Source organism: Saccoglossus kowalevskii, chromosome 10 (assembly GCF_978046115.1).
Source record: "Saccoglossus kowalevskii chromosome 10, keSacKowa6.1, whole genome shotgun sequence".
Classification (NCBI taxonomy): Eukaryota; Metazoa; Hemichordata; class Enteropneusta; family Harrimaniidae; genus Saccoglossus; species Saccoglossus kowalevskii.
The window spans coordinates 16064120-16136208 of record NC_140650.1 but is presented as its reverse complement, the minus strand read 5'-3'; the positions used below and the strand labels follow the sequence as shown (position 1 = coordinate 16136208).

The 72089-nt window shown below is 35.7% G+C and overlaps 4 protein-coding genes across 4 annotated transcripts; 3 read left to right on the top strand and 1 right to left on the bottom strand.

The window, feature by feature from the left end:
• The first annotated feature begins 22297 nt into the window (after nucleotides 1-22297).
• On the top strand, nucleotides 22298-35924 carry LOC146737891 (uncharacterized). Its single transcript, XM_085504726.1, has 11 exons — nucleotides 22298-22509; nucleotides 23090-23274; nucleotides 27210-27332; nucleotides 27649-27787; nucleotides 27937-28062; nucleotides 28155-28232; nucleotides 30343-30407; nucleotides 30722-30936; nucleotides 33134-33271; nucleotides 34298-34453; nucleotides 34960-35924. The coding sequence occupies exons 1-11, from the start codon at nucleotides 22446-22448 to the stop codon at nucleotides 35879-35881; spliced, it is 2211 nt and encodes a 736-aa protein (XP_085360852.1). The 5' UTR covers nucleotides 22298-22445; the 3' UTR covers nucleotides 35882-35924.
• Nucleotides 35925-44095: 8171 nt separating this feature from the next.
• LOC100377088 (retinol dehydrogenase 14-like) lies at nucleotides 44096-48417 on the bottom strand. The gene is made up of 6 exons (XM_006820630.3): nucleotides 48183-48417; nucleotides 46770-47009; nucleotides 46249-46338; nucleotides 45860-46054; nucleotides 45068-45177; nucleotides 44096-44735 (listed from the first exon to the last, which is right to left on the bottom strand). Exons 1-6 carry the CDS (start codon nucleotides 48316-48318, stop codon nucleotides 44556-44558), a joined length of 951 nt encoding a protein of 316 aa, XP_006820693.2. The 5' UTR covers nucleotides 48319-48417; the 3' UTR covers nucleotides 44096-44555.
• A 149-nt stretch (nucleotides 48418-48566) lies between these two features.
• LOC100377240 (F-box and leucine-rich repeat protein 13-like) lies at nucleotides 48567-51326 on the top strand. The gene is made up of 3 exons (XM_002738118.4): nucleotides 48567-48784; nucleotides 49598-49764; nucleotides 50041-51326. Exons 1-3 carry the CDS (start codon nucleotides 48637-48639, stop codon nucleotides 51253-51255), a joined length of 1530 nt encoding a protein of 509 aa, XP_002738164.1. The 5' UTR covers nucleotides 48567-48636; the 3' UTR covers nucleotides 51256-51326.
• Nucleotides 51327-65297: 13971 nt separating this feature from the next.
• Nucleotides 65298-70612, top strand: LOC144358449 (collectin-11-like). Its single transcript, XM_078012137.2, has 5 exons — nucleotides 65298-65498; nucleotides 66300-66379; nucleotides 68463-68596; nucleotides 69253-69412; nucleotides 70258-70612. The coding sequence occupies exons 1-4, from the start codon at nucleotides 65311-65313 to the stop codon at nucleotides 69292-69294; spliced, it is 444 nt and encodes a 147-aa protein (XP_077868263.1). The 5' UTR covers nucleotides 65298-65310; the 3' UTR covers nucleotides 69295-69412; nucleotides 70258-70612.
• The last annotated feature ends 1477 nt before the right edge of the window (nucleotides 70613-72089 follow it).

Genomic DNA, 72089 nt, shown 5'->3' with positions numbered 1-72089 from the left:
AAAACATTTAGATTATACACAAACCTACACTGATGTGTTGTAATCGACATCGTAGCTGGAAGTCAACATTGAGCGGAGCGCCAATAGAATCTTAGTTATGAAGGAAAAGGGTTCACTGAATATGTTACATGAAATTAACTCTTGTTTGGCATTGTGTCTAATTTCAGCATCAATAAAAAACACCGTACATGTTGAATTGCATGTGTTACTGAACTTATGTCAGGTACATGTTATGTGCACGTACAAAACACAAGTATATTATGAAGCTGTTTATTATGAAAAATACTAAAATGTGCACTGCATGTCAGCTGACAATGTTGAAGAGTTTTGGCAGTTTTTTCCAGCAAATAAACTAATATAAACTCAGTAATGTGCCTTTTTTATTGGGCTGCGCTCCGTAGACTGGACACTAATATTGTCCGGTGTTTAGGTTGGAACATTGTATGAAGTATTTCAAATTAAAATAGATGTTAGAGAACAATGTTTTGAGTTACACTAATAAACATGGACACATGTCGAAAACATTGGTATTACGAATCATGTATACCTAGTCGAATGTTTTAGTTTTAAACAGTAAGTATGTGGTTTGTTATTCTGGAATACCTCAGTGTGGAAGAACAGTGTCTTATGCATTAGCATTTTGTGAAACATTTATAGTCTGTTGTTTTGGGTTGAAACTCTCTAATGGAAGTCAACCACCACCCTCCACCTACTGAACCACGAGGTTTTTCTTCACATTTGAATTTGATAAAGATGGATCATCATCAAATATGAAAGTATTTCCTGAGTAAAGTGGTGTCGTGACCATCCATTATGTATTGAATTACGTGACCTTCTATCGGTCTCCTATACTATAATATTTACCTGCGTATCCCCAGTGCCAATCCCGGATTATATTTTGTTTTCACTTAATTGTGTTATTATTGCGGGCATTAAGTTAGTTACATCAATCAATACAAAAAATGTATGTCCCTTAATATAAACATAAACATGCCTACATGATTTAGAACTTGTTATTGATTCGCTAAATAAAGTATATAAAGTATTCACTCAATGTTGGATTTCGAATTAAAATGGTAATACATAATTTTGACATACATGTAAAACTGAATACATATTATACGGAGATTTTGTATTAATTAATTAATTAATTAATTTGTCAATACTGAAATATATTATTAGTTAGACAGATCTAACTGAACAATCTATCAGCTTGTTCGGAAAAACCTAATATTTTGTAAAGACCCCGTTTCATTTTGATTAAATTAGTTATATTCAATTTATTTACAATAATTAGCTGCAGTTCAATTACATTTTATACATTGGGTTATCTCTATTTTGGATTACAAACAACAGTGGCTACTTGGAGCATGTTGTACAGATTTCACAGTAAACGTGTACATGTGGAGACTTCAATTTCCGAGTTTGTCTCGGGGTTTCAATGATTAAAATATTATAATGTGAAGAAAGTATATTGACAGAGTAATTAAAAGTATATTTTCAAAGAAAAATATAAACCTGTTTCCACTTTCTATCGGTGAAAATATGATGGTGTAAATTTCTTTTGTTAAAATGTGGAACAACATGTACCCCACTGTGAGGGTTGGCAGTCAAGTGATAACAAAATAATTGAAAATCCAAGTTTTGAAGAAAAAAAAACAATCAGCGCAATAACAAACATCGTTTCACCTTGGCATTTTGATTGGCATATGGATCACGTATACGCCGATGTTGAACCCGACTGTGTAATTTCCGCTGATTCGCTTCAAAGATTACTTTCACAACCGTTTATTATTGTGGCAATGTGTACGTGGGCGATGTTTAGAGGTTATTCGCAGCCAACACGAAAACATCTCTGTACAACGAGCGGACAATGAGTGGAAATGTAGAACTTCAAAGCTAACAATTAGCAAAATAACATAAATAATATGAGCAAACTGTATTAGTTACTTGATTTAGTAACATATATAATGTATGACATCATTTATAGAAAATTGTTTTCATTGCGTAAAAAAGTATAGCAATTGTATTTGACTTTTGTACATGACAATGATATGGACGGTGTAAACTGGGCGGCTGACTGTCTCCATATACTATTGTAAAATATATAAACCATTATCAGTACGATGAACAAATGGAATCGATTATCTACTGAAAAATGTTACTGTACTCAGTGTTAGAGATAGTAATCTTAACATATCCATTTCATTTATCAGAAACAATTATCAAGCCTGCGTGCCCAAGTCCATGTACATGTGGCTCCCTAAGCACGTTTGCAGTGGTGTATTCGGTAATAGGTCCACATCGTAAAGCACAAAGTGCATGGTATAATATTTCCGTCGTGCAGGGTGTGAGTTCAGCTTCCTGTTTTAACTAAAAAAAATCAACAACTGTACCTGTAACTATGACATGTGTCCTGAGACGACCTTCAAAGGACAGACACGTGACTAATAGTACGTTTTCGGAGTTCCATATTCTCGCGCAATAAACTAGTTAATAGAAAATTCAATCAGCCGATATTTACTGGCCCCTCGAGCTTGACAATTACTTTCACAAATTCACTTCAAGTGTTATTGGGATCGGGCAATATTCACGAAATAGTGATCGGTTTAATGTACTTGAGTTGCAAACACATCGAGCTTTATGCATGGTTTACTTCTGGGTGAATGAAGTCGGAATTACCTCTCTGTTTTTTTGTTTTTTTCCTTTATAACAATATATTCACGTAGCGCTCAATATTATGTATCATCTGAAGTCATGCTATATTCTAACATACGCCTAAATGTGTCACTGTTTAATTAGTGCAGTGAGTCAATAGAAGAGCTCGGAAATCTCGATATCCGATCGATAAATGTTTTACAAGCAACGCGGGAACGCAACTGAAAGCAGGATATTACAGTGTGGAAAATATCGACTTCAGATGAATTACGTGTTTAGAATAACATTGCTGAAATTAATGTGAAATACTTTGCGCGTCGTCTTACATCACAAAACACCTTGCATTATCTTACTCTCATACATTTACGATATACATTTACCGTGAAAATGGGATCAATATACAGCCATTGGTGTATGAACAGCCGCATGTCTGCTGCTACATTGCACCAAACTTATGGTTATGCTGGCAAACAAATCTATTCAACTTTACCTGAACATTTTGCCATTACTCACTTCATTTTGACTCTTATTTTTGATTTCGTCACATTTGTTCATATTAATTCATAGTCACCAACTTTGCAGTGGTGCACGCAATTCGATTCTACTGCGATTCGAGTAATTGACAAGAAAACCAATGAAATATACATAGGATAAATTGTTGATAGGTCACACGCGTACTATTGTTGTATGACTACCAGCTCGACGGTATTGGTCTTTTGGTTAACGTCATTTTATTTTTTGTAGATGTCACTTTGATTCCTTTATGTATTCTGACATTTATTTCCACTTCAACGTGGTTATGCAAATCTCGTGCTGCCCCTCATCCACTACCACCAGTGATGCAGTAAAATAACACCTGTCGCGGGTCGACACAATTATATACATCAAATTATTATTACAAAATTCTTTTTTTTTATTTCGACCTAACAAAGATAAAATATAATATTTCTTTGTAATAGTTGTTTGCTACTTCTCTGAACTTCGCACTGAATATTGTTCGATCACGTGCCAGACCTTTACTGTGTTAAATATAATTGCGTAATTGCCATTAAAGACACAGGTAGCGTATCATATGGTGTCCTTGATGTATATTGAGAGTACGTTACTGACTGCAACACTGTTAAATACAATTGGCACATTAACTCTTAACCAACTTCTCGAAATTATTACATCAGACTGTATGTGATTAAATGAAAATGATTATTGGAAACACGTTTGTGAGCAAAACCAATTGCTTAGTTGATACATTATATACAATTGCCAAAATCTCTCTTGATGAACGATTTGTGCCTTAACCAATACTGATATCATTCGATGTGGCAGTATGTGATTAGTCAGTGAACTGAGTGTAGCAAAGCGGGCAGTATTTAATGTTAATGGCAATCACACAGCACACATATCAACTTTATTGTTTTCCAAATAAGAAGGGCACATCGAACCGTGAATAGCTAGGTAAACGAACACACCTGTGTAATCAGTCAATCAATGTGCCGTAAGTTTCCTGGTTGAATGAATGAATAATAAGATTGAATACATACGGTGTTAGCTAGTGTGGTGAACTCTTCATTCCAGGTAATAATATGTCTCATCTTCATTTATTTGAGTTGTCTAGCTGGTTTGAAAAAATCACAGTTAAAAATATAACGGTGATTTTCTGGCGTAATAGTGATGCATTCTTTAGAGAGTGGTTTTCAAGTACCCTCTCGCTAACTCTATATATACCAAACATAAAATTAATATTAATAATAATAATAATTAATATTAATAATAGATTGTCTATTATTATCGATGTGGCGAAATTAGTTAACTATGGTGATCTTGGCTGCCAAACAATTTAATTTATCAATACCGAATTGCCGAGTGTAGATGTCAATTGCATTATTTATTCATTTAACACTCACATTTGACATTACGAGCCTCCGTTAGAAAGTGGAAAACTTAATCCACTGAGCGTCTCAATCCAGTGTTGTCACCATTTATAAAACAGAATGCAGATAATTTTTGATTTGATTTTTCCCAACATTTTGATCAAGATACGTAGCTCATTGAAAATTCCTAATTGATTAATATATAGAATAATGCATTAATATAAAAAAATGTAGACAAATATTGGCAAGGCAAAATGAACACGTTTAAATTGTTAACAAGAATATGAGCTGGAACGGCATTCTCCATGCAATGTTAGAAGGTCGTTCATATGGTTGTGCACTAATTTACCAAGTAGAGTACAGTTTGCCTTGCGACAGCCAATACGTCGCTGAATGTCCTTGAAACTTGAAACCTAATCCTGTGTCTCGGCAACTTTGCGTTGGTGCGAAACACGCGTGCATAACATAATATGTATATTTTTTTATGAAAAACAGGTGGTTAAGAAAGGAAACTGCTCATCAGATTTATCTAGTAGCAAATGTCCATATATCGTGCAGTATTTGTGGTGTATGAGAAAACAGTTGAATTCCTTTTAAAATATCTACATTTTATTTCGACAGCCCTAGAAACGAAAATTTGACAGTAGTTTTGATGCCCTCATTCGTAATACAAATATAAATGTTAACGTATTTGACAACTAACTGTTGCTGCAATGAATGTATAATAGCGTCTTGTAGAGATTTCAAATTCCTTCTTCTTAAAACAAAGTCATCCTTTCCCTAAATTATTTCGTAAATGACTTGTAAAAGATTGAGTTCAGGTATTAGAATTTTAATGATGTGATCGAATGATGACGCATATACCATCGACTTACGTTGTCCCGTAACAAACCTCACAGTGAGTCTTTACGTGTTTTTCCCCTTGGTTATTCAAATGAAAACACACTATCTTGTTTTCCTTTGATTGAAAGTACGTTGCGGGGGTAAATATCGATTCATACATATTTGTATGAAACAGTATGTGTTCCACTTTAAACGTGATAGTTTCAGGTAAATCTTTGAAGCAACTGCGTGAGACCGATAATTTCGTATTGCATCGGTGTTTCCCATCATTTTGAACTCAACAATGAAATAAACCGTTCACCCTACAACGCGCGATACAACAAGGATAGCAAAATTATTGCAGGCAATTATACATCTATGACGGATGAAAGCTGCCTTGTTAATACTAATTATAAAGCACACTGCAAATCCTTTGTCAATGTCATGTTTGCTACAAGCATTCTGCGTCAATGCATCGTGTTTGACCTACAGTCAAGTAGATCTTTGAAGATGTTATGAACCATTGTGGGTAATGATGTGTCAAATTATAGACAGGAAAACAGGTTAGTGAGCCGGTTGTGAAATGACATCCAATTGCTTGCCAAAGGAGAAACAATTAGTCGCACTTAGAAAACCGACGCATATATCACAAAATATACTTTAGGAGATATTTTTATGTGACTACAGTTTTCATAGATACCCTGACAAATATGTAGATCATTCGATCCACGCACTTGTTGCGTGTGTGGTATTGTACTTCATTTTCTGTATAAAAGAAATATAATATATATATATTATTTTAATGTTCATTCGTTCAAAAGTCCTCGTGGTTGCATTTTTTTTTTGAATTGCATATTGTGTACGAGAAAAAAACTTAGCTCTACGACAGTTTAAACGCGATACACTAAAATCTCAATTTTAATTCGACAGAATACGGTGGCTTTTGTAAATTGACGAACTTTTCCTAAAGTTATTATAGCATGAGCATTCTCTAATTACACAGTGATTAAAAAATATGCTAAATTGTAATGGATGAAATGTACTGCATCTAATTCGTACGAGCACGTGCAACTATAATAACACACGCCATTTTTTTTAATAAAAATGATAGATTATATTTTATATATAAATAAACGGAAATACTGACGCAATATCTTTTCCTGTCTCCAATTTCGAAAAATCACACGAATTATCAATCTTGCCTCAAAAAGTTGCAGATAATTTTAAATTACCAAACGTTAAGCTGAAGTGTTTATTATCTCACAGGATTACACTTATATTACACCTATTACAATTACACTTATATTAATTTATTTATATTTTAAGCAACGTGTCACAAAATTTGCATAGTGTGTAGAGATACATATAATAGAATGTGAGATTCTGTCCAACGCAACATACCACAAACTAACATTGAATTTATGATTTGTGGCTACTTGGTGCGTTCAGTCACAATTGCACCGACATTCCTTGTATCACATCCGCTTTATTTGCGAAGATGATTAAATAATTTCTTGCATTTGCCGGGTCACCAATGCAATTACCAGTTCAGGGATACACTGCTGGCATGTTTTCCATCTGTTTTCAAATATATTTAGCAGTTGGTTGGTTCTCTGGAGATGGACAGAAATTGTCTCCGCGATCTTTGATTTCGTTTGTGCATTTTAAACGTACATATGCCTGTGTACATACATTACAACACTGTGCATATTTTCCAGGACTTGACCGTGCGTAATTCCATCTCTGTATCTGTGTAAGCGTGTTCACAAACGGTTATTCAACTAAATTTGTGATTAAATTAGGGTTGCCAAGCTGCGCTTGAGTACAGAGACGTAGTTCGTGACATAGTTTGAGTCACCTGGTATACATCGAAATTTCGTTATTCATACGTGATGTCTGTTGTTCAACATCCACAGTCAAATTCATTTTGGGAGAATTTCAACGGAACCATACACAATATGTCCCGGGGCAACCAATTATATTCGAATTGACTATAATTTCAATAATAATGTGTTATAATAAATATATTAATAATTCTGTCAGGGCGACATAGTTGTACACAAATGCGGAGTAAACGCGTTCGCTGATATTCATGTGGCATAAATAATTACAAACAAACAAACCTGACACGGCTAGGAAAACCAGCTAACACGTATTTGAACTGAAGAAGAGAATCGTATAATGGACATAACGCTACTAATAACTTGTGTTGACATTTCCACTGCGTGCAATTTAATGACGAGTATATTTTATTCAAACTGATTAATTAAGGGTAAAGTAATTTTAATCTGACATAGCGTTTCCAGTGGACCCCAAGCTGTGTTGTGTATTGCGTTGTTGAGTTGAGGTGTTCTGGGCCATTTGCTTGGAAATCCTCAATTGAGTCCTGTTGCCATGGTTACATTATCGCCGCTATTCTATATATATATTTGATAATTATGTCAAACGTATATGGCGACACGTAAAGCATGTTTGTAGATATCAATTTGACTATCTTACTAAAATTGTCACAATCGGGTTTGTGCTAGAATGTATATGTTATAACACATATACATGTATATGTAAATCATCTGACTGAAACAAAAAAACATTATAGCTTATGTATATTGATATATATTGTCGCGTTTGTCATTTGATTATAAAGGTATAATATGTATAAGTCAGCTTTATAAGATAAGACATATCACTCTAACGCCAAATTATAATCTCCCAGAAAAGCGGGGTTTTGAAAAATCTACCGGTCAATTGTTGTTCTATGTACTAACCTGTTTTCAATCTGACAAATTCCCGATTACATCCCCCAAACATAAACCTCATTTTTGGTACCCTAATTGCATTAACGTAAGTGACTCTCGCTTATGAGCGATATGCAACAATGTTTATTGTTTGTGTTAGACACAGAGTATCCACGTCGCCTAGGCAACAAGGTAACGCCTTGACCACGATTTCTAGTAATCCGTAATTGTACGACTTTAATATACACTTTGAAATTGGTATTATTATTATCCAACAGAAATGCCTTGTAGATATATGCTGTATTTTATGAGTAATGGAGATTACACTTCCGATAGTCTAAAGATGCATGAAATCGACATATTAAAGGTACGTACAGTAACCTTCGAATTCACATATCATAAACGATCATGTGGATTTATGCGTGTATGATGAAGTATAGCAGTAATAGTTTATCGGAAATATCGTGTTTCTATAGTATATGTCCCATAAGAATTAATTTACAACTGGCCGAACATTCCTGCAGTTTGGGCTGTAAACGAGTTCTACACACTTTAAGAATCGCACTTAGAAATTTGCGATTTCAGCTGCTCATTTGTGGTTCACACTTGGAACTGACAACACATTTTTTTTCTATCTAATTCAGTTGAAGAAACTAGAATTCACGGAATGTAACTTGAAATATGGTATGAACTATACAATGCAATTGCATTCGGGTTGGTGGGGTCGTGCCATAGAACTGTGGTTCTATACTCCAGGTAAGCACATGTTATTACAACTTCAATGCTATGACGATGTACATAGTTTCCGCGCAATAGAAATCGCATTCATGTTCACCTTATGTGTATATTTCAATAACTGTAAAATGGAAATGCTCAAGAGGCAGCGATGAACTGTACGTATAACACCTGAATACTGATTTGCGTGCATGAAGTAAATTCTCGTAGTATCAGATAATATCTTGTCCATTAAACAATGTGTTGGGAATTCCCTCCAAACATTATCGGTTAATGTATCAACTTTGTGCACGTACACATGTATACCCATAATTAAACATCAGCTTATGGTACTACTGGTGAAATCGGATTTTCGACAGAATATTTAAACAAAATAGTTTATAGATAGTATATCAATGTTAAGCAGATAAGGATTTGATAGTGATTATAGAGAAAAATCTGAGTAGGATATGTATGATATGCATTGCTGTTCCATTGTCTGCACTGTGTACATGCGTGATTTGTCATTTGCTATCCATTTCCTTTATACTTACTCTTTTTTAATCAAATATACTTTATACCGCAAATGACCGCCAAGTCTCGTGGTTCTCTCGGCCTCAACGAGATCTCATTTTTGAATACTCAAACAGAACATGGCCTCGTAAATACGTTGATTGAGTGAATGTATGTATCCTGGGATGAATGAACATTCACTTTAGCCTTGCCACAATGACTACACGAATATATTTTTATAAAAATTTGTTTTGGGTACTATATAGGCTCACAATCCCCCGCTCTTAATAATATATGCACTCAGTAAACATTGTGTTTCAAATAGACTGTCTGCCGACAGCACTTTTTTACGGCTGAAGTTTGCTTAATATTAATTTAATTCAGGACTAGTCAGGTCAGAATGCATTGTGTATAAGAACCAAATTGCGACAATGTCTAATGTTAATTGCTTTCTCCTGTGATGTACATTTTAATTTAAGCAAACCTTAATAATGTCACAATAAATAAAGTGGATATTTAAAAGCAAGTGCCTCACATTTGATCACAGTGGTAATTCGTTCCTAATGATATCCACTCGAGTTAAAATGAGCTAATGGAACGTATTTGTTAAGTATATGACTTGCTGTTGGCGCCACAACTGCACCGATTGCGTGGAATGTACATCACTAGTTATTTTTTTTAATATTTGAGTTGATATAAATAACATAAGGTATACTATATCCGTGCAATCAACCGTAAAATATGTATGTGTGTAACTGTCTGTATTTCCCGTCAGCCGGTAGTTATGTAATACAAATAAGTGTTCATTACGTGTGCGCTTAAAACATGCTAGCCATTATGCAAATAGTATCCATTAGGCTGGGTTTAGTGTGTAAAGTTGGGGGCAATTGCGATTTAGGGGCCTGGATTTCTCTCGAAATGTACTAGGTGAATTGATCTTCAGAAGCAGCTCTATTACCGTGACGTCAGTCGGTTATAGATTGACAAGGACAACTTGTTTTAATCATTGCAATCACTCAATGTGGACAATTCTCGCCTCGTTGTTAATCATTATACGTCAGTACGTGTATCCATATTTGCATCGATAATTTACATTAGGGTTACTTTTAAACCCATATACGTTCAGTGTACAAAATCACCCTGCCATTCGATGCGATCGTTGACACAATTGGCCACGGTGACCGAGATCCCGTCGAAAAAAATGGTTACCGAGTGCGAGAGATATGAAACATTTTTTTTATCCTTAAATAGTGCTCCAAAATCGCGTCCACTTTTCCGACTAACGTGACCGTAGTATTCGGAAGTTTGGTCGTGATGAAGGGTAAAAAATGGAACAATATTGGAAGAGCAAATAGAACTCGTGAATTTGTCTTTCTCGCGAGATGTCGGCGGCCATGTGCTCGTATTTGCAGTTTTATAATTTGGTGAGCTTGTCATCTCTTTTAAAACACGGTTTGACTATTTAGTCACTTATTGGTCAGGCCATATGACGAGATGATACCCAGACAATGATAAATTAATTATACTTGTAAATTGGTAGTATAAATTGTCAACATGGTTTCTCTTAAAATATCAGCCAGAGTTGAGAATGATGACTTGCCCCGCATGTATTGGATAGCAAAACTACACAAAACACCATACAAGGAAAGATTCATTGCCGGTTCTTATAATTGTTCAACTAAAGAATTGTCTAAAACATTAACTACAATACTGTCTGCCATTAAAGACGGAATTCAAAAGTACCGTGACACTGTCTTCTTCAGGAGTGGCGTAAATCACATCTGGATATTGCACAATTCTAAAGAACTTTTGGAAAACCTCAGATCTAAATCTTTCTCTGAAATAAAATCTATTAAAACATTCCACATTATATACTACAATACCACATGGTAAATTGAAATCACGATTGATAGATATTGTTCATCAAGCATTTTTTTCATAAGAAATATATTGTTCTAAACTACAATTCCACTTATTTCGTCAAGAATGAAACTAATGCCACCACGTTTTACAGTGAAGAAGACATTGTTCTCATGCTTGGATTTTTGATAGATAATATATTTGTTGAGTTTGGAGGACATATATTTCAACAAATTATCGGTATTCCAATGGGAACCAACTGTGCTCCCTTGCTGGCCGACTTGTTTTTAATCTCGTATGAGGCCGAGTTTCTTCAGAAACTTGTTAGGAACAATTTAGATATATTGATGATGCCCTTTCCATCAACAATCCTAACTTTTGTGATTCGCTCCCATTGATATATCCTTGATATATCATTGATTAACCTTGACATTTACCTCGAATTTGACAACAATGGTCATCTTTCTACCAGACTTTATGACAAAAGAGATGATTTCAATTTCCCTATCATCAATTTTCCAAACCTTAACAGCAATATACCTGTTTCCCCCCGCTTATGGCGTTTACATATCTCAGCTTATCCGTTATGGCAGAGCATATAGTATGTATTCTGATTTTTTATAACGACATCGTCTTCTCTGTTTTAAACTATTAAGTCAAGGGTTTATAAGAGAAAGACTGATCTTGTCATTTAAAAAGTTATATGGCAAGTATCATCAGCTGGTGGTCAATTATCATGTTTCTATGAAACAGATGGTAACAGAAGCGCTGGATGTCGATTGTCTTGCACGAGGATGACCTAAAATTCACGATTGTGACTCAGAGAGATATATGGTGGGTGCCACATGTGAAGCAGGATGTGCTCACACTTTTTGAAACACCTGACCTCACCTCTTGGTTTGTGCCTTGAGGTCCATGTATCTCTCTCACCGATTTGACAGTGTGATGTTGTGTGTTGTTTGTTTTGTTTGTGTGTTCCCTGTGTGTTCCCTGTGTGTTCCCTGTGTGTTCCCTGTGTGTTCCCTGTGTGTTCCCTGTGTGTTCTCTGTGTGTTCCCTGTGTGTTCCCTGTGTGTTCCCTGTGTGTTCTCTGTGTGTTCTCTGTGTGTTTCCTGTGTGTTCCCTGTGTGTTCCCTGTGTGTTCTCTGTGTGTTCCCTGTGTGTTCCCTGTGTGTTCCCTGTGTGTTCTCTGTGTGTTCTCCGTGTGTTCTCTGTGTGTTCCCTGTGTGTTCTCTGTGTGTTCCCTGTGTGTTCTCTGTGTGTTCCCTGTGTGTTCCCTGTGTGTTCCCTGTGTGTTCTCTGTGTGTTCCCTGTGTGTTCTCTGTGTGTTCTCTGTGTGTTCTCTGTGTGTTCCCTGTGTGTTCTCTGTGTGTTCCCTGTGTGTTCTCTGTGTGTTCCCTGTGTGTTCCCTGTGTGTTCCCTGTGTGTTCTCTGTGTGTTCCCTGTGTGTTCTCTGTGTGTTTCCTGTGTGTTCTCTGTGTGTTCTCTGTGTGTTCTCTGTGTGTTCCCTGTGTGTTCTCTGTGTGTTCCCTGTGTGTTCTCTGTGTGTTCCCTGTGTGTTCCCTGTGTGTTCCCTGTGTGTTCTCTGTGTGTTCCCTGTGTGTTCTCTGTGTGTTCTCTGTGTGTTCTCTGTGTGTTCCATGTGTGTTCCCTGTGTGTTCCCTGTGTGTTCCCTGTGTGTTCTCTGTGTGTTCCCTGTGTGTTCCCTGTGTGTTCCCTGTGTGTTCTCTGTGTGTTCTCTGTGTGTTCCCTGTGTGTTCCCTGTGTGTTCCCTGTGTGTTCTCTGTGTGTTCCCTGTGTGTTCCCTGTGTGTTCCCTGTGTGTTCTCTGTGTGTTCCCTGTGTGTTCCCTGTGTGTTCTCTGTGTGTTCTCTGTGTGTTTTCTGTGTGTTCTCTGTGTGTTCCCTGTGTGTTCCCTGTGTGTTCTCTGTGTGTTCTATGTGTGTTCTCTGTGTGTTCTCTGTGTGTTCCCTGTGTGTTCTCTGTGTGTTCCCTGTGTGTTCCCTGTGTGTTCCCTGTGTATTCTCTGTGTGTTCCCTGTGTGTTCCCTGTGTGTTCCCTGTGTGTTCCCTGTGTGTTCCCTGTGTGTTCTCTGTGTGTTCCCTGTGTGTTCCCTGTGTGTTCCCTGTGTGTTCTCTGTGTGTTCTCTGTGTGTTCCCTGTGTGTTCCCTGTGTGTTCCCTGTGTGTTCTCTGTGTGTTCCCTGTGTGTTCCCTGTGTGTTCCCTGTGTGTTCCCTGTGTGTTCTCTGTGTGTTCTCTGTGTGTTCTCTGTGTGTTCTCGGATTTGTAAATATTGCCTTGTGGCATTGATTGTTAGGATTATAGTTGGGTATTGTTGCTTGGATTTCCATCATGGCACTGAAAAATAAACAGAAGTATTCCTTCCCCCGATCTCAGTTTTGTTTGACGGGTGTCCTAAAATCAAAATCATATTGATTATAAATTTACAGAATAAATATCGCTACAGTACAGACATTTTTTTTTTCATTGTTCGCTTTTGCAAACATCACGGCCACTATCAATGCGGCATTTATTGATGTATCACGCAAAGAAGAGGTGTATTGTTCTGTACATGAAACCAACAGACCATGTATATTTGAATATTTACTCGTACATACAACAACATTCTCAGGGTTGCATTCCATTTGTCTATGCAATAGATGTCATCATTGTTTGTGTTTCTGTGCAATAGATGTCATCATTGTTTGTGTTTCTGTGCAATAGATGTCATCATTGTTTGTGTTTCTGTGCAATAGATGTCATCATTGTTTGTGTTTCTGTGCAATAGATGTCATCATTGTTTGTGTTTCTGTGCAATAGATGTCATCATTGTTTGTGTTTCTGTGCAATAGATGTCATCATTGTTTGTGTTTCTGTGCAATAGATGTCATCATTGTTTGTGTTTCTGTGCAATAGATGGCATCATTGTTTGTGTTTCTGTGCAATAGATGTCATCATTGTTTGTGTTTCTGTGCAATAGATGTCATCATTGTTTGTGTTTCTGTGCAATAGATGTCATCATTGTTTGTCTTTCTGTGCAATAGATGTCATCATTGTTTGTGTTTCTGTGCAATAGATGTCATCATTGTTTGTGTTTCTGTGCAATAGATGTCATCATTGTTTGTGTTTCTGTGCAATAGATGTCATCATTTTTGTGTTCCAGTAAAGTAGATGTCATCATTTTTGTGTTTCTGTGCAATAGATGTCGTCATTGTTTGTGTTTCGGTGCAATATATATCATATAAGTGAGATACATCATGAGAGTGTTAATACATGCATAACTTTATTATTAATGTAGTGTTGATTTGATAGCTCGGTGGAAATGTCTAACATATGTGTAAATACACACACATGCACATGGAAACACACTACATCACAAATATTACATATATCTCTTTGAACGTCAATTTCACAAAATAACGTGCATAAATATTGTTTTCAAATATTGTTATCAAGATCTGTGGCCAATAGAAAATAAGGCGTTTGGGTCCAAAATTATAAGATAATAAAAAATAATAACGTTAAAAGAGCGAAATAACAAGATTAACACGACATCATCAAATAACACGATTGTCTCACGTCTTTGAAACTTCGTGCCATCAGACTGTATACAACATTATCTTATACATATTTTACTCAGTCACAAATCGATTTTCGCCAATTGTTTAGTTTACCACATTCTTTGGATGAAATCATGTATAACATTACATATAATATGTATTGTGTGCGCACAACAAACAATGTTTGCTGCGAGGTAAATCGCCATTCTAATCACATATTGTGAATGAATTTCCTTTTAGATGTTACACCAGCTAATAACATCATATCGATTATTCTCACAAACACGTAATCTGCCTCAACCATATCTACGGAGTCCTGTTTCCATATCTCCCATCTCAAGTGTACTAATCAATACAGTTTCCCTTCCTTTTTTTATTTCTCTTTACTTTTCTTCTCTTCTCTGTTTTTTTCTGCAGGCTGCCTCATTGCCAATGACTATAATTACACAATATGTGGTGAGTACAGAATGACGATTCTCAGTCTCATACGACGTTTCCTGTTTAAATGTCATCAGGACAGCGTAACAATGCCACTTGACGTAGTACCCACGCACCCCCAGTATGTGTACAGTCAGGCATTTCGCGTTATCGATAGAAATGCCACTGTACCCGCGAAAGCCTGCATGAAACGAAATGTTCGTTGTTACAGTCACCCTGATTGATATCAATATTCAGTCCATACTATCCATCCTTGAAAGTCTTCTATTCAGCCAGCCATCGTGCGTAATGCGTTTTGATGCCTCTAAACTTCATCAGTTCAATTAAACTAGAAAAATACCTGGTAGCGGTGTTTGACATTTAATTTGAGCGCAACCTAACGTGTTACGTAGATCCATGCGAAAGTTAATTGTCTTAGCTTGTCTACAGGCATGGTTGTCAGCATGAAGCGTAATATACATTATAATGAAACTTTCTTTTTTTTTCTCGAAGTCGGGAAAATTCGTTCTGTGTCCCGCGGCAAGTGAATTCCCCTTGATTGCGTGTAGCGCGGATATAATTGAAAACGGTCGAGAAGAGTACTAGTAATCTGCATGACTAAATGCCTTCTTCTGATTCGTCGTCGTTGTGCTAATCGCACATGCGTAGGAGTAAGCCCGTCTGATTGTAATACTTCCAACTGCATTTGGGCGAATTTATCGAAATAAATTTCAGTTTGTCGTGAGTTGGTGAATAATACACAACTCAGTAAATATATAATAAACTACATTTCAACGTAGTTAAAAAAATAAAATGAAGTGATATAGACATAGGGGGTATAACGATAACCAGTTTACCATTACAAGGTTTTCAAGTTCCGTTCCTCATCTTGGGAACATCACACTGCGTGTATTACGCGTGACAGCCACTTGCATACGTACATCTGAATTTGATGGAGGGATCTTGTCAGCAACAAACGTTGTATTTCGTAACTGTGTCCAATAAACACTGTCAGGTGAAAACTACGAAGCCATCTTCCTTCCAAGTGACATTAGTGAAAACAACCATTCCTGAATGACTTAAGGAGGAACACACAAAGATACACAAATAATAAAGTCGGTGTACTATACGATTGAATGCATATTCTAGACAACCCTGGAGAAAAAATATTATATTACACTCCCTGGATTACATCAGTGCAGTAGCACACAGTCTGTGTAGAAACCGTATATCATTTTCTTTAAGTGCTTTTACTTGATCCCCCATGGTCGGTCATAGAATATCTGGAGTCTCTTGAACGAGCTAGGAAAGGGATGAGTTTGTGAAGTGACAGCTTTTCAAATCACCGCCGTGTATATATATCGACTATCATGGTGACCCACCCTACTTTTGTTTTGTAGTATTGTACAAGAGAGGTGGGGGAGGTCTTTCGTGTGGCAAGGATGCAGCCTCACAATTTTAAAATGTCGAAACTCTTACTAACACAGTGATTACGGAAATATACTTTTACCTTCAAATATGATATGTGACGCAAACACACGTATATTCTACATGGAGATTATTCATATATATATATATATATATAATAGATATACACATTCTCCGATAGCCACCACTGAACCGTATCATGTTATGATTTGTGTAATAAATTAATGTATTATTAATATATTAACTACTCAATTGAAAATGTCCCTCTGAGAAAGTGTCACTAACTGCAAATTTACCAGTTAACGAGTATACATATAAATAAATTTATACTACAATTCTTGTTTACATGTCTCTCCACAGCCCCTGGTCCTCCTGGTAAACCAAGTATTGTCAAAGTCACTCCTTTGGAGAACAACACACTCAACGCATTGGTATCGTGGGGTCCAGCAGACAACTCTTCTGCTGGCAACCAGATACATTCTTACATCATTCGTTGGGCGAAAGAGATGTACAATACCTCGTTTCCACATTTAATCGAAGCCCACGCAGCTTCTACTGAAGTCGCTGGTGTATGTATTCAATATATGATGGAAGTGTGTTTTCTGTGTCGTTAAACTTAATAGTACGTACCAATTAAAATTCATGATCATCAACTTTCCTATATAAATATAAATCATTTATTTATTTTGTAGAATCAGACAAATGCTATGTTGAATTTGCATATGTGTGCTTGTTGGTATCGCGTCAGCGTTCGTGCTGTGTCGATAGGTGGTACTGGTCCACCAGCATACGTTACAATAGGTGAGTACATGTAATTATTCAGTTATTCATACTTGATCATGAATACATGGCTTTATATTGTTGTTGTTGTCTTATACGTTGGGTATTCGACATTGCGCATATCCATTTATGTCACTGTATGCATGTGTTCATTGCAAGCTATTTTGTGTTCGAAATATGTCTGTCATTTATTAATTAGATATGTATATTTATTACATGCCTTCATCTTTTATTTTTGCGGTTCAGTGAGCCATGTACGGACCGTCGTCAATAGCAACGAGCGCTGCAATTCTCCGGTATTCTGAGTTTGCCACTCGGTACAGCGACGGACATCATGTTCGGTGGTTTTAACGGTACTTTGCGTCTGGTGTATTTCTATAAAACCGTCCACTTCGTCTGGTACTTCATTTTTTGGTGCTGGTCCAAGAATTTCATCAAGTTGGCCGCAGCCACTGCATAATATCCATTTCGTCTGCTGTAGCCATTATCGTCTGCAGGTTAACGTTGTCAAGGGAGCCGGTTAACAGGATGCGTAAACATATCAATCCGCAGCGCCAAACTTATCAATTAACGCGATTACATGCAAAACTTTGTTACTGCTTATGAAAAATGTACCTTTTTACCAATAAGAATTACATTTAAACATTAAGATATAAATCCTGTATTCTTTATGTTATTAAAGGCATGTAATACAAATATTACAGCCCGAATGTGGGCGTTAATGCCCTCGCGCAAGGAGATCATTTACCCTCCTAAGGTCGGGCAAATATCACCTGCGCTCGGGCACAAATGCCCATGTTCGGGCAGTATTATCTAATATATAATGCATATATAAGTGAGCATGTCATCCTACGGGAGTTCGCTATAATCTGGGCTATGAGGTTATCAGGATGTATGAACGTGTATTTCAATAGGGCACCATTTCCCAAGAACTAATACCAGTCAGCGTATGCGGTGATCTGGACAGAATGTACTCTAATTTGTACTCGCAGCGTTACATGTTGCGATGCGAGCGCACTGACCATTGTAGCATGGGTGTGTACTACATGCCCACGTTTTACCAGTGTAAAACTACTCTTGTTCATCATTTGAAGTGTTATTATATAATCATAAACATCAGAAAAACTGAAACCCCTAGTTTTTATATATTTCAGTTTCATCGGATATTAGAGAAACAACAACCATGGACGTGATTTTAAACGTTACAGATTTTGAGGAAGCAGGTAAGAACATATTACGATATTACTTATCATCTACGTCAAACCAAACCTTGTTTTTTTTCTGAAAATAAAAATAAAATAATACTTTAAAATACATGATTGTAATAGATTTGTTACAGGTACATGAATTCGCTCAATAATAATGATGACATGCATGTTATCAATCGAAGCTTTTCTCCAAAGGCTATCATTTAATATTGCCACGGAACGCTACCACATAAAACCATCCCTGAAAACTAGCACTTACTGAAAGCTACAAAGGATGCAACTTACAGCTAATGTTACCACGGAAAGCTAGCTATCAATTAAGGTTACAACTGAAAGAAATGCTAGCGTTGAAAAACAGAGTATCACTGAATGCTACCACTCATGGCTACCAATGATAGCTACCGTCTAAAGATACCACCAGAGGCTATCACGTGACTGAAGCTACGACTGAAAGTATCGTTGAAACATATCAAACGAGGGTTCACTTCAGATTTACATGGATGTTATCAGTTAAACGTTTATCCCCAGATTCAATAAATGTTGCCATGGAAAACTATCCCCAGAAATATATAAATGAAAAGTATCAAGGAAAGCTATTTTGTACGACAACAGCAATATTGTGCCCCAAAAATACGTGCTTACGTGCGGTAAGAAACATGTTGTCGGGGTCAGCAATTTGCAGAATCGCTCGAAATGTCTCACAGTTGTGGAGACAAGCTGACAAAGCCTCCGCTTCCGGCCATTGTAATTACTTACACCATTCGGTTGATGAAACAACTGGTGCAATGCTTTTTCCTCGATTGTAATCTATAGTCACAGTAGTTGCCAGTGTATTTTGTTTGAAGAACTTCTTTATTCCAAAATGTCAAATGGTTCTCTTTTGTTCTGTACAGTAATCATGATGATCGACGCAAAATCGAGCCTTGGGCAACTTTATGTGCCCACATCAATACTTTTATAACATGCTAGAAGAATTGGATTTTCATTTAACTCTCGTTATACTGATAATTATTTTATAAAAGACATCTCAACATGTTGTTTTTATTCAACCGTGCTGCATATTGCGTCAATAGTTAAGTTCATATAATTGAACGGTAAAGTTGGCTCAGCTAAGAGAGTGGAAGTGAAACAAATAGAATAGAAGTTTCCCGAATCATGCATATATGCATATGTGTTTACTATAATATGTGCGGTATTATCATTAAGGGATGTAAACGCACTTACCCGTTATTAATGACGCTATTGGCGACGCGTGTTGCTAGGCTTTATTTCAAAGTGAATAGTATAGCCATATGGAAGAATGAATTAGGTGTATTCACCCTTCCTTCAAGTTGCCACGATGCGATAAATGTAGTGAACGTAATGTCTGATAACTACGACTAGACCAGTCAGGCAGGATGAATATTTGTATGGTATATTTGGGGGTATGGTGTTATTGCTAGATACGTCATAAATTCTTATTGTTTTATTCACGTTTCCAATAACTACAAGAAATATAGAATTTAATTTGTTTATTACACATCTTTTGTCGGCATAGCATAATACTTTTTTTCATATTTATTTTTGCTACAAGTTTGACAGTATTTCAATTCAATAATCTGTATTAGTTTATGGATTATTTTCTACATGAATGCCACTGTATTTTTGGTTAAGTTCTTTAGTTTGCGCCTGTCTATTTGTTTTTGTTTTCTGTAGTTAGCTTTTATGTAACAATCTGAATTCTCTCGGGAAATTTTAAGCGTTTTCGGTCAAATATATACATCCTATTAAAGCCTAGTATTAGCAAAATGAATACTCCCCACTATGATAATGTGAACAGAAAAGCTAATGGTGTTTCTTTTCTTTTTTTCGGAATTATTATACCCTGGTGTGTGCTGCAAATCGTTATTTTAAGCATTTATTGCATGCACCGCTGGGTGTTTTTTATCAAATTGACGTACAGGTCATTGATGTATCCCCGTGGCTACATTAACGTGATGTTTCGAAACATAACCACCGGTGTGCAAATGATCATAGTATTTTCTGTGTTTCAGCTTCCAGCAAATTCCACGTCTCTCTTATTGCGGTCTTCATCGCCCCTGTCATCATCGGTCTCGTGTGCGCCTTTATATGGTTAATGTCAAGAAACAAACTCTCAATTGTTAAAAGAGAAAATACCGAGGTAGGTTCAACTGTCACATTTGTATGTATTCGTCAAGGACTTGGGATACTTTGTTTCGACTAGTCTTTTATTTAACGTACGGTAACCGATTCATAACGGTATCCGTTCATTTTAAACGCACATCTATTTTTTTTATTAAAGTCAAATCACGCAGGCTGCTAATAACTTTTATATCTAGTTTGTATTTTTCAACAAAAAACGTTTTTCAAATAATTGTAATTATCCGCAATTACATTTTTTCATAGGCACTTCTATTTGTCGCTATGGCGTTAACATGTACACGGAAACCGTCGTATCACACTGGACGTACGTGTATATAGAAAATGTTTCTGTATAACTATAGCGACAGGATAACATTATGTAATTTATTAAGTTTAAGTAGTGTACATTTTCTAAACGCTGGTCGGTTTCTTTATTGCATTCTCTATATGCTCCGTCGAGTAGGTAGGTTTTGAACATACTTATTAGGGAGATAATTAACTCTAGTTATTGTATTGTATTGTAGACTGAATGCTTCTAATCACTCACGATTGCTATTCACCATAGTAGACTCAATAGATTTAAACAATGTCATCAAACGAGACAATATGAACAATTTAAAGAAATATGTCTTATATAGACAACCCAAAATCAGTCCTATCGGTATTAAAATTCAGCTTTATGATGATTTGGGGGTGTCAAATATTTTATCCAATTTTTAGTGCATCAAGCTAGTAATTATAAAACTATACGCTGAATTTCAACGAATCACCTGCACCCTTGTTATCAGACGATAACTGAAGAGTCGTTGAAGTCAATTCGTGAACAGACAAACAAGAATTTTTTTTAATCTGCAATATCGAATGGTTAAACACTCAGGTCATATAAACAGAAAACCCACTATGATATTTGTTATGTGCAAACATCCCGGGAGCGTGGTTTCTCTCGTTGTTTCTTAGTGAACGTTCTATGTGTAACTGAAAGACATATCGCATTATAATATGAGGTTATTGCGAGGATACCGCAAAGTGTGCACGAAGACAGTACAGCGGGAGTATCGACCGACGCGACCTTATTATTATTATTATTATTATTATTATTATTATTATTATTATTATTATTATTATTATTATTATTATTATTATTATTATTATTATTATTATTATTATTATACATATTTTCCTTCCAAGGATACACTATGGGAATGCCGAAATTCAAAATATTTTAAACAGAATCATTGAACTTCTTTGTGTGGAGTCTGGTCAAACCCCGGTGGTGTTTGTTTTCATTATTAGATTACGCGCGTAATCATGCTATATTTGGAATTCGCATTCCCTTATATAGTAGGATGAAAATACCCGTAAAATACCACAAAATTACGGCACGCTGTAACTTATGGCGTTACAATGACAGATGTATAATAATTAAAAATTATTTCATGATAGAAGGATTCACACAATAATGGACAGCGCGATATAGATCCTAGTGTAAATAACTTCTAACGTGTTCTAATGTGTTTTTATGTGTCCAGAGACATCGTAACAATTTAATAGACTTGGAAACGCCGCCTGTGTCGCCAAGAGAACTACCGAATACGACAACACATGGTGGATCCAAGCAGAGAAACCCGTTAGTCTACTCAAGTAACAGTACCTTAGTTAACGTCGAAACCGACCATTATGAAGTGGATTTCAGCCAGTTGGAATTGGCTGAGGTTATTGGTCAGGGGGCATTCGGAAAGGTCATGAAAGCGGAGTTAAAAAATCAAGCTTCACGGAGCTTCACAGTTGCAGTGAAAATGTTGAGAGGTATTTTCCTAACATTAGTACGGACATTTTAAATACATATACATTAACGTTTATGCATTTATTTACAAGTTGTTTATCTTTAATTCGCTCAGGTGTATATTCAGTTATCTAATCATAAATTACGTAGCTATTACACAATTTCTTCAAGACTTTTATAAACATGTATAAATAATACTGATACTTGATAATACATTTCCATTTTATATTATATTTATAATGATTAAACTGCGTGCAATACAATTGAACTTTTCTATAATCTTTCCCCCAAATAACTCATATTCATAGTATATATATATATATGTCTCTTAAATATAATGCAAACAACAGTCAGTTTAAAGGTTTATTTTATAAACAACATATGCTTAAATGCATAAACGATGACCCATACATACATTTCAATCAAATTACGGCATATTTCTATTAGGTACAACATATGTTACCATAGCAATACTTTACATCTAATGTAAGCACGAATTGGACAGATTTAAACTGACAGAGCATACTGCAAGATGATTAATAACAATGACGGATGCGCCGTGTTGCTAAACGACGCTTATTGTTTTGTGTGTTTTCCCCATAGCAACCGCCTCCAGCGGTGACCGCCAAAACTTGCTCTCTGAGATCAGTGTGATGAAGCAAGTTGGACAACATCCAAACGTCATCAATGTGATTGGTTGCTGCACAAAAGTCATGCCCATCTGTTTAATAGTTGAATACTGTGCCTATGGCGATCTCAGAAACTACCTCAGGAATATACGAGAGCTGGTCAGTATTCAAGTCGAATTTATCACCATATAGACACATAAATAATTACAATGTAATGCACTTCATACTGTCTTTACAAAAAATGCTAATTTTTGACTGGTAATATCCCTCTGCGGTGCTCCAATTAAAGGGTTATTGACTAAGTCACATCAAGAAAGGTAGAAGGACGTCAGATCATATGGATTCACTATTAATTTTATCTTTTATAAAGGCACATGTAACGAATAATTCAAACGTTACTATGGCGCATATTTATAACGTATTTATGCTTTCAGGAGTCCAAGTTTCCGTTAACATTAAACCAGACAAATTGTGAATATGAACTCTGTGCTACAGCGGCATTCAACCAGATTTAATACAGAAATAATTGAAATCCATTTTAACAAATTTTAGTAAGTCATTATATTTTACCGCACCATCGGCTTATAAGTGCATAATTTCGGCATATGTTAACAATCGGCTGATATAACAACAGAAACATGAGCAACAGAAAGATGAATGTATCATTTGCCCCATCAATTCCAGAATATAAATGTCTAGATAATTGTCGTAGTTAAATTACAACAAAAATACAATACGTGCATTTGTTTCAGAAATATGTGTCAAGTAACTAACATGTGGTAATTGTACTTCGCAATTGTAGTAGAAATGAACTGAAGAATACACAATTGTTTTGTTAGAAGTATAACACAATTGGCCGTGTCTCAACATTTGTTTCCTATATATTTTCCGATGAAACATATGACCTCTTGGCATATAAAATGCATTGATCATCATGTGTATGTGCACAGCCGTAAATACAATCCAACGTCTGTAATTTCCTGTGCTAATCGAAAGTGATGTAAAGAGTTTCGAGAAAAAGAAAATAACCAAATCCTGTTCCATATCTGGCATCCACACTGTATATAATTCGTGGGAGTAGATGTAATTTGCTATATATGATGTGGCTAGAACGTCACAAGAACTCACATCGCATCAGTGTTTATGGCAAATTACAATATTGCAATTTAAAAGCGGTACTGTTTTCATCACGACTCAACAATAAACGTCAATGCACACACACATTTGATTTTATGGTAGTATGACCTTTGATAAAAGTTAATAATGCATATTATAGAATTTGAAAAAGTCATGATAATAAAATCAATTCCTGAAATGTATGTACATTTTTGTGAGCTGCAATTCAGAATAGGCGTTCGGTGTATGATGGTAATTTACAATCGTGTTTTTTTCCTTGTTCGCGCAGAAGTACTAACACCAGTAACATCGTCAAGTACATTATCTAAGAGCCGAAGGTGCGGGGGGCACTGCATATGACGTGTCGCCGTGGGAAAAGATGTACACTTGTTATAAGTAGCACGATCCCCACGTGCGCGCAGGACACAGCTGCTCACGCGATACTTAAGCGTTGCAATTAGGCCAGGGTAATGCGATTCTCTGTTTTGCGTCTTTTTGCGCGTACTGTTTTTTTTAAGATATCCGTGACGGGCGGAGCCAATACTATACACAAAACACAAGGTTGAGCATATCGGATATGGTGATCGCTATAAAATGAATGAATCTTACTAAACACGAAATGCGAATTAACGCCCACCTGTGACAGCCACTAGTTCCTGTCATCTAAACTCCTGTTAAATGGCTGCACCAGGACACATTGTAGTACGAATGGAAATAAACATGTTACTCAAAGAAACTGACAAATTTGAAGTTGATCTCGTTTCTCCGCTTATTATGAAAACTATTGTACATTGCTTCTGATGAACAGCCATTGCCTTCTGAGTATTTGACAGATTACAATGGCCTCCAATTACCAACTACTCTTTCAGTATAGTATGTGAGTTGACGTAATACAGTTAATATCTTTGATTTGGCCTTACGCGAACGCCCAGATCAAAGCCGCGGTCTCTGGGGAGGAAATTCGACGGTGACAAATATTTTATAAGTGCTTAACGTGATTCAAAATCTCGTCTGCCTGGATTTAAAAGCTGATTATGACGTCACACCCTATTGATGAAGATAGAGTGGGTTATTAGAATTCAAAAGTAGATTATTACTCGACATAAGTGTCATTGACCCCGATCCTATTCTCACGACAAGACTGTTAATGTGTTACTACTCTAGCATATTGTCAAAATATTCCAAAGATCATTTATATTCACTGAATCGGTTTTATTATGACATTAGTTCAATGTAAGTGTTTCAAAGTCTTTGTTAGACGTACATTAAATTTAAAGCCATTTTATTAAATACATTTGTGGAATGAAAACACTATTTTTATTGGTTAAGTTTAAGATATACGTGTTTTGGTTTCACTTTAGGATGAAATAAAAGATACCTACATCCTATTTCAACTGAATTTAAATTTAATTAAATAGTTGTTAATTTTAATTCATATATGAGACTACAATTTAATTACATTGAATTTAATTGTGTAACGTAATTAAATTGAACTGAAGTTAGTTTCCCCGCTTTCTATGACATACCTGTGTAAAACAAATAATTATTTCAACAAACACTGGTGATATTATAACTGTGTTCATTTATTGGAAATATCTTTAGTCTACACTAGTGTGTGTGTGATACATTTGGTCGGGGGTAACTCAGAATCATGTTTAGTTTATTTTAGTTTACACACGATTGTTTTTTTATTTTGCCCTTTATAGAATTTAGCATACGTTACATCATAGGGGATGTATACAGTTATTTCAACAAATAATATAAAAATATTTGTCGAGAGAATCTTTCCTAAATTACAATTTAAAATAAATTCCATGATTTAGTATTACCTAGAATGCAACTACATATGACTTCCCAATTGTATTTACTGATCGGCAATACAATTGTCATGTATGATTATTGTCAAAAAAGTACATTGTATGGCTTCTTATTTCCCATGTAATATTGCCTATTATACCGATATATATAAATGATTAGCGTTTGTGAAGTCGCCGTTATGTCTACATCCTAATGTAAGAATGTAAATGTTGTTTGCTACACGTGCTACACAATTAGGGCAGTGTACTGTTTTCGGTAAAGTGGTTTCAAGACGGTCTTCACGTGATTTTTCAATCGCAAATTGATTGTTTTGCCCTCCTCCTCAATTGTTTGGAACAGCGTATATTTCGTTCAGCCACGTTAGGTCAACTATTCCGCTTCGTTACTGTAAAGGGGTTAATTAGTCACTGGGTTTTAATTTGGCTTATTTCGCTGACTGGAAAATGCGCTAAATTAAAACCCAGTGAATATGTAAAATTTACCATAGAACACATTATCTAAATGACAAAACCGTGAACTTAAAACCCACTGAATATACCTGAAATGGTAAATCAGTGAAATTTAAACCCAGTGAAAATTAGTCATTTTACAGTATGTGAATTGAAATGCACTTCTTTACTCAAGACATCGCACTTTATATAACAAATAATGTATGCATTATGGTAACAGTAAATACAATTTTGCTTGTATGTTGAGACAATTTTTGCTAATATTTTGGGACATTTTCTTTGCGATTAATTAATGACAGATTTTATTATTTTAAATCACCGATTCCGACAAGTTACATAACAGATACTGTTAAAGCTGCGCTTGCGCAAACATTCTAGAATGGCTTTATATTGTATTGTGTACAGATACTCTGGGTAAGAGTAAATCTCTTTGCAGTTAAAATAAGGTATAAATGGAAAATTCGTGTCGTTTATTCCGTTTCATTAATTGTATAGCTACACGTACCTAAATCTTTCATGACGTTCGGAAAACTATCGTATCGGTGAAATAAATATTAAGCTGTCATTTCCTGTCATTGCTAATTAATCGGGATGGGTTAATACACGCATACAGTAAGTATTCTGAAATTATCGTTTGTGTTTGCGTTGCTATGAATTTCAATGAATGTCATAATGATGATTTTTTTTCCTTCTGTTTCATTTATGGCGAAGATGATCGAAAGAGACGTTGAAGAGAAAGATGAAGAGAAAGCGCTCCCTCGTGAGATACTAAGAAAGAAAAACTCGTATGTAATTGAACAGAACAATATGTCTATTGCGCCACCTACGTCTCTGGTGGGTATTACTTGAATGTATTTAGCATATCATTATTCATATATAGCGATGAAAGTTTGTTCATTATGGCAAATTTATTAGTGAATTTGTCAACCAATCATATCATTCTCTTTCTTTCTTTCTTTCTTTCTTCACGAATTATGTGTAAATTTGAAAACAGCAAACAAAACATCTGGATCTGAGTAATAATGTAATAAACATGCAACGTAAAAATGTGTACACCATCTTTCCATTCTTTTACAATTTACCGTGTTGGATGTTAGCTGCATCGTCAGATTACCTAATGCAACTGTTGATTGTTTTATTCAAACAACAGAAAACGGGGAATGTTGACGATACGAATAAAGTCAGTGCCGAGAAACTACCATCACCACTGGAGAAAGCTAATGAGAAAGAAGAGGCAGAAGAGAGTGATGCACTCTTAAATAAACACGAAGACAGTGTTCTTAGTAAAGGTTCGTGTACTGAGAGTTCGGGGGTACATCGTACGTGTTTCATGCCATCATATCGTTTAGCAAGTTGAGGGAAGATGTTACTTACTACAGTATTGTGATTGTTATAATTTACCATGTCGTTTCATTGTTGTTAACTCTCTGTGATCCAGGTTGCCACAACAAACAGAATCCGAAATGCAAGCTCATATCTCCTTACGCAGTCTACAAAGCAGATGGAGAATTCTTAAAAATAATCTCCACACGCCGGAAGGACAACAACGGCAACACAGATGAGGGTAAGCTACTATCGGTGGTATATCTGGTACTTACAATACCCTATGCACTCTATTATTATCAAGTAATTTTCCTATACATACTTTTTAATTAGGTGGTGAATATGCTAACAGACCTACAGAAATTCCAACACAGGACTCAGCAGAGAGGGAAGGGGAAGAGTGCAGCCAGGGTAAAGACAATAACAAATTATTCCGTTTTGCTCGTTTTATGTGTGAGATGTGATTGGAATACACGTAACAATGAATACAATAATGGGACTTGGGTAGTTACAAAACTTATAATTAATGATATGAATAGCAATTGATCAATGCCATTATATCGTGTGTTTTTTAAGCCACGCTGACATAAAATACGGTAATGGGGTCTTCCTAGAAATATAATAAGTATTCAATATTACTACTGCTATGTATATATGTAAAATGTGAAAGTTGATAATTTTTTGCAAGGGATTGTGTGCAACTTGCTCAATTAGAATTGGGTTGCGCATTGTGATAAGATCAATTCGAGATATAGGGCATTTTATCTGAGCTATTTCTGTAACTGTTCATAGCTGTTAACAAGATAACAATCCCATAGGCTGATTGGCGATCCGCTCCGCTAAAAAAACATTTGTTCGTGTGTTGCCATGATGGAACATGAACGTGAAGAAAACGTAGGTTTAGAATTTCAATCGGAGCCTCGTACATAGTTCTCAAAGAGCATCCAGTTTTCAGAAGTCACTTCACTTCTTTGCTAGTGCGTATTTTGCTATTATTTATTATATTTACGCAGGTTGACTCTTTCATCTAGATTTAGATAAGGTGACAAACATTTTATTTCCCTAATATCCCGCTTGCATTGTGAAATATGAAACTATTTTTTTTTTACCTTGGCACTGTTACTTAATTTTAGCTACCTTGCCGTCCATTCCCGGATGTTAGAATGATATATGTCCGAGATATGTTAGTTTTGTCTGGTTTATATCTTCGATTTTATTTACAGCTTGAAGTTTCATTGCAGTTGTCGTGACTATTTATATATTGGTCAACGATATTGTCAGAATATCTCAGATACATCACGAACTCAAATAGAATTCTAGAAATTATCCCGCAACATGATTATAATATAATCTGAATATAATATCAAACAACCGAGATAGAAAGAGAATTTGTGAGATACATTGCAAGTCAGAATTGACAAAAAATAGTCGATCATTTAGAAGCATGGTTTTAGACAAAGGTCGACACCATGAAACATACTAAATAAGTTTATTCTACGCAACGTGTTACACGTTTGTAAATATATTTATTGACCATTGCAATCTATTCCCTACTTCAATTTGGATTCCCGGCCTTTGACTGTATTTAATTTTTAATTGCCACATAAAATCTGGTTTGCACATAGGTAATGAATAGAATAGCATGCGTAAGCCGATTTTTGCGTATGCATAAGTGGCATATAGATGAAAATACACCTCATCTTTACCACACGCTAATACTCTGTAGAGGCACCTTAAATACTGGCGGCAACTCAAAAACAAAATACAATGTAGTAACTTTAGGCACACATTCAAGCAAAAATAGAATGAGATATGTCCGAGATTCTGACTCAGATATTTGTACGAAAATACGAGCAAAATCAAGTTTGTGGCTGTTGTCAGGAGTGCAGGCGTAACCTGCCTGTCTAGTTTGACCAATATTGGTATAAATCCCCGAAAAGAAAATTCACAGAAAAATATAAATGCCGTTCCTGACAAAGTATTCCCCCAAATTCGGGGCAATTGAAAACGATATAAAAAAACAAATTCGGGTCCACACTCAAGCTGTGTACAGCGAGATATGTTCAAGGTTTGTAATCTAGGATTTGTAGGAAGAGATACATTTGGCGCAATGATGTTCAACCACCTAAGAAGCGTGAAGATGTGACCAGCATGCCTGCCAAGTTTGAACAAAATCAACCAAGGCAAAAAATCACAGAAGAGTTGATACGTGAAGAATGATGGCACAAACAGAGAATCATACACAGACAAGTGATTTCAAGGGCAATCCTAATGAAGCGGATCGCCAACAAGATAACAAGATATAAACTAAAACTAACGATCGATAAATACATTTAAGGCATATCGCATTTATTAAACCGTGATTTTCTTGCAGCAACTAAAACGGAAATGCACTCAGTCGCAATGATAGAGATACATGTTTAGTGATTTATAAGAGAAAGCCTCAATTTCCCACTAACCATTTACATATTTCTTTGCCGTTACATTTAATTAAGCGTTTCTATTGGATTTCCATCCACAGAATCAGTTAACCAGCTGACCACGGCCGATCTACTTTCATATGCAAGGCAGGTTGCAATGGGGATGGTAAGTGCACAGATTATTAGGCCCTGACTCTATGCTCTAGGTTAGTCAGTTCATGCAATTGTGGCTCGGCTTATGCACTTAATGATTCCGCTATTGGTGGGATCGTAAATAATTGAGATTGCGTATTAGTTTATTACATATACTAGTAATCTCCTGATCGAATTAAACTCTAATTCAAGTCAGGTGATAGAATTCGTTCCTGTAATTGCTTTGGTTGAAATCCCTGGTAAGCGTTGTTATGGTTTCTCTCGAAATGAAAGTGTGTCTCTTTCACGATTGTATGTTAATTATACATCTCCATATATGGTATATAGGAGTATCTGGCTAATAAACAGTTTGTTCACCGAGATCTCGCGGCCAGGAACATCTTAGTGTGCGAGAACAAACTGGTGAAAATATCTGACTTCGGCATGGCAAGGGACGTTTACGAAGACAGCCATTACCACAAAACTACTGGAGGTAAACTGCCTTTGAAATGGATGTCAATTGAAGCCATTTTTGACCAGATTTACACTACACAAAGTGATGTGTAAGTTCAAGTTTAAGTTATAGAATATCGTGGATGAAGCTCAAGAATATGTTGTATTTATATATGTTTGTCCAGACATGTTTTAGATTGCTAAAAATGAATTAAAATTTTCAGTATCTCGAGCAAAGCGAGAATCACGTTACCTTCTACCGGGGTCGACACATTTCGCGTTCCACAATACGCAAAAGTCCGCAATGTGCGAAAAATCAGGACTGTTATTAATAATAGTAAAATAATACAAGCGAATTTATCTGCCATTCTGTGTGTTGTAATTTTGCCGATGAAATTACGTTCTTGTCTGTCAATGCGCCAAACATTGAGAAATCGGGCAGCTTATGCACCAGTGGTGGAATAGTATGAATTCTAGGATGACGTGCGGTACCTCAGTAAAGTTGCATTCATCCATACATCCTGAATATCACCATGAGATTAGATTGAAATAAACACTGAAGCGAGTCTCCACTTGTCATAAACATTGTAATGTCTAATCACAGTCAGCTTGCGCACACGTGATAATAAATAAATACAGTATTTACTATATGGGACCGCCGTCTTGAATGCGGCATAAAACTAAATAAGAGACAAGTTGTGAAACGCGTTTTTCAGATTCTTACAAATCGGGACAAAAATGCCAATCTTTCACAGAAATACGATCCGTTGGCGGTAATATTAAGCCAACCGATAATCGTCGTTTTTGTTTGGAAAAATCCCTTAAATACGAACATTAATTACACGAAGAACATAGAACACTTTCCCGGGGTATTTTTTGCATGCGTGCATTTTAATGTTTTGGTGACTTACTTCTAAATTCGATTTCTAAACCCGGAAGCTATTATAATAGACCATTTTCCGTTCACTGCGAGAATAACGCGTTATGCGTGAAATCGAACGTAAAAACAGGACAAACAAAGGTCATAGCGTCGTAGTGGCGTCAAACATCGCGTGGGATTCGACAAACGCGAAAGTATTTTGGGGATATTTCCATGCTTAATAATGTGCTGTACACTTTTGATGATGGACAATTTCGATTAAGTGAGGGTATTCGAAAGCAATATTCCTCTGTCGAAGATCGGCCGGTCGGTATGAGTTACGAAATAAAGAAATTCGAGTACAAAATCAAATCGTTCGACTTTTGCGGCAGACGTTCGACGCGCGTCTTTCATGCATCTCACGAGATCTCGCAATTGTACGGAAAATCACCTATTGCTTACAGGGACCAGTGAGAGGTTTTATGCAAATCATCCGAAGTAGTAATACATCTAGATCTTTAAGCACAGACATTCTTCATCATTATATAACCGCATCATGTAAACATTAATTAAGATTTGAAAAAGGGGCCATGTGATTGTACATCAAACTTTGGTGTTGAAAGGTAATATGTAAATCAGTGTATATTAATAAATAGAGGACATAGTGCTGAGGAGTGTGCTACATGTGCCAAAGGGAATTGGGAAATGATGCATTAATATAAAGTAAACGCTTTTGTAAATGCTTGAAAGATTATCCGCTCCTTCCGATTAAGTAAAAAGATGGGAAACATGTCCTTGCAGGAAAAGTAGTCTATAATCCGTTAAACTAATCCGGATCAGTGCTTTTTTTTCAGATGATCGTGAAAAAACCAGTTGACTAATATCATGTTTTATTAAAACTCTTATTCAAATCAATAAAAAAATGATGATGAGCAAATACCTTGTATTTTTGGGGAGAGCTTCGTATGAATTGTAACTCTTAAAGCCACCTAATCGTAGTTTAGTTTCATAGACTGACATACTCGTGATATGCTATGCAATACGAGGGTTGACTTTTATTTGTATTTTTTGAGAAATAAAATTAGAACACTTTTACTCTTGAAAAATTCATTCTTATAAAAGGCTCATATAGGAAATAAAGTCTGGGGTTCATTGTTTTTTTTTTCAAAATCATGAGGTAATATTGTATTGTTCCAACCACTGTGGCATAACTGCACATAGAGATTCCAAATTAATTCAATTAAAAATATAATGATTAAACCTAACTTATATGACAATATTTTAATTCCTTTTCCATCTCCGTTTCCTATCACTCGGTCTATTGCAGCGTAAAACTTATAGAGAGTGCTAGGAATATATATATATATATATTTCTAAAGAGTTAAGTTGTGTTTGTCTTGTTTTACGTTAAACTATAACATTATTATATAAATGTCGTGAATATACAGGTGGTCATTCGGCGTTGTGTTGTGGGAGATTATTACACTGGGAGCCTCACCGTACCCAGGCATATCTGGAAAAAGACTGCTTAAAATGCTGAAGACTGGCCACAGAATGGAACAACCTGACAATTGTCCACAGGAAATGTGAGCGAATATTTTTTTGTAATTTATTTTTCGATGTTGCTAGTGTCGAATTTCAATTTGCCATCATACAGGGGTACACCCACATGGCTTGTACATAGGGCATGTTTGGGTCATGAAATGACACAGAGATACACTAAACTTTCACCTGGTCGTATGTTGATATACACAACGTTAGCAACTGACGCTAAAGATCTGGTGTTTTTTTTTTCGCCGATTTATCATGGGGTGGGGCTAAGCCGGCTAACCAATAGAGCTATCATCAACTTGCAGATACTGTAGCGATGATTGTGCGCTGAATTGATTACTGGTGATACGACTCAGTTCAATTTAATTCAATTTTACCATTAATTTAAACATGAAACATTCGTGGTCCATTAAATCGCTTTCCCTATTTTCTTGGGAGACCCTTGAAACTGCTAAGCAACGTATTAGCAATATTGCGTTTTCATCAGCGGTGTGAATTATTTTCGAGTTAGCCATGTTAAAAGGTAATCACTTGTAAGGCGACGGTTCGCCTGTGTAAAGGTTGGCGTATCGCAATTCAATAGTTCACCGCAATCAAATGCACATCTCAACGCAATTTATAATCCGTGGTTGGCTAACAACAACTCCCTACTTATATTTGGCCAATCAACATGTCAGTTATAAGAAAATAATGTTGGTATAATGGTGACGAGTCTTTCTTTGAAAGCCAAGCGGGTGACACTTGGGTGTGGTTGATCATACATAGAATTATTGTAGCAACCCCAAATCTTCAAGCACCAATTGTGTCAAATATTTGTTTTTAACGGGGAAATACAATAGTTGAAGCGGGAGTGTCGACACCTGCGCACGCGCGGGAATTGAGTCCCAAGCGGCGATAAAAACACACGCTGAAAACGCAAAGGCTCATGGGTAGACGCTTGCTTGTAAACAATGACACGCTATGGCCATCTGACGCATGCGCAGGTGACGACTCCCCCGCTTTAAGCTAAGAGGCGAATGAAATCTGAAATTCATGTCACAACATTTGAAATTTCTTTCCAGCTACCATATCATGCGCTCCTGTTGGCAGGCCGCTGCAAATGACCGGCCATCGTTCACCCAGCTACGTGAGCAATTGGAGAGAATATTGGAAGACAGTCAGCAATACATAGATCTCTCCTTGGATTATTACTACAGGGTACCTGATGCAGAGAGTAGGTGAGAAGTATTACCCAGCTTTCATTGCTCTCAGCAAACCTCAGAAGTATTGTATTTAAAACAATGAATCCAAGTTGAATTATTCAAATAATAATCTGCATATTGTAAAATACGCAAAATGATGTAATCCACGTGTTATATTTAGAAATATCGCACACTTTTCTATTTTACTTTTCTCTAATGAAAAGTACGGGAATAGAGATCACATTCTTTGTTCATCCAATGATTGGTCACGGTGGTGGCGCCATTCACTGAAGATCGCAAACTGTCAAACGTTCTACAGAAATATTGTCCACCATCCTAAAATGCCGGTGGTATTATGCAGAATACTGATGACGCATAATTTGGCAGTTACATTGATCATTATAGTAGTTGAACATAGGTCTTGGAGCCCCAGATATTTGTGTATACTGTGGCATAATGGGACGCCAGACAAATGACGTAGGGTGATTAGCACACACCAATGGTTTCTTACCATATTGTTTCGATTGTTTTGTTTTTTACAGTGGAAAAAGTAATGACGAAGAAACTAGCGGGAACAGCACCATCAGTGGCGGCGATGGTGCGTCAGCTCAGTCTACCGGAGGTCACAGCCCAGATATTAGTGATTTCAATTCCACCACGACGATGGGAGATTCTCATTCGTTAATTCATCCTGCCAGCCCTTGTGACGCCACCGTGTCATCCTCACCGAGTGTCTGCAGCTTGCCGTGTATGAAGGAGGATTACAATGTAGGCTGTACGAGCGGTATTGAGATGTCGCCGCCGTCCGATGTAGGCGCGGGTGAAACTGCTCAATGTGTTGCCCGGATAGCTGAAGATAACCAGGTCGAATCCAAAGTCACAAATTTGGCCCCTCAAGCAGCTTTCATGGATAATCTATCATATGAACAATTTGAAGAGGTTGTGCCAGGTCCTAAACTGAACAGAAACATTGTTATACAGCGAACACCAAACAGATATCTTAACTCTGATAAAAATCTCTTTCATATAAGCAATAACTGTTTGGGCGATGATGGCAACACGCATAAAACAGTTAATGTACCAGGAACGATAGCTGTAGGAACCAATCTGGGAGTTCTTACAGAAACCATCGACAAAAAAGACCAGTTACGTCTCCAGAGTAAGAATAACCAGATAGAACATGGTGGCGGATTGCGGCCACATTCTTTGGACATATCCCAAACGGTTAAAGCCCCGATGCACAAAACGCCAAAGATCAAAGTCGTTTCAGCAGACGAGTCGGAGCGGAGCGCACTCACACAAACACAGGGACTACCTTCTGCTCGTCCTTTGGCAAAACTGAAAATCTGCAATGGAAATGGATTAGTTCCTCAAAATGGTCCATTTAGTAAATCGCAAGCTCCTAATTCAGTGCCGAATGTGCAGTATGAGAATGTAAAAGTTGTACAAAATACTCGAGTGTAAGAGAGAGTTTGATAAAAATAAATAATAACATAGATTACAGTAATGTATGGACAGATAATTCGTCATGATTTGAATCATGTATAAGATACTGTCATATGAAACATGGGGCCAGCTGTCCTATGATCCTAAAAGAGTGTCGTGCAAAGTATGACCACGTATTCTAACGGAATTGAAAACTGGACAGCTGTGTTGACATATGAATAACATTACGAATTCTCGAATACCAAAACATCGCGATGCATTCGTAATCTCAATACGCAAATAGTTGTTTTAGCCAGTATATTGATAGTACAGATAATAAACACTGTTCGTTATTTGTGTTTTTTGAAACAGGGACATGTAATGGCAATGAACATAATTTAGGTTGAACCTTGAACGCAAGACTACCTGTAAAATAACTTCAACTATTTGGTGACGTCAAAATATGATATGAGGCACTTCCGTCCATTTCCCATTGCAGTCATGCGTTCCATTTACTCATAATTGACCATTCTTTATAGAAAAAAAATCGACATAACATAAACATCATGTTACGTAACCGAAATTTATAAACTGGCAAAATTGCAAATTGAACAGGTAATGGAAAAAAATCAGATTAGCTTAATCAGTATTTCCATCCACATACCGTGAGACACGCTGAAATATCCACCTCTGTGATACTCGAATAATCAACCTAATTCATTTGAATTTCTTTTTCATTGAAAATGAGTAGTATTGTATAATCGTATATATAATGGGTTTCCAAGACAACCCTTATTTGAGAGTCTGCTTAAAATTGATAGAGTCAACTCCCCAAGTGCGTCTTGTCGTAATGTACAAGAGGTGTTTTAGCGCCACGCACGTGCGAGGAATACAAAGTGCTACAGTCATGAGATTATTCGAAACTGAAAACTAATATAATTCTATGGTATTTATTTTCAGACTGTAAATATTACATAAAGATCTGATTATGACCCATATGCAGCTGGTCTGCTGAGGTCTGGCGTATTCCATGTCGATACTATGTATACATACCGTACCATATACAACCCTTCCACTTTTGTCTGGTTACTTTTCGAAGAAAATATTCTACGCACAAATTTTGATGATGTTAAAAATATCCATCCTATATTTCATGAAATACCGTAGACTATTTTTCTGCTTTGATTTGGTCTAACCCAATTGTAGAATTAGGCGCTAGACATTGCAGGTGTATTGCAAGGTATTTGAAGTTTTTTGGTGTTGTAATTAAGGACGGCGTTTTAAAATGTTGATAAATGATTAGTTTACGCCCACTGTTTTTAGAGTTTCATAAATGCTGTAGACTAGATGCCGCCTAAAATGTACGAATAACAGACTAGTGAATGGCTCTGGACGCGGGCCTCACGTACGGGTCAGTCTGCGCATGCGCGTTATCGTGGTAATGTGCTGAAGTTATGGAGACAGCCAATCAGTGATGGCACAGAATTCCGTGTCGACTACGTAGTTGCATGGCGATTCACCATATCATTTTCAAATACTGTCAAATGTTGGTTAATTATTATAATTGTTTCACAAGCAAATATGTGAATATTTGCCAAAGTCGTCATTCAATAAGACTGAATTCCTGTGAAAGTATGTTCTGAAGTACGTGTTAACGACTCAAAACACTGACACTTGTTTAGTTTTTTAAATGGCCATTAAAACTACCCCACAGCTGCACAATATTGATCAGTATATGAATTATACAATTTACATAAATATTCTGTATATAATATTGTTTTGTATATTTTAAAGTATTATTATAACACTATGTGCCTGACAAATATACATATTACAAGTATTCATATGTGATGTACATATTCCTGAGAATGTATTTACAATTGATCGGCCAAGTTTACAGTGGTTATCATAAATGATTGTACGTCTGATCTTATTGTTTCCCATCGCTGCCACGATTGTGATGGACAAAGGTATATATGGCGAGACGGTTACACGCAATCTTATTCAGTAGAAGAGATAGTCAGAATGAGATTGTCATCGACTCCAGACAGCAGAATGAATAAGAGTTCGTAATTATGATATTGTGTCAGCTGTCACTGACAAACTGACAAACGAACCGTGGATGTATAACAGACATCGGTTAAGTGTTATTTTCTCCTGGTTGAAAGATTGTATCTGTTATGTGATGTTATATTACTTTGGTATTCTCCCATTGTCGACTGTTTAATAACATCTACCCACAACCAGGAACACTAGAGAAAATATGGATGTTATAATAATTTGGTAGCGTTTAAAGTCGCGTTTCCTCGAGCAATTCGAGCGAGATTTACCAAACATCCGTAGCTGCACGATACTGGGACCGTCCAGAATTGAATTTGCCGTATAAGCCGCATGTAATGCTCCACAGAGACACTCTTCAACGAACTAATACATAGTAGAATACACAGTTCAACTTTCCCTGCTATTTCATGTTACTGTTTCACTAGTGTATTCTCAATTGAACTATTATGTAATGTAAATTTACTATTTCACTACCTCTGTACACTGTTTATGCTCTTAAAATATATATGAAATGTAATTTTATTGAGTTATACATTTACAAAAGATGTACAAATTGTTTGGAGTAATTAGACCATAAAGGAAATATTGTTACACATGGGAGTATTTTTTTCTACAGCGCCAACAATTTGTGACCAAACACCGATCCAATCATCAGTTTGAATTCTGTAGAACAAAAATATTTGGGATGAGGGTAGTTGACTCCGCACGTAGCTTTGACAGGCGATATTTATCATTAAATTGCAGTCAGATATACATAACCCATCCAAATATTGCTTTCATTTACACTTATTACAAAACAATTTCACGAATTCTTGAATGCGACAATAGAAGGATTCATTCGTAATCTGACTACTGAATGAGTTGCAAATTGACAGAATGAAGGCTAAGCATTATTCGTGGTTTAAACGAGAAAATTAAATGTCTATCATTTGAGATTTGAAGATAACCACATACCACTTTTTTTTTGGTAGCTCCACTTCCAGATTTGTCGAGCGGGCCTAGTCATACTACTGATTGACATTCTTCGTCGTTGACGTTCGCGTCATATTTTTTTTTCATTTACGACTTCTTTCTTAAGTCTGATTCGTTTGAAACTCGGTACCTTGGTTGAACCTCTCTCAGATTTGGTCATTTCGTGCAGATAACTTCAATTAAATGTTGATGTTTTTTTTTTTTCATTTTTGGTAGAGAGTGATATTTTCAATTTCTCTTTGAAAACAGCAATTCCTATTGCTTAAATATTGATATGCAGGTACCTCAGGTGTACTGCTCAGTTTTGTCCATTTCCTGATAATATCTGTCATGCTCTAATTTTGATGAATAATTTTGTCATTTTGTTATAAAAAGTGATATTTCCGACTTCTTTTGAAAACTGCAAATCAAATTGCTTCTATATTGGACCTCTCATTATTTCAGTTCATGAAAAATCTCTAATTTTGATGAATATTTTCGTCTTTTCTCGTAAAAATGGACACTTCTTCTTTAAAATGGCTTCCAATTGCTTTGATATTTTATATGTAGCGACTTTGGGTGGATCTCAGTCTGATTTGATCATTTTATGACAATGAATACGTTTGTTTATTTCTGGTAAAACGTTATATATCGACTTGTTCTTAAAAATGACTATCCCAATGCTTTAATATTTTATATCTTGACACTTTAGGTGGAATCAATTAGACCGATACCCTCTATCCTCCGTAATCAAAATTTCTGCCAATTTTGGTAAAATATGCTATTTTTGACTTTTTTATTAAAAACGGCTTGCCTGATTGCCTTGATATTTTATATATAGGTGCTTTGGGTTGAAATGTCAGTTTTGGTGCTTCTCGTGATGTTAATTTTAATAAATATTTTGTTCTCATTTTTGGTATTTTCTGACAACTTTTCGAAAACCATAGACCCAATTGTTCTGATATTTTATTTGTATGATCAATAGATGAATCACTGTCAAATTGATTTTATTCCTTATTTAATCAGATTAATTTAAGACTGATTGATTTGATATTTCTATCACGTTATGCACCCGAAGCAGCGAAACTATATCAGCAGACAGTCTGCTTATAAGAAAATAGGCAAAATAACAAAAAAATTATGTCAATATACCAATTTCCTCCAATGCAAGATCTCGCGTTGTGCGCTACAAACAGGGTAAACAAAGGTCGTTGAGTCGAAGTGACGCCAAAACATCGCGTGGTATTCGACAAAAATGAAAATATTTTGGGGGAAGATGGTCAAATTTGATGGAGTACGAGTATCTCTTTGCATTCCGACATTGAGCTATACAAACGGAAATTCGAGTTCAAAATCAAATCGTTTTATTTTTGCATGTGGCAAACGTTAGATAATATAATTTCACCTGTTACATATTAAAGGGCGGCGGTTGACGTGCCACGTCCTGTCCTCATAGCTACGTATACAACGCGTACAAAATACATTGTTTATTTACATGAAATTCGAACACGCGTTGCGCGACGACCACCGCGCTTTAATATACAGTGACCAGAGGCAACGTTTCCCACAAAATACGTTTTATTGATTTTCCAGGAAGAAGAAGCAGTGCCCACACAGTATCTCGTGGTAGTATACACTGGCCAATGTGAAATAATTCAATTTATTGTATTGGAATCAGACACAGTAGTTGTATATCAGAAACTGGGACAACCGTCCCCATTCAAGTCTTTCGTTTATATGTATGCTCAAGGGCATCATATCTATTCAGCTAGTTGCCAATTACGAGGAATGTCAAACATATTGGTAAAGTTCAGACTACTAACAATCACCTATACACACAAGTGAAGTCCCAATGAGAGCATTTTTTTTCAAAACGTACGATACTGGACATAATTTGGGTCGCACCTCCTTGTATTCGGTTACTTGTCAGATACACACCAACAGACGTAATCAAAAGGCTACAGACCAAAGAGTAGATGAGAAGTGGTGTTGGCATTTGTCGGTTACAATAGTTTGTCAATTCTATGCAACACATCTACGTTCACAAGAGATCTGTTCTGTATTGTTTAGACAGGGGAGATTAACCATGATGTTCAATCTTGACCTAAAGTTCTATTGTCAATGCCAGTAATTACTCTTTATTATAATACACCTAAAGAGTGTTCATTGTAGTTCATGGTAATCAGATAGTATACAAACATTACAGTATTTCCATGGGTAACCTTTGTATGATAAATAATGTAGTGTATAATAACAGATATAATGCAGATACAACAGAATTATATAGTAACAGGTCTATTTTTAGACACAACATATACAATTTAGTGAATTATATAGTAACAGGTCTATTTTTAGACACAACATATACAATTTAGTGAATTATATAGTAACAGGTATATTTTTAGACAAAAGATACAATTAAGTGAATTATATAGTAACAGGTCTATTTTTAGACACAACATATACAATTTAGTGAATTATATAGTAACAGGTATATTTTTAGACAAAAGATACAATTAAGTGAATTATATAGTAACAGGTCTATTTTTAGACACAACATATACAATTAAGTGAATTATATAGTAACAGGTCTATTTTTAGACAACAGATACAATTTAGTGAATTATATAGTAACAGGTCTATTTTTAGACAACAGATACAATTAAGTGAATTATATAGTAACAGGTCTATTATTAAACAACGAATACAATTAAGTGAATTATATAGTAACAGGTCTATTTTTAGACAACATATACAATTTAGTGAATTATATAGTAACAGGTCTATTTTTAGACACAACATGTACAATTTAGTGAATTATATAGTAACAGGTCTATTTTTAGACAACATATACAATTAAGTGAATTATATAGTAACAGGTCTATTTTTAGACAACATATACAATTAAGTGAATTATATAGTAACAGGTCTATTTTTAGACAACAGATACAATTAAGTGAATTATATAGTAACAGGTCTATTTTTAGACAACAGATACAATTAAGTGAATTATATAGTAACAGGTCTATTATTAAACAACGAATACAATTAAGTGAATTATATAGTAACAGGTCTATTTTTAGACAACATATACAATTTAGTGAATTATATAGTAACAGGTCTATTTTTAGACACAACATGTACAATTTAGTGAATTATATAGTAACAGGTCTATTTTTAGACAAAAGATACAATTAAGTGAATTATATAGTAACAGGTCTATTTTTAGACAACAGATACAATTAAGTGAATTATATAGTAACAGGTCTATTTTTAGACAACGGATACAATTAAGTGAATTATATAGTAACAGGTCTATTTTTAGACAACAGATACAATTAAGTGAATTATATAGTAACAGGTCTATTTTTAGACAACGAATACAATTAAGTGAATTATATAGTAACAGGTCTATTTTTAGACAACGGATACAATTTAGTGAATTATATAGTAACAGGTCTATTTTTAGACAACAGATACAATTAAGTGAATTATATAGTAACAGGTCTATTTTTAGACAACATATACAATTAAGTGAATTATATAGTAACAGGTCTATTTTTAGACAACAGATACAATTTAGTGAATTATATAGTAACAGGTCTATTTTTAGACAACAGATACAATTAAGTGAATTATATAGTAACAGGTCTATTTTTAGACAACATATACAATTTAGTGAATTATATAGTAACAGGTCTATTTTTAGACAACAGATACAATTTAGTGAATTATATAGTAACAGGTCTATTTTTAGACAACAGATACAATTAAGTGAATTATATAGTAACAGGTCTATTTTTAGACAACAGATACAATTAAGTGAATTATATAGTAACAGGTCTATTTTTAGACAACAGATACAATTTAGTGAATTATATAGTAACAGGTCTATTTTTAGACAACGGATACAATTTAGTGAATTATATAGTAACAGGTCTATTTTTAGACAACAGATACAATTTAGTGAATTATATAGTAACAGGTCTATTTTTAGACAACAGATACAATTAAGTGAATTATATAGTAACAGGTCTATTTTTAGACAACAGATACAATTAAGTGAATTATATAGTAACAGGTCTATTTTTAAACAACATATACAATTAAGTGAATTATATAGTAACAGGTCTATTTTTAGACAACAGATACAATTAAGTGAATTATATAGTAACAGGTCTATTTTTAAACAACATATACAATTAAGTGAATTATATAGTAACAGGTCTATTTTTAGACAACAGATACAATTAAGTGAATTATATAGTAACAGGTCTATTTTTAGACAACAGATACAATTAAGTGAATTATATAGTAACAGGTCTATTTTTAAACAACATATACAATTAAGTGAATTATATAGTAACAGGTCTATTTTTAGACAACAGATACAATTAAGTGAATTATATAGTAACAGGTCTATTTTTAGACAACAGATACAATTAAGTGAATTATATAGTAACAGGTCTATTTTTAGACAACAGATACAAATAAGTGAATTATATAGTAACAGGTCTATTTTTAGACAACAGATACAATTAAGTGAATTATATAGTAACAGGTCTATTTTTAGACAACAGATACAATTAAGTGAATTATATAGTAACAGGTCTATTTTTAGACAACAGATACAATTAAGTAAAGTTACAGGTACGGTAACTTATTTCAACTGTGGTATATCGTTAAATATCTTAATCATCTTTAAAATGGAAGATATATGAAAGAAGATATTATCTTCGAATAACAGAACAAATTACATACCAACGTGTGTATATATTTATATTCAGGGGACATTGATCCATCAATTCAAAGAAACACTTACTGCTATTCTCTCTGGCATTTCAAATCCAAATATTAAAAAAAAAATACATTTAATTAATATCACCTTATCAAGGATTATTAGCAACAGCTACAAAAAATATTTACATTGAATAATAATTCAATATTTTACAATTTATTGCCAAATACTACATCTATATAGACACTATGCACTGACATTCACCTGACTCAACTTCATTTTATCCCATGCACTAACCTCCCAGTGCACGGTTCAAGAAAAAATACAGGTTAAAATATGAAGGAAGAATTTTAGTTTGATAAAGCATGATATAGTTGTGATTGCTAGGTTATAGTATAAATGTGATGAATTTTAGAGATTTAGAAATAGGAAGTAAAAAATATAACAAATATGTATATAATTTAAATCATATTTCTATCCAAAAATTTGTGTACTTTTTCTCATTTTCTGAATAAACATGATCTTGTTTGCATTAAGTCATCTGTATCAAACAATTACAATTCTTGTCTAATTTATCAAACAATCAGTGGGTGCCTTACTAAAATAAACGAGAGGGTAGATTTCATATTCAGGTTTTGAGAAGATTTGAATATATTTTCCATGCATCACATATGCAATCAGTGTGACATCGGTATACAATTAATATTAAAAAACAAATATTTCTTTTAACAAAATTGACATTCAAATGATTTACATCTAGAAACATGTAGATGAATATTATCAATTTTATATTAAAGTGAATTTAAAAAAACATATACACATGAGTTCTTATCAAAAAATATACAAATTGCAATCATAATATATATTATGATATATAATATCATAATAGCCTTTGCCATCATGTCTCTTGTACATATTTGTCACTCATGCATGATGGATGGTGGCAGCATCACATAAAATGCATCATGACTGCAATCCCACAATTTTCTCTGTAGCATCAACCAGTTTCCTAGCAACCACATCATCCTGTGCTTTTTTAGCTGGGTTATCCAGTTTACACTCGCTGAAATACCGTCCACTGATACCCTGAACATTTTCACTGATGGAGAGATAAATTGGAGTTTGTGCACCCTCTCTTGGTGACTGAAAAGAAAAACAAATATGAATTCAAAATTAAAGTATTAAGGTGTTTTTCTATATTCAAAATATGTTGTCAAATATTGATACATATTTATTATGATTCCATTGACAGATGACTGAACAAACAGGACATAAAGTTTATTATTTTATTTAAAGAACAAATCATTGATACAACACATTTATTAAAATGATCCAATCTAAAAAAAATGATGTGCATCAAGATCCTATTATATTCAATGAATGTACCAAGTTTGAATGAAATTTATTGTGCATGTTTTTTCATGATATCTATTCTCAGCAACCCACAAAATATTATTATCCATGAACTCACTTACCCGAAAAAATATTGCCGAAATAGGCTTGATAAATAACCGTACATAAAACGGCATTCTATCAAAAAGACCAGTGTTCACAGAACCGGGATGACAGCAATTAACAGTCACACCTGAAAGAAAGCATAAATTATGCCATTGTTTATTGTTACTAAGGTATCTGAAGTGAGTTACTTTATGAGTACACCAGTGAACTGTTGTTGGTAAGTCAGATCATATTACCGGTATTAACATTTGATATTTGATGCATGTTGATAGCCCCTAAGCCATTCATGAAATACCTGTTGATAGTCCCTAAGCCATTCATGAAATACCTGTTGATAATCCCTAAGCCATTCATGAAATACCTGTTGATAATCCCTAAGCCATTCATGAAATACCTTATGATAGTCCCTAAGCCATTTATGAAATACCTGTTGATAATCCCTAAGCCATACATAAAAGGTCACTATGCACCCAAGTTTTCATAAAAGTACATAAGACTGACAACTACAGAAGGAACAGCATAATCTATATAACACCAGACCTTTTTCTGGTCAGCCATGTACTTTTACATTGACTTGACCACACAAGGGTTAATATCGGTAGATATACTTTCATTTAATAAAGTGAATTAAATGTGAATACCATCAGCCTTTATAAATGACTTTCTCTGAGGTGGAAATAAATTTCCAAATTATTAAAACTGATTTTAGTATTGCACATTTTCACACAAGTTGTGAATAATGTTACAGCATTTAAATAATAATCACGGCGATTCTTTCAAATTGAAGTCAATTTAAAGCATACACATACCTATTCCAGCTAATCTCTTTGCTAGTTGACGAGTTCCCAAAATAACAGCAAGTTTACTATCTGCGTAGGATCTCATGAGATATTTCAGCGAAGTCAAACGCACGCCGCGTAGATCGGCAAAATCAATGAAACCTTGTCCATATGCGATAGAAGTGACATTCACTACACGGCTTGGTGAAGACTTTGACAGGAGATCTATCAGCAGAAACAAGAAAAGCTGATATTAAAAACAAAACACCCGAGGACGCAGTGATAATTCAGATATCACACCAAAATTTTTTATAGGCCTGTGATGATAATTCAAAACTTATTTCTGAGAACAAGAGATAAATTAATTACGTCTAAATGTGGACAGTATGACTACAGTATGAAATATACAACCTACTTACCTAGCAAGAGATTTGTCAAGAGAAAAGGCCCATAGTAATTGATTGCATAGGTTTCATCTAGTCCGTCTTCAGTTATTTTCTTAGGACCAGCTGCAAACATACAAGTGCATATTGCAATAAAATGTATGAGCATTATTATCTGATAGTGGTTATATGCATGAATTGGGGGGGGGGGTCATTTAGTAGATGGGTGAGGGTGTTATTTATGGAGACAGCATGTAGTTTAATCTTTAGGGGTGGTTGTTGTGGGTTGATAGGAGACACCATGAGTGGATTTTGTGATGTTGATCATAGCGTGTATGTTATGGTGTTTATCATAGAATTTGGTGAGTTATATGAGATGTATAGGATAGAGAGGTTATTGTATGCAGCTAACTGAGAACTGATAAGGGCACAGATGCAGATATACAACATGTAGTATTATAAATATGGGGGCATGGAATGAAAGTCAACCATTATATGGAGAATAAACAGTGCAATCTATCCTGCATGAACTCAGTGACACACTGTGTTATCCTTACCCGTAACTCCAGCATTGTTTATTAAAATGTCCAATCTTTGCTCTTCATTTCTAATCTCTTTTGCTAAGCGACGGATTGATTTAAATGATGATAAATCCAGCTCTTTGGAAATAATATTGGTGTTTCCAGATTCACTTTTGATAGATTCTACCACTTTTTGACCAAGTACAACATTGCGACATGGTAAGATGACCCGGGCATTACGTTTGGCTAAATCTAGAGCTATTTCATAACCAATACCTGTAAGAATACATAACTTTAAATGAATAAACTGTGTTGTGAAGCATAACAACTTTACAACTTTTTAATATTGTTAAACTTGAAACAGAAGTATTACTAAGAAAATGACAATATTGTTTTTTGCTTTTTTTTAAAAAGTTAAAAAACATTTAATCTGGAAGATCCATGTGATACATTCAATATCTAAGAAGAAATTTACATTAGTTCCGATATCCCTCAGATTATTCATTACCCATAAGTACATATATTTGTCTTTCTGACAAAAAGACTCAATTTATTCAATTTATATAATTTGTCATTCGATCAGAGCAGTAAATGCACCATGCTTGGGTCAAGAAATTTAATATTTTGGTCAGGGGAAAAGTATTATGATAAGTCAATGATGATTAGAAGGTATTTACAAAGAAATCACGATTGATTGAGTGGTTTTTAATCATTATTTCAAATTTATATAAGTTTTTTTTTTATGCAAAAGCTATTCATGCCATCTTACCTCTATTGTAATAATGTAATTATGTTAGTAATACAGATGAGGTTTATGTTAGGAATATAACAATGCATAATACATATGAATTATTAACTGCAATTATGCACAAATTTAATTAGTAGCTTTATGTGTAATGTAAATGACTTGAAGGTATTAAAGTATGTTTTAAAATTGATTGTATGTATGTTGAGAAAAGACAAAAACAAATATTATCAGTTGAAAGACGTTTCTTTTTTGTTGCATCACTGTGTGATATTTATATGAATATAAAAAAATAATAAAATAAATGATATTTCACTAAATTTAAAAAATGTTACATACACATTGCCAGTCACAGATGAAAATACAATGGTTGCCATGAAAACGAGTTTTCCTCTTCCTGATAGTGTTATTTCAAATATATATACACATTTTTTAGTCTGGGGGTTAATTTTCTTGCCATCCTTCCATCTTTGAAATGTCACATCACAAGACTATTTTAATTTTAATTTTTTTAATTTTAATGTTATTCCAGATTATTCCCACAATGTGCGCCAGTGTAAACTTCCAGCATAATTCAATTGCCTTCGATAATTTTTGCCCAATGATTAATTATGATTAAGACTATTTGATGACTGATTATAATATGCATAATGTTAATGTACAGTATGTTATGTACAAAACTTCAGAAAAAAAACATTCAGTACCTCGACTTGCACCGGTGATCAGAACTGTCTTGCCGACCAGGTCGATTCCACTGGAAAAGACACCTTTCAGCCGAGCCATGTGTAATTTATACACCACGTAGATTGCTACAACACACGACAGTACGTATACAAACATCTTCCGCTATCCGACTCGCAAAATTCTCAGTAAAAATGTCGTTAAAATGCATTTACGTGTGACCTAATCCACAATCTAATTTGAGCAGACGAACACTGACCTGAGAAAGGTGAGGTCAGTCAGCGGATCAGGTGATATATCACGTTATTTATTCAACTTTGAACCTTTGCTTGGATTGAGATTGCAAATAGTTGTGCAACATACTAGTAGTTGGAAGCAGTTAATTGTTTACACTGAATACTAGTATATTCCGCACATAGTACTAGTATATTCCGTCATAGTCGCCACGATATATTGAATAACGATCGGGATAGCAACATGCCGCGAAGAAACGGTCTGTTCCGGTTAAACGAAATATGCGTGCAGTACATTGCCAACCACATAGAGTTCTGGTGCGAGGACTACACTAAAAACTACATGGGGAAACACAGCTTTCTCCACATCATTGGACCTTTCGAAGATTTGAGTGAGTATGTGATTGTAGTTTTGGAGCGTGGGTATTCGTGAACGCCCATATTCAACTTCGCCAGAAGTGACACGCCCACGTTGTAAAGTTGACATGCCCATAACGCGTGTACCGGACGTTGATGAACAATTTTCGACTGTACTGCACACTCGTTGGCTGTCGCAAGTGTTCCATTTTGCCTTTTCACTGTCCATGTCTGCCACATGAAAAACACAGCGAATTTTCAAGGCTATATACTTATGACTTGTCTGGCAATTGCTGTATATATCATACTTTTCCTTGACCTCATACAAAGGTGACATTTTACATTGTTGGTACAGTCTGTATCATACATAAATAAGTTATTATGGGAGGGGGTCAATAAATAATTCCCTCCTAATCTCGAAATCACACGTCGTTAGACTGATGCTCTACAAAAGAAATTCATTTCGAATATATTTTGAATTTGTTAAATAAAATTTATATTTTACCCCCCCTATTTTATTGATATGCAAATTGATATGCTGAAATAAAAGTAAAAAAAAGTTTTCAGACACACTATAGGTTTATGTAAAATATTAAGGGCAGAGGTCATCACGCAGCACAAATTAAAATTACAAATTAATTATTCACTGGTTTTTAATTGCACTATTTTTTCTGATAGCGGAATTTGCTAAATTGTAATCCACATGAACATGTAAAATTTAAAATAAAATTTATTGATTAGCTGAATTTGAAAAAGAACATATTTATGCAAAAACTATGAACAGACAATCATTAGATTTGTAGTTTATTCAATCAATTATTTAATTTTTCATAATTATTTTTTGACAGCTTCTGAACAGGTGCAGAAAGTGTTATCAACATTACAGCGAAAGCGCCAGCTTGCACGTCATCATTTGCAGCTACTCTTACATAACCGAGTTCAACATCTTGATCTGAGCGGTTGCAGTAAAATTATCAATGATCAGATGATTTATGTGGTGGCAGCAAGGTGCAAGGTAAAAATTAGTTTAAAACTTTTTTTTAAGTCAGAACTGGTTTTATATTAGTTTACATTCAACAAAACATATTTTAGGAATTCAAGGGGTTAACAAATTTTTTTTTGCATTTTCCAAGGAATATCTCATGACAAATTTATATGATGATCGTTTTTGTTTGAATGAAACACATTTTTGCAACTTGTAACATAATTCAAGATTTTTTCGTCATATACATGCTGGGTCTTTCACTAATATATAAATTTTTATTGTTTTTATTTTTTTCTATTTTTACAGAGATTGAAGAATTTGAATTTATCCAACTGTAGTCGTGTCAGTTCCAAGGCTTTTCTGACACTAGCAGACAAGTTATCTGACGCTATCTGTCTGAACTTGAAACAAACGCGCTGCATTGGTGACGCCCTAAGACTGATTATCACAAACTGCACAAAGCTCAGGGAGCTTAATCTGCAGGGAGTCCAGGTGAACGATAGTGACATCTTTTTGATGTGTCAAGCAGCACAGAAAGGGGAGGGATGTTGTAGGTTAGTCTCACTGGATGTCCTAGACACGTGGGTAACTGAGAAAGCCGTCACTGCAGTCATCAATCACTTACCAGAAATCAGACATTTGAACTGTAATAACGTATTTGTTATTTTCCCTGAGGGAATGGAAAGACATGGGCAAGAAATAGATGGATGTGATGTTGGAATTGCTCCCAATAAAATGTGTAAACTAAAGTCTTTAACAGCTGAAAATCCTAATGCTTTGATTACAGACAACAATTTGTTTGTAACTTGTCTTCATTGCCCCGAAGTCACAAAAGTCGTGCTTGCTGGCCCACACGGTTTCACAGATGCTGGCTTGCGCCATATTGTGTCATTAAATAAGCTCAAGGAGCTCACTATAAGTAGCCATCATAATAATATTTCATTTTCTGGTGGTGTGCTTCCAATTCTTCAAGCTGTCGGGAAGAAGATAACACATCTACATTTGCAGGATCTAGAAGATATTGATGTTTATGCTATCGGATTTCTGTGTCCTGAACTGCAAAGCCTAAATATTGATGTAAGAAGTCTTGACATTTGTAACTTTATATCTGAATCCTCGTTCAATACACAAGCAGTCGGCCAGCGGCGAAACCCATTCGACAAACTGCGAAAGTTAGTGATGTATGCACAGGAAGAAAACATGACCGATGACACCATGTTGGTTCTCCTAAAACACAGCCATGAACTCGAAACTGTTGACATCATTCACATGGGAAGTTTCAAAGATGCAGTTCTTTTAGAAGCCTTAGAAAACAACAGGCTGTTAAAGCTTTGCAAATTGAGTGTGTTTGGCTGTGGTAGTCTCTCGCATGCACCGATTACTCAATTACTCCTGGATGATCAAAATGAAATTGGCGATATTCGATTATTAGAATGCCGTGAAATTAGTCTCCAGGATAGTCGAGACTTCCTAAAAATTATCAGGAAGGGGCGGTATAATGTCACATTGGAGTGGACCTAAAACTGAAGTTGTAATTTTAATTTTAACACTTCCACCATTATTGAAATCTACAAGATAAACTTTGAAATGAATATTTGTCGCGTACGACTTGTTTACCACTTCCGTGTGACTGAGAATGTTCTAGAACCATACTGTGTCTGGGTGGAATTTTTAGAAATTGGTTGAATAGGTAATAGAAGACTGTAGGAGGCAATAGAAGGTAATGGAACATTCTAGAAATTTGTAGTAAGTTCCAGACTCATTATGTATGCTGATGTAATGGTCTATTTATAGACAGTGTAGGTATATATAGGGGAGTTGTTCAGAACTGAGATCAGATCGGAGATCTCGTTGAATTGTATTGGAGTTTAAGTATCTAGTTATTGGAGTAGTGGAGTTTTACCGCGTTATTGTACTTGGTGTTGGTTTGGTATTTGAACCATCACACCTGTACAGTGTACTATACCAATTACGGTAATATTACGTTGCGCGTGACAATATTCTTAATTGAATAATGTACATTTTAACTCCCAATTTTACCAACAAATTGCTGTGTGCAACTTCTTTGTTAATTTGGAACTAAGTGGATATAATTTTGCATTACCTGCAGACAGAAATTTAATTTAATTGCCAAGACATTTTGCCCTGGCTCTACCACAAATTTTAAAATTTCTGAAAAGTCAAATCTTGAAGAAAAAGGACCAGAAATAATAAAAATTGACACAAGTAGAACTAAGGACCCAGAGATATGTTGTACTACATATTGCGTTTTCTATCACTAAAACTAAAATTGTCTAAATTGTCCAAGTCTTTTATTATTTGCACAATCAGAATAGCATTTTCAGATTTCATCTTCTGGGTAAACTCAATAAATCTTGAGTGTACATAACCTCTAAAAACTATGTCTTGCTTTTTTATGGAATGCACTGCACACATGGTTAGAATATTATATAAATTATATTGCGAGTAGATATGTACAGATTTGTGAATCAGCTAGAATCCTCTCTAACTAAGATATTTGTGTGAGACCTAAAGCGATATAGACAACACATGTAAAACTCACTGTTTGCCCAAAATTCGACACTCTGATTAAAATAAATTCTAGTTTGTTTGTTTGTTGTTTCCCCATTTTTCAAATATTTATTCAAATATGTGTTCTCATATATTTTATTCTAATTTATTATTTATATGCTGGTCTTGGTCGCAAATAAAATAATTTCTATTTAATAAATTAGCTAGGAATAAAATAAATCATGAAATTAAAAATGTAAACACTGTACAATACATCACATCAGAATGACTCTATTCCATTTTTTAACAAATTTAATTTAGTACATCTTTTTTTTTTTACTAACGAGATGAGAGCCACCCTCACGCGGCGTTTGGAGGAGTGAACATTTCATGTTATGTTGTATAGCGCCCTCATACGAATGTTTGTTATATTCAATAAGCCATCAAAGATTCGTAGACTGAGGTAGACTCGCCTCCACCTGTGGCCCCCGGCGAACCTGCTCTTTGTTCATTGTATCAAACATATAAACCACTGAGGGCAGTATATACATGTAGTATCGTCAAAGCGGTTTACGTAGTTCAAATGATAATGTGGGTGGCTACCATTCATGTCGAATGCCCATGCAAGAACAATTTTAACACTAAGTTGTAAGTGCGCCCTGTCACGTGGTGTACTTATATTTCGCCTTGTTTGATTTATGCCTCCGACAGTAGAAATCGTAGGGAAGAAATCAGACAAGGAAGCTTGGGTACGTTTGATTTAATAATGTTTATTGTCATTTAGGCCACAGGCCCATATGACTATACATAACAGAAAAACAAAACAATACACAAGCACTGGAGAATGTACAGAAATTGTAAAATACATATATATATAACAAAAATTTTTTTTTCTGAATTGGGAAGATGCCAAAAATACTCAGGAATTAACTGTTTCCTCATAGAGTGAAATAATGGGCAAACAAGAACAAGATGGTACTCGTCCTCTACATTAGATAAACAAAACTATTTCATCAATTTCCAACCCTGTATAGCGCCCCTCTTCAATGCGCAATCTATGACTAGAACAGCGAGTACGTGCGAGAGCATGTCTGTGTTTAGCCTCCGTGACTACAAAAAGATATCTTTCTGGTTCAAGCATGGTTTTAAAATTACAATATGACCTTAGTTTGGCAGTGCAACACATTTCACTGTACCAATCTGTCGCATACGACTTATTTACCACTTCCGTGTCACTGAGAATATTCTAGAACCGTACTGTGTCTGGGTGGAATATTCTAGATTTTTTTTAGAAACTGGTTGAGTAGGTAATAGAACACTGTAGGAGGCAATAGAAGGTAATGGAACATTCTAGAAATGTGTAGTAAGTTCCAGACTCATTATGTATGCTGATGTAATGGTCTATTTATAGACAGTGGGGGTATATATAGGGGAGTTGTTCAGCACTGAGTTCAGATCGGAGATCTCGTTGAATTGTATTGGAGTTTAAGTATCTAGTTATTGGAGTAGTGGAGTTTTACCGCGTTATTGTACTTGATGTTTGCAGAGTATAATAATACCAGTACCAGTTGAAACCTCATCTGTTGGCTCCGTGTTCGTATTTTATCATCGCCGCCAGGGAAGTCTTTCTGTTACTGTTGCAATTTTGGTATTTGAACCATCACACCTGTACTATACCAATTACGGTGATATTACGTTGCGTGTGACACAGTCCTGTCTATGAATATCAATTATCCGCTGCTTGAACTGTACCAAGAACAGGTTTACATCCCCCACGCCCTGGGATATCCAAACCATACCAAAGCCGTACATATGAAGTATATTTTTAATTTCAGTGGCCCATGATGTCCTTTCATTTTCATCTATTTTATACATAAGTCTGTATGCATGCTTTACAACCCTCCCTTCAGGGAGTTCTGTGACTCGTAACCAGTATTTTATACATTTTAACAAGGAGTTTACAAAAATTGGTAACCGCCCACATTCCCCAAGTACGGCTTCAGTACATGTTTTATCACCAACCCCAAGGAAATGTTTACAAAATTTCAACTGCACTTTTTCAGCCTGAATATATTGCTTAAACCCCCAAATTTCTGCCCCGTACAAAAGAATTGGTAAAATTATAGCATCGAATAGTCTGAAATAAACATCATAATTAAGTATACCAACTTTATACTCAAACCTAAATAAAGAAAACATTGTTTTGCGTGCTTGTGCGGCCAAATTTGCAACAGCTTTAGACCAGCTGTTTCTACATGACAGCAATAACCCAAGATATTTGTAGGAATTTACAGTTTCAATTGGTTCATCATTCATAAACCATCTTTCTTTAGTTGAATTATGGCCACCTTTCCGAAACACTACAATTTTAGTTTTCTTTTTTATTTACAGTTAGTTTTCATTTAATACAAAAGCGTTTTAAAATATTAATCAGCCGCTGTAATCCCACAATTGAATCGGCAAATATGACTACATCATCGGCATACAATAAAGCAAATAAATCAAACATTTCTTGCGTTAGCTGAACCCCCCTGTATCCCACATTCCCAATCATATCATATTATATAATTCATCTATAAACAAAGAAAAAAGAACAGGACTCGATACACTGCCCTGTCTAACACCAATGGTACAAGGAAAGTAATCAGAAATCCCACCATCAAGTCTGATGCACGATTTGACATTTAACTATACAAACGTGGAGTTAGTTTCGTTCTCGATGTCATATCGAAATTTGTGCCTCCGAACTCCATGAAGTCGTACTATAATTATATGTACTGTAACGATTAACGATAATAATATAAAATTAATTAATGTATTTGTGAGTGCTATACGTGGAAGCCGCAGCCAAAAAATTTACTATGATTACATTTACAAATCATGTAGGTATTATACTTGTTCGTTTCAATTGCTGAGAAAAAAACTTGTCGATGTTATCACACAAAATATTTATGTCACGTAATGACACCTGGGCGTTTTATGCCATCGAAACATGTTCAACCAATATATCATTGTGAAAGTTATTGACGATAAGGAGTCATATGTTGTGTCGTTGGTGACGTCGTCGGACACGTGATGCAACAATATGCGTCCGTCGTGTTCTGAATCTGATAGTAGTTGTTTAATGTGTGACAGATTGGTGGAGAATATGCCTGTATAAGACAGTCAAGAAAAAATGTGAATTATGTTTGTAAAGAATAATCACAGCAAGGGGAATAGCTGGTACACGTTACATGAAATAAAAACGGCATTTTACGTTTTTACAGGAAATAAAATAAAAGTTCCATTTACATTAAAAAATAGGTTTTTACACGTTACAAATAAAGCAAATTCTTAATTGCATTTTACATTTTTATAATATGTTTGATAATTTGTGTTTAAGAATCAAAATTGGAAATTGCGTACGAATTACGACATTTAATTTGGAAAATGCTTTATACGCTTAAAAAAATAATATATTTGTACAAATTACGGACGAATAAAATAGCTGATTACTTTTTACACCTTGCCCATGTCTACGAATTTACGTTTTTATTTATTTAAAATACATTATTACGAAAATAAAAACAATTGATTACAGCTTACGACTCGGACCCTCCAGCATGGGAACATTATATGATCGACTTTACTTTCACAATAGGAACTATGACGTAAATAAGTACGTCACTGCTAGCATCATGGCGTGCACTATGTGCGTTCCACACGCGGCAGATTAAAAATCCACACGCTACACGAATTGTTTTCTTTAGCTTCCAGGCACGTTTAGTAGTCTCTAATGGCAAACACGTGGGTTTTATATTCAAAATTAGCTTTACAGTTGTTCCAATTTGCAATTTCCGGTCTATGCATGTAATAAATATGAAAAGACCGCGATATTTCCTCTTAGATTGTCGTCAGAAGCATTTGATTTACTGCCCGATTAGGAGTCCGAGCCGTAGGCGAAAACGTCTTAGATAAGAGTTATATAATGCGCTGGGTTTTATTAGTATGATATATATTCTCAGAATGTACGTAGCCCAATCTGATTAAAATCTGATGAATTGTACGGCGTGAATTTAATTTAATTTTATATATTTTATTTTATTTTATTTTTATCTTATAATTTTATTATTTTGTAATTGTTTTTTTATTGTTATTAAGTACATCATATTTTGTATCGCGATAACCAAAACTCATAAAAAACTGCCAGCAAATAAATAATAAATAAAAATAAAATGTAAAATAAAAATAAATAATTAGGTTTTTACAATGCATTTTGAAAAGATCTCTTCAAGTTTAGGTACACGACTCGTAGGCTGAACCCGACCTTTTGCAATTATGAAAGCAAGAGTTACGTATGAAATTATGTCCCGGCATATAATGTACATCATTAACATAACAATACGGGAATTCGCATACAATATAACAACTTATCAAGTAATACTTGTAGTAAAATGCATCATCGTACAAGTACATATTAAAAAAAACTAGGATCTTATTTTGATCAGTGATATTGTACATAGAGTGTACGTAGCTAGGAACGAGGTGTTTTTGATGCTAGGGGTAGGACAGTTTAACAACCTGGAAAACATTCATACTAAAGTATACTGTACATGTAATCTTGACAAAGTATACATATTCTGAAAGCTAGGATATAGGAGAACGCCCCGGGAGGGGGCACTTGAATTGTATGCATGCTGTAACATAAAAACGCTTATTGTGAGTGGTGCTCAAAGAGGCATAGTCACGTCTACGCACTTTCGCTGCTTAGGGTTATTAAAATTAACACGAAAAAGGGTATTTTTTTCTTTTTGACAAGAGTCGCCCGCGAAACTCAACTCAGTGGGGTCTGAGGCCATTCGGCCGGCGAGGGCGCCATTCATACCTACTGATGGCTAGAATAGTCGTATAAAAGTATACAATCGGATATGCAAAGCATTATATTCATTTTTTGCTAATTAATTACAACGAATACTGCACAAAATATTAGATCAACATTTTCGCAAAAAAAATGTTAACATTTATATGCTTTTGCCATTCTGATTATTTTTAATTGTTGATTAAACAAATAATTTACATATTTAACTGAGTGAAATTGCTTCACCTCGCGTGACCAATCACACCACTCACACCGGTGTGTTATCGATTTTCCATCCCATGCAAAGACGCGTTGGATTCATATCATTCCACATCAGTCTATTGCCGGTTTTCTGATTGGTTGGTGTTGTATACAGTTGATGCGATTGGTCATCGATCACATTACAATTCTAATGTCGTATCTGATTGGCTTAGCGATCAAGTACACGTGTAATAGTCTGTGAACATTTGGAAATGCGAGTCACACCGTCACGAAGACAGTGACGCGAACAACATCGTCTACGATAGTGTTGCAGGTGAAGTCATCATGTTTGGCGTGTCCAATTATCTTTATTCTCGCTGTCTTTCTGTGTTCAACAGAATGCCGCGCTGCAAAGAAAGTAAGTTGAAGTGTATAGGTGTCTCGCAAAGTCAAAATTCGACATTAATATTTAACGTTATTCTATAAGGTGACCACCGAACTCGGCCAGAATTCTACTCGGCCAGTGACCGATCACGGCCAGTGACCGTACTCGGCCAGCATATGTGTTAATGGGTTTGTCAAAGGGTGTCGATTTCAGTGACGCAATAAAATGTTTAAAAAAAATACACGGGCACCAAGGGTTATCGATCTCAGCGATGCAATAGCGAGCGCTGTATTACAGACTGCCAGAGTCAAATCACAATACAATATAAAAAAATGTACGGGCGTCAAGGGGTGTCGATTTCAGTGATGCTGAAAGGGTTGTCGATTGTTAAAAAATAAAATATGGCCACAAGGATTATCGGTTTCAGTGACGCAGTGCTTTATGGTTAAAAACGTTGGAGTTCTAGTAACCGTGGTGTAACCCTCATGGTTAATTAACACATCTTGCAAGGTGTGATTCTTGCATTAGACGCTTGTTATTGTTTCCGTGTCACAAGCGGCAGCAACGAGCACTGCGTTATTTATGTAAAAATAAATACTGCACGGACGGCAAGGGTTTAATTAAGAATGGTGAGAGGCATGTAGTAATCTTCAGTGGAAATGAAATACAACAGTTTTGAAACTATGCCATGTTATTGTATATACAAACCGGAAGGCTGTTGGCGGTCCACTCCACTCAAGCAAACAACATGTTGCCATGACGATCCGGCCCTGGTTTGGACGATCCAAAACAGATTGGGTATAAATTATATTCGATATGCGTTCATATCTGAACAAACTGTTTCTTTGCACGTTGTGCTTCTGGTTGTTGAGCAATACATTTCAGGGTCCGCATTGTTGTGGTTTGTTAGGATGTGTTTTCGTGGGGGAGATTGCGTGAATAAATTGAGAACTGAAGTCGGAATGTAACAATGTAGCAAGATGTCCCACTCTGTCGCCAAGTTAAATGCCCGACTTCTGTACTTTATACGCTAAGTTGCAAACAATGACCTGTCAATTGGCGGCGGATCATTGTTTAAAGAAAAAAATTCACGGCTTAAAGGTGTTAACAACATGAATAGAAGTGAGTACGTAATTGATGATGCCGCCTGTACTAAACTTCGACATGTCGCTTTCGAGGCATAGTTTGCAATAGAAAAGGTTACAACAAATAAATAAAATAAAACGAACTAAAATTGTCACTGGGGTTGGTGTCTTTTTTTCAAAATATTTCTTTCCGGGTACCTCGCCACAGGGAGTGTTAGACCACTGTTGTTTAGCAAGGCTATGAATTGTGTCTTTGGTGGAAAAGTTTTGTTTTTTGCCGTTTCAAATAGAACATTTCTTTCGGGCGTGTTTCTTTGTGTCTCAATTTTCAAGTTATGGTCACTGAGGTAGAATTTAGTTAGATTTTCGCGCATCTCAATATTTTGCAGGGTAACAAGGTAGGTTTCTAAAGCAAAATTGTTTTTTAATTCACATTATGTTTCTTAACTTATTTTTTAAATGTGGCGCAATCGTTATTCGAAATAACAGTTTTCACTGTTTTCATATTTCCATGTATATTATCAATTTGTGTCATGTTTTTTTTTCAACTTTATGGTCACAAAAATAATGGAGTTCGCGTGATCGGTGCGTAAAATACTTCATGGCTACAAGCGTGGGCATACTAACTTGTAATCGACAGACATGGATGAATAAACACCTCGTGCGAGGCGCGATTTGACTGGTGGCATACGACAGGGGAGCTCTTCTTTAACAAGTCGGTAAAAGGTGTGACCACGTGTAGTTATCAACAGTATTTCCATTGTGATTTTTATGCCAAATATGTCCATTCTTTTATTGAAACACACAACTTATTACTGCTGGTTTATATTTTATGGGTTGCGTCGATCTCTCAAGATACGCACAGACACAAGCACTCATGATATTGCCAGGTTGTCCCGTGACTTTCAACAACTAAAATAGAATTTCCCCTATGTACAACAACTTGTACCTTACAAGCGCGGCGTAATTGCATTTATTTACCAATAACTCGTATCTTACAAGAACGATGTATTTGCATTTATTTTCCAATAACTCGTATCTTACAAGAACGATCATGGAGGTAAAACCTCCATGGAACGATGTATTTGCATTTATTTACCAATAACTCGTATCTTACAAGAACGGTGTATTTGCATTTATTTACCAATTGCAGTGTTCAAATTGGTCTGTACTTTTCCTAAATAAAACTATTTTTTTTGAAAGTAACAAGTCGTGTAAAGGTGTTTTCATTCCTAGCAGAATTTGGCAAAGAATTATGCTTATGGCTATCAGCCGCTAGAGGGTGCAGCCATGGCTGTGAACGTTCCAATAAAACCGGGACGCTTTGCCAAAATGTTTTTGTTATTCCTTGGAGGTATCTTATTAAATCCATGGGTTTTTTCCAGCGATTAACCGTTATAATGTTCTTATTATTTTTATTTTCATTCATATATACTGCTCCCCCAGCTACGAACAATATATATGTGTGAGTGTAATCACATTGGGCGAGAAAAATGGTATAGATGATGTTACAATCTGGTAATAACCGCGTTGTGTTTTTAAATATATATGCAATGTATACATAGCTTGGTTCCGCGCATGAAGCATTGTAGCCTTTTCCTGTTTGCCAAGCACAGTGACAAGTTAAAAATAAAGAACTTTTGGTGAGTAAATCTTGCATAAATCTTGTTTACCCACTACAAAGCCATCCGTGAATCGATCTAAACATGGAACTATAGTTCCATGATCTAAAACACTACTGCCTTAGTTCATTTAAACACACCGTGGGTTAGCGCCGATTGTGAATCACACTTGTAGCCTTGTCAAATGGTTTATTATCACGGTGAGTCAAGACGCATGTGAATCATACTCAAGCATAGTCCATTATTATATATACTAGTAGTTTATTTTACCGTAACATAAAGTTTATCTATAACAGAAGTGATTTATTAAATGCAACTCGTAAATCTTCACAATATTTTGTAATGGATCTGAAAAATAAAATGCATTAAGGATCACACAATAAAATGTTGCGCCATACAAAACTGCTACAAATTGAAACATTAGTTTTAGTGTTTTTACATAGCAGAGCTTTTTCTTTGAAAACTTGCGTCACTGAAATCGACAACAGTCGGGGAAACAGGAGCGTTTCTTTTTTGTGTGTTGTGTTGTTACACAGCGTAGCCAGACGGTCGCCGATGTGATGTCTGTGATTCCGATGTAATGTCTGTGTTTTTTCTTTGAAAAGAAAATTTGCGTCACTGAAATCGACAATGTTCAGCCAATGTTGAAATCAACAACTTGAACATGTCGGAGAACCAGTAGCGTTTGTGTGTGTATGTAAACTTGCGTTGTTGAAATCGACAATAAAACAGTCACGGGAATTAGTCAAAAACAGTCAGTGAAACGGATGCGTCACTGGGTATGTTGTGTAGCATATAACATCTGGAAATAAAATGCCGCCACGGCAACAGACGTGAAAGAAGGTGACAATTGTTGACCAATGACCAGTTAACACCTCGACATTCACAACTGGCCGAGTTGTGCATTTTTTTCTTGGCCGAGTTGAAATCTGGCCGAGTTCGGTTGTATTCGTTTATAATGCGTGATCATCCAAATATCGTACTTATACAGGTTAGGTAGTTGTTGTTGTTTAGAATTTGAGGTTTCTAACTGAATATCTGATATTTTTTCTGTTAAAAAAACCGATAGTGACACGTATAACAATTGGACTGAACTGTATGTATTGAATGTATTTGCGACTCCGTACAAGTCCGTCAATTTGTATACACTTCAGTGCAATAGATCCAACCTGATGTTCGTGTAGGTCAATTGTAAAATTAGTATTTAGAAACTTTACCATATCTTTCTGAACTGTTTTCGAAATTTTTGGCCACGAGGCATGTTTGCGTATTTTCTAATTAGGCACAGATCTAGAAGCAGTACCTACACACGAATTGGTGACGTCATAAAATACATGACCTTCAATCGGGGTCGTTTCCTCGGTATATACGAATTGGTATATACAAATTACAATAAAGATACTTACACATTACACATAAGGTAAAACAAATCACGTGACAATATAATGATAATAACGGTAATAAATCCTAGCTTAACAGTTGAACAGAACGCTCATATAGTCAGTCGGGTGACGCCGAGGGTCACGAACTGTGTTGCAAAATGGCCGTGTGGTTGAAACTGGGTCATGGCGTGACGGGTGAGGAAGACACCATTAAACACTCAAAATCACAATAAAACGGGGAAGTGGTTGCATATTACGGCGTAGCCAACATGGGAAATAAAAAAACGCCCAATACAAACGACATGGGTTCGAATCACACTAGATACACACTCACCAGAACCGAAGCAATCAGAAACCAGCAATCGTTTTGGCTTTTCCGTTCAACTCATCGGAACACTGGAGTAGTTAGAAAAATGAACACCACTTAACGACCAACGTCGTGGCGTGGTACACAAGCGTGCCATCAAAATAAAACAAAATTAGCTTGAAAAGACAGTGGATTCGAGTCCCGCTCAGAGCTACCGTAAAAACGTAAATCAAATAAACTGAAATCTCTCAAACCGTAAACAAGTTAACAAAGAACGTCCCAAAAAAATAATAAACCTCACAAAACTCCACCATACAAAACTGAATGAATAAATAATAAAATAACTAACGTCTTAAACTGGACGACGCGCAATTTGTTCAACAGTTTCCAGATTGTGACAAGAGATAAACAAGACCCAAGTCAAGGTAAGTTTTGTTAAAGTGTCGATGGCGTTCCCTATATTACGAAAACAATTCAGGCAACAGACGAATATCTTCTGTGGTGTTGTTGAATTTATACTGTGTCTGCGGAATTGTTGATTGAGGGTTCGAAGCCAGCAGTTAACATTTTGTTAGAAAGTTTCACAATTAAATCAAATATCCAATGATACCAGTATATTTATTTCATTATTTTAACAACTTGCAATGGTGGAAGTTGGTCAAACACGAGTTCTTACACCTAAATAAGTATCAAATATTTGTCGACACATTTATTCTCTCAACCTTGTAGAGGTGGAAATTAATTAAACAACAGGTATTTACTCACAAATATAATGGTCAATATTTGTCCATACATTCATTCTGTCAATTTAAGAACTTGTAATTGTTGGAATTAATCAAATGAGAGTTGTCTACACCAAAATAAGTTTCAAATACTTGTCCATACATTTATTCTCTCAATTTAACAACTTGTAATGGTGTAAAATAATTAAACGAGAGTTGTCTACACCAAAATAAGTCTAAAATATTTGTCCACACATTTATTCTCTCTATTTAACAATTTGTAATTTGTGGAAGTAAATTAAATGCAACTTTTCTACACCAAAATAAGTCTAAAATATTTGTCCACACATTTAGTCTCTCAATTTAACAACTTGTAATTGTGGGAATTAATTAAACGAGAGCTGTCTACACCAAAATAAGTCTAAAATATTTGTCCGCACACTTATTCTCTCAATTTAACAACTTGTAATGGTGTAAAATAATTAAACGAGAGCTGTCTACACCAAAATAAAAGTCTAAAATATTTGTCCGCACATTTATTCTCTCAATTTAACAACTTGTAATTGTGGGAATTAATCAAACGAGAGCTGTCTACACCAAAATAAGTCTAAAATATTTGTCCGCACACTTATTCTCTCAATTTAACAACTTGTAATGGTGTAAAATAATTAAACGAGAGCTGTCTACACCAAAATAAGTCTAAAATATTTGTCCATACATTTATTCTCTCAATTTAACAACTTGTAATGGTGTAAAATAATTAAACGAGAGCTGTCTACACCAAAATAAGTCTAAAATATTTGTCCGCACATTTATTCTCTCAATTTAACAACATGTAATTGTGGGAATTAATCAAACGAGAGATGTCTACACAAAAATAAGTCTAAAATATTTGTCCGCACATTTATTCTTTCAATTTAACAACCTGTAATTGTGGGAATTAATCAAACGTGAGTTGTTTACATCAAACTAATATTTGTCGAGACATTTATTCTCTCAATTTAACAACTTGTAATGGTGTAAAATAATTAAACGAGAGTTGTCTACACCAAAATTAATCTCAAATATTTGTCCACACATTTATTGTCACAATTTAACCACTTGTTAATAGTGGAAATTACTTAAACGCGACTTGTTTAATCAGTTGACATCAATGCAACTTACCCGCAGACAGTGCACAACAGAGTATCATTATTGAGCAATTATAAACAGGAACGTGTCTTGGCATTAGGGTTATGGCATGCATATAGTTTACACAAGTAAAAACACAAAATTGGCAATTTTTTGGACAATATGTTGTATTTTTATATATATATACACACTATATAGTCTTATCAAATGCAAACACATCCAGTCAATCCATTGTGGTCTTGTGGGTCAGTTCTCTACATAGTGATCAGGAGGACCTGGGTTCAATTCCCTTGCCTGCCCATCTTTTTCTCGCAAACACCATTTGGCAATAAAGCTAAATATGACAACAAATTATTTAGTTTACATGACTACCCACATAGCTCAGTTGATTTGTACTATGTCAGCAATGTGAGCGATCGCTGGTTCGAATCCAGTATGTTTAGTTAGATTTTTGAATGCTAGTGAAGACAGTGCTCCTATGAATAGGACTTAAATCCTAACTCCTGTGTGAAGACACTCGTGGTACAGTGGACAAGACAGTGCGCTGGGAACTCAAAGATCGCAAGTTCGAATCACGGATTGGACACTCCTACAAAAGACATGAAAGACGTTAAAAACATAAACAGCGGATTCAAAAACTCAAGTCGGGAAAACAGAACACAAGAATACTACCCCACATGGAAGCCAGTCGAAGAACGAACACAGTCGAAGAACGAACACAGTTGACAGCTGTAGGTCACGTGCAACAACAGACACGAGGAGCATGGCTGCTCTCCAAATGGGTCCCTTCTTTTGTATTGACCCCCTAAGGATTGCTAATCCCCCTTTCTAACTCTTCCCCCAAAAATAATATATCGCCCCTTTTAAAATGTATTGACCCACAAATTAATGAATATTCATGAGCACAGAAACTGCTACGTCATGAATAAATTAGCATAATTTAAAAAAAAAATGCATAAAGTGTAGGTACTCCTTCTGGAGCTCTGCCCATGAACACATTCAGGGAGTGCTGTGAATCTGGGGCTGTGAAATCTGGGGCTGTGAAATTCTTTAGTCATGGAGAAGTTGGAAAGTTTTCAATTGGTCTGAATTGGTCAACTCTCTAGGTTTTTAAAATGCATTTTGAAAAGATCTCTTCAAGTTTAGGTACACGACTCGTAGGCTGAACCCGACCTTTTGCATGAAAGCAAAAGTTAGGTTTGAAGTTGAAATTATGTCCCGGCATTTAATGTACATCATTAACATAACAATACTGTCTTGTATTACGTCATCAGAAGTTGAATTGTTTCGTGGATTCCAGTTTGACATCTTGGTTGTCACAAGAAAACGGTCGTGGGATAACGCAAAGCTGTTTTTCCGTAAACGTGGCGGTAAATTGGCTCAGCCATCCGATATGGTCAAAAACGCCCTCTACGAAGACATGATGCGTCACGGTGGAATTGAGGGCTCGTTCTGGATAGGGTTGAACGATATACGGAGGGAAGGTAAATTAAAATGGTCAGATAAAACTAAACCAACGTTTTACGGAGACTGGTATTCTGGGAAATCCAACAACGAACAGCGTGACTGTGTATATCTAAGGTGAGATCTATTTATATTCGATATTAGCTGGATTCTCGAATAACAAGCTCAGAGTTGATGGTCGCGCATCAAGCATTGCATTTCCTTGCATAGCATTGCTATTTTCTAAATGACTCCGTGGGCTACGTTCGTCTACGTCATATAACGTCATATAACGTTATATAACGTTACATAACGTCATATAACGTTACATAACGTCATATAACGTTACATAACGTCATATAACGTCATATAACCTTACATAACTGTCGTTGGGGCGCCTTGATGAAAAGGGTGAATTTACAGGCGCATTTTATTTGTATCTGTAATTACAAAATGTAATTTGTGCACCAATAACAAGTTATTCTGGGAATTCGCATACAATATAACAACTTATCAAGTAATACTTGTAGTAAAATGCATCATCGTACAAGTCGACAAATGAAATGGATTCTAACTAGATTGGTATTGACAATATTAGAAACGAGCTACTCGCTCTAAAATGTATTGACAAGTTGTTGAATAAGTTTGATATACAAAGATGCTATTTTTTTGTACTTTTCAAATGTGTCTGTGACCTCTGCTCTTTAAGTTACTCCCGATGATTTTGGCCAGAAAATAGCATGCATTTCACATAGTATGAAAACTGTAGTTGCCCCAATTCCAGTTGCCATGGCTACGCGCTCCTCCTGGCAGTGCTCATGAAGAATACTAGTAATACTTCTGGGATAAATAGTACATGGTGCACTATATACATGATTATTTCAAGTTATATTTTAATAACTCCCAACAATAAGTCATACGCGGGTTTTTCATTTTCAGGTCAGAGGAAGGAAGTGACGTACAATGGGCATTTAACCGATGTATCATTAGAATGTTTTTCATTTGTGAAATTCCTGCAGGTAATGATTTTGTGGTAATATTATTCTGATTTTGCAACGGTTGTCGCCGCGGTACTAGCCCGCGCAACATGCGTTTAATGTTACCACGTATATAGCGAAATGCACGGTCCCCTGGAAGATTGTCCCTCTCATGCAGACTGCTGTAATTGTCGTTGATTGTTCATTTTGGTCCAAAGAGCCCTCTCAATGCGGCATTAGTCCAGCCACAATGAACAAAGTATATGGCGGGACTAACTCTACTCTAGGCAGTTGGCCGTGGATGGTACTGGTGGAAAGACAGAATTATATGTGGCGGAGTCGTTGTTAATGAACATTGGATTCTTACTGCTGCCTACTGTGCGTAAGTAATGTGCGGGGTGTGGTGTGTGGTGGCGGTATTTGATTGTGCTGGTTTTATATCCTTGTATATCATTCCCGTGCGTAAAGATTTTTCTCTTGTAAAGTTTGAATGTACGATATTTGGTGGAAATGTCCTAGTTAATGGTGACCATCAACAATGCGGCCGAAGTGGGCATGTTCCTGAAATAAACTGCAGTGATTCAGATTCGGACACACCGTCGTGTTTAGTTGGGCGTCTTCACACATTGCCCTGGGCGACAACTACCAATTTAGCTTAACTTCTCGATGTCAATTCCATTAACAGGGAAAACGCGAGTCCAGCAGACTTGAAGGTACGAATTGGTTTTGTATCGCAATCAGAATCGACGCCGCACGAATACCATGCTACCGTTGACTACATCGCAGTGCATCCACTCTACGATACGGCAATTTGGGACGATTGGGACTTTGCACTCTTGTACTTGCATGTTGCTATACCTTTTAGTTTCTATATTCAACCAATATGTCTACCTGCGCACGGAGACGACTGTTTCTTTAGTGCTGGCAAAGAATGCGTTATTGCTGGATGGGGAGCAGTCTCTCCATGTGAGTGAATCCTATGGGTCAGTCAGCAAGTAAATAAATCGCTTGTTGAATATGCTGTTGTAATGATTCTTTAGGCAATTGAAAACCCAAATATCATCGGAAGACAATTTACAAAATCAATGCCAGTTTTAATTTATATTGCCCATTTTTAAATACAACTCGAAGGAATCAGATGGTGCAGTCGGGCACAATCTCTGTAATAAAGCTAAAGCGCGGTGGTCGTCGCGCAGCGCAGCGCGTGTTCGAATTTTATGTAAATAAACAATGTAATTTACACGAGTTGTATACGTCGCTACGAGTCTCATATCAAACAGGACGCTGCGCGACGAATGCCGCCCTTTAAAGTAGTTTTCAGAACTGCAAAATTTGTATTTGTTTTGTGTTCTTGATTTGTATTAGTATATTTCCCTATAAGACTTTTGGAAACAAAAATTGCAACGCCCACTGAGTGCAGCATTAACATTTTAAAATACCATCTTAATGATTTTTGGTTTTAGAAAACAAATGGAAAATAGTTTTTCATAAATGTGACTCCTATAAGCGTTTAAATTTTGAAAGGTGGACACGAAGGTCACTGAAATTGAAAGATATTTTAATCCATGATGAATAATTCATTGCATACCGCTTGATATAACCTAAGTTCTCCACCCATACGCCACCATCGGCAATTCGATAGCCAAGCAGTTAGAGGCTGTACCTGCATCTCCCCCCTCACGTCGAGATGTTGCACATCGACTAAAGCTGTTTCAGTCCCTTGCCAAGCTGCAATGTCAGATTTTTACACTTATTATAATAGCGCTTTACAAAATTACAACGTGTATATGAAAGTGTGTATATCAACGCGTGTTGATTTCCAAAATAAACTGCCATAATAGTGGTTCACATGGCTAAAAATGTACAAGTATTGTGATTTCAGTTATAGATTCCTAAAAAACTATCGTGAAATGTACGACACTATTTCCGCAGATAAAAAACCCTACTTCATGCGGTTGATGGCGCTACAAAAATGTAATGATCTGTCAAAAATCTCGGGTGCGTTCCGCCCCAGCCCGCAAGAGGATCTACCAGACCCTCTACCCATAATCAATCGCCGACCTATTCAAACACTCGCCTAATATTTCTATTTTTAATATCGCTAGTGTTCTTATTATCATACTAGATGTATTTGTGTCGGATACTCTCAAAGAAGCTACTGTTGACATATTAGATCAATATTTCTGTCGAAGCAGTTACAGCGAATATTTAACAGAATCGATGGTTTGTGCCGCGCAACCCGGAAATGGCGCGTGTTTTGTAAGTAGACTTTATGTACAGCAGTAATAATACCGAGAAGTTTCAAGTTGCCATGGAAATAAAATTCCATGTTGGTATATTTTATGAACAAATTTACGTACGTTCGAAACCTTAGTTGTGTGTACAATGCCGAAACTAAATACTGTACACAGAACGAACGGCACTCTACGCGTGTAATATTTGTCGTCAATTAATTCCGGTGGTGTTGCTCGAAATCACATACTAGCTGGGAGATGCCGCATTTGTTGCGTATAAATTTTACACTCGGGTAGAACGACTATTTGATTTGTTCTCGTTGCACAAAATTCTTCTAATCGTAACTGATTGTATTTTCCTTATTACTGTGGAATTAATTTTCGCTGAACTTTGGGAGTTTTGTATAGAATTTATTTTCACTTTATTTTTTGAATGAAAAATATAGGAAAAATGTATTTTACAGTAGTTTGTGTATAAACTGTACAAAACAACGTGAAAACAAGGTCGTAATAAACACAAATTACTCGTATTGGTAGCTTGAATTAATAACTTGACATTTTGAGTATTTTCAGCACCTCCCTGTCGACGTGATTTTATAGTACCCCCTCCTCCGCGCTTCACATCGGCAGAGTAACTTTGTTAACGCATCCATAAACCGGTGTCCAATTTTTTATATATAGGGAGACATTGGCGGTCCTATGATGTGTCAAATGGATGACTGATTGTGGTATTTGGCAGGACTTACTAGCTGGGGATTTGGTTGTGCCGACCCATCGTATCCAGGCGTGTACTCGCGTATTACTGCCGGCAATCAGTGGATACAGTCGACAATGGAAACTGGTAGGTACACATGTTTTGATACGAGCCGCTAAAGTTGAGATCACTGGCAAAGCTGAGATCGGTGGTTTTTGAGACTTGTTGTATCATCATTTCTGCATGTTCATTTTATTGAGCAGAAATCGAAGTTGCGTACGTTCGCTGGATTTACGTCTATCGATGTGCAAAAAGGTGTGGTATCGACTCGCAATCCCCCCCTCACAGACTTGTACCAGCTACAAAGTGTAAATGTATACATGAATAGCCATTGATAATTCGTTGACATCCGGTGTTAGTCGTGGTACTGACCAATCGCACTTGATTCAACATGTTGGTTTCGACAGACGTGGTAGACTTGCATGGGTCAGTACAACCCTCCCCCCTAGACAAGTTTTATTGTGAATTCAAAGGTAGTCGAAATTGCAATTGTAATACTACTGTAAAATGACTAATTTTCACTGGGTTTAAATTTCGCTGATTTACCATTTCAGGCATATTCAGTGGGTTTTAAATTCACGTTTTTTTCATTTAGGTAATGTTTTCTATGCAAAATTTTACATATTCACTGGGTTTTAATTTAGCGCATTTCCCAGTCAGCGAAATAAGCAAAATTAAAACCCAGTGAATAATTAATCCCTTTACAGTATTCAAAAAACTACCAGAATCATCAAATATTTGATTAATTTGTAATCAGTTCTGTACGCTTAATCCGAATCTCGCTATTTGCATCGAATTCATTGAAGACAAAGTGAGAGCATAGGCGGTTTTTGAGTTTGACGATTTGCTTCTGTACATCAAGATCGTAATCTAAACAAAGATCACGGCTAAATATTTTTAACCAGTTTATCAAATGTTATTCTTGTACGTAGGCGTGACGTCGTGTGGCACAGTAAATTCACCCGCGGATCGTATAGTTCGTGGTGATAACGCGACAGATGGAAGTTGGCCATGGCACGTAGCTCTTCGCATCGATGTGGGAGATTCTCCCGGTGATCATATACGTACCTGCGCTGGTGTTATAGTCGATGAGCATTGGGTCTTGACGGAAGCTCTGTGTGCAAGCATGGAACTATAGTTCCATGGTGCAAGTAAACGGGAATCTGCGATTATATACTATTAGTTGATAATAAATTTATTACACGTTTTTTAGAAATGCTTTCCAATGGCTGACATTAAAATGTTAGTAATGCAAATAAAATACAAGAAAATGTTAAGTCATCCATATTTCTGACTTCAAATGTGTTGTATAAATATAAATACAAATTAGGAAGTACTCGCTGTTGCCTGGCCTGATTGGCTGAAAATGAGTATGCGCACTTGTTTTACCCAGAACTCTTGTGCGAATCCCCCTTGATTCTGGCTGCTGGCCATTTTCGATCATGAAATTGTCGGATATCATCAGAAAACGCGGGATTTGTGCAGTTTTGAATAAAACCAAGTTAGCGATTATGAACAATGGTTATTAACGTAACACCTGATCCCCTCTAAAAATTTTGTTTCGCATTTTAAGGTAAGAAATCGAAATTTGAAACCAACAGGGTGTCGATTTACTAGGTGCCATGTTCAACAACTTGTTTATTTATATACGTATAGCGGATGATTTTTTTTCAAAAAATTAGTATTTATTGATTTTCAGCCCCCAAGTGACTGTGACTGTGCCCCCCTCCTCCCTCCCGTGGAAACAAATATCCCCCTTGAGAATTCAGATGACATTTCTACCAGGGCATATTTGTAGTACTAGATTAATATTGACTACCTTATGATCTGCTGTTTTAATAAAACATAAATTTGCAAAACAAATCTCGGAAAATGTGTTATGTCTTTGACGGCATAGATAAGAACGAATGGCTAACCATGTGTACGGTAATCTTTACGACTTCAGTATTATGCAACATCCTGCTACCCTACAATTTCTGTTTGTATATAGATGCTTAGTTTGAATGATTAAATCAGCTGCTACTTTGTGTTCTAACTAGACACACCTCGTCTTAGTCTCCCCTACTCCACGACCCGAACCTTTCCCTACAACGAACGTATATGCATCATTTGTTTTCATTAGCAAGCTTCTGTGTACGTACACGACAGTGCGTACTGTTGTAACATCTATGGAGATATATTCACACCATCCATGTTGTGTGCAAGCATGGAACTATAAACCATGGTGCAAGTGACAATGGAGAGGCAGGAACATGTTACGTAAGTCTAATGATCAATACTTTTTTTTAAGCGAGGAGTTGAATGCGGATTAAGTTTTATTTTCGTTAATAGTTGAATACAAAGTTAAAAACCCAGTGTCTATTTCTCCTTCATTCTATGAAACTACGGTTACTAAAAATGACTGTTAGGAAACGCTATTGTTAAAAGGTGTGAATCTGCCTAATTCCTCAAGGATGCGTGTCGCGCTGTGTACGCTCTCTATTGCTTGAGATTTCAAGGCCCACCATTTTGTTTCATTTTTGTGTCGATCACTTGATGTTCCGCGAATTTGAAATTTTAAGCTCGTTTTCGATGGAATATCCACGTTTAGTGCACAAGCTCTACGAAGAACTACACGTACATTTCGGATGAGTACTCTTTGTGACTGTGATAACATTCAGAATCGAGAATCGTCATTTATCGTTTTCACTGTTGTCATGAAAGTAAGCTTGGGTCCCGGAAGAAAAAGTGACGAAAATTCTAACCCCTAAGTCACTATTTTAAA

What these genes read in the sequence shown, in the direction of transcription:
- LOC146737891 (XM_085504726.1), top strand. Translation starts at nt 22,446, where the DNA reads ATGAAAGCGGAGTTAAAAAATCAAGCTTCACGGAGCTTCACAGTTGCA. An exon ending in TGCAGTGAAAATGTTGAGAG is followed by an intron (nt 22,510 to 23,089) that starts GTATTTTCCTAA and finishes TTTTCCCCATAG; the next exon opens with CAACCGCCTCCAGCGGTGAC. An exon ending in TACACTACACAAAGTGATGT is followed by an intron (nt 30,937 to 33,133) that starts GTAAGTTCAAGT and finishes GTGAATATACAG; the next exon opens with GTGGTCATTCGGCGTTGTGT.
- LOC100377088 (XM_006820630.3), bottom strand. Translation starts at nt 48,318, where the DNA reads ATGTTTGTATACGTACTGTCGTGTGTTGTAGCAATCTACGTGGTGTAT. An exon ending in AAACAATGCTGGAGTTACGG is followed by an intron (nt 46,339 to 46,769) that starts GTAAGGATAACA and finishes GTATGTTTGCAG; the next exon opens with CTGGTCCTAAGAAAATAACT. An exon ending in AAAGAGATTAGCTGGAATAG is followed by an intron (nt 45,178 to 45,859) that starts GTATGTGTATGC and finishes GCTTTCTTTCAG; the next exon opens with GTGTGACTGTTAATTGCTGT.
- LOC100377240 (XM_002738118.4), top strand. Translation starts at nt 48,637, where the DNA reads ATGCCGCGAAGAAACGGTCTGTTCCGGTTAAACGAAATATGCGTGCAG. An exon ending in TGGACCTTTCGAAGATTTGA is followed by an intron (nt 48,785 to 49,597) that starts GTGAGTATGTGA and finishes ATTTTTTGACAG; the next exon opens with CTTCTGAACAGGTGCAGAAA. An exon ending in TGGTGGCAGCAAGGTGCAAG is followed by an intron (nt 49,765 to 50,040) that starts GTAAAAATTAGT and finishes CTATTTTTACAG; the next exon opens with AGATTGAAGAATTTGAATTT.
- LOC144358449 (XM_078012137.2), top strand. Translation starts at nt 65,311, where the DNA reads ATGGTCAAAAACGCCCTCTACGAAGACATGATGCGTCACGGTGGAATT. An exon ending in CATTTGTGAAATTCCTGCAG is followed by an intron (nt 66,380 to 68,462) that starts GTAATGATTTTG and finishes TTATCATACTAG; the next exon opens with ATGTATTTGTGTCGGATACT. An exon ending in CCGGAAATGGCGCGTGTTTT is followed by an intron (nt 68,597 to 69,252) that starts GTAAGTAGACTT and finishes TTTTATATATAG; the next exon opens with GGAGACATTGGCGGTCCTAT.